At 37.3% G+C, this 51,949-nt stretch overlaps 2 protein-coding genes and 5 long non-coding RNA genes across 7 annotated transcripts; 4 read left to right on the plus strand and 3 right to left on the minus strand.

The window, feature by feature from the left end:
* Nucleotides 1-1,256: 1,256 nt before the first annotated feature.
* LOC140755963 (uncharacterized) lies at nt 1,257-1,794 on the minus strand. Its single transcript, XM_073091328.1, has 2 exons — nt 1,783-1,794; nt 1,257-1,512 (listed from the first exon to the last, which is right to left on the minus strand). The coding sequence occupies exons 1-2, from the start codon at nt 1,792-1,794 to the stop codon at nt 1,294-1,296; spliced, it is 231 nt and encodes a 76-aa protein (XP_072947429.1). The 3' UTR covers nt 1,257-1,293.
* A 4,521-nt stretch (nt 1,795-6,315) lies between these two features.
* On the plus strand, nt 6,316-7,081 carry LOC140755960 (uncharacterized). The gene is made up of 2 exons (XM_073091325.1): nt 6,316-6,360; nt 6,737-7,081. The coding sequence occupies exons 1-2, from the start codon at nt 6,349-6,351 to the stop codon at nt 7,052-7,054; spliced, it is 330 nt and encodes a 109-aa protein (XP_072947426.1). The 5' UTR covers nt 6,316-6,348; the 3' UTR covers nt 7,055-7,081.
* Nucleotides 7,082-18,651: 11,570 nt separating this feature from the next.
* On the plus strand, nt 18,652-19,473 carry LOC140756230 (uncharacterized). The gene is made up of 2 exons (XR_012103876.1): nt 18,652-18,741; nt 19,036-19,473. It is a non-coding gene; the product is annotated as an uncharacterized LOC140756230 (long non-coding RNA).
* Nucleotides 19,474-21,405: 1,932 nt separating this feature from the next.
* Nucleotides 21,406-22,196, plus strand: LOC140756249 (uncharacterized). Its single transcript, XR_012103877.1, has 2 exons — nt 21,406-21,530; nt 21,880-22,196. It is a non-coding gene; the product is annotated as an uncharacterized LOC140756249 (long non-coding RNA).
* Nucleotides 22,197-23,967: 1,771 nt separating this feature from the next.
* LOC140756033 (uncharacterized) lies at nt 23,968-34,031 on the minus strand. Its single transcript, XR_012103863.1, has 2 exons — nt 33,850-34,031; nt 23,968-24,219 (listed from the first exon to the last, which is right to left on the minus strand). It is a non-coding gene; the product is annotated as an uncharacterized LOC140756033 (long non-coding RNA).
* Nucleotides 34,032-36,025: 1,994 nt separating this feature from the next.
* Nucleotides 36,026-42,250, minus strand: LOC140756046 (uncharacterized). Its single transcript, XR_012103865.1, has 2 exons — nt 41,964-42,250; nt 36,026-36,352 (listed from the first exon to the last, which is right to left on the minus strand). It is a non-coding gene; the product is annotated as an uncharacterized LOC140756046 (long non-coding RNA).
* A 1,367-nt stretch (nt 42,251-43,617) lies between these two features.
* On the plus strand, nt 43,618-46,447 carry LOC140756166 (uncharacterized). Its single transcript, XR_012103875.1, has 2 exons — nt 43,618-43,841; nt 46,155-46,447. It is a non-coding gene; the product is annotated as an uncharacterized LOC140756166 (long non-coding RNA).
* Nucleotides 46,448-51,949: the final 5,502 nt, after the last annotated feature.

Raw genomic sequence — 51,949 nt, forward strand, 5'->3', positions numbered from 1 at the left:
TATTTAGTAGATCTCCGAATCGGCTACTATCTATTTTTCACACCCTTAAGTGATAAGTGTTGTTTACCCTTAAAATTTTTTTATTTATATGGCAACACAACGTTTGCCGGGTCAGCTAGTTTATTTATAAATTTTGGTACTTAGTACGATAGTCAAATACTCAACACTCCGAGAAAATCCTTTATGTTACCTGCTACCTTGTATATAAAATCATGTTTCATCTCGTTTAGATTATAATTGCAAATGTATTATTTTATTACAACTTACGCAACTAAAAACTACGTGATATTGGATTTTTTGGTATGCAATAATGTACTAAAGATCAACGATAATTTTATTTAAATACTAATATAACAAACTTACGAAAATGTAACTCTTAAAGAAAGGGCAATATACATTTATGTATAGATACGTCCTTATTATGGATCTAAACAAGGCATTAAAATTTAAATGATATTATATTGATAAAGTTTAGAAACTGTCTCGTATAACTAAATCTTAAAAAATCATGTGTGATTAATAAAATGATTAAATATTGACATACTTAAATATTATTTATTTTTCATATTAAAACATTAAAGTTTTATCGCCTGAATGAATCGTCAGGTTTGCAGCGAACGTAGTAACACGTAAGCAGTACCCTTACCACGAGTTTTCATAACATCCCACAATTTTACGTTACGTTTACTCAATCCATTATTGTGTTCCGTTTGCTTCAGTAGACTGAGTAAACGTAACAATAAGTAAGTGCTCAAGTCATTTTGTCTGCTCACATGTTCGCAAAAAAGAGAGACAAAACATAAAGCACCATTTTGACAATTTAGACATTTAATGTTACGTTACTGACACTATAGTTCTGATACAATCCGTTAGGGGCGCTGATTAGAAATTGTATCGGTAATACGTAAACAAATACCAAAATAGTCATATTTGTCAAAACGTAAAAACTGATGGTGAGGGTACAGAGCGGTGTAGAGTGAAGCGTAGCCGTAGGCGGGGAGCAACAATGGGTGTGGTGTAGGCGGAAATTCATTGTCATCTGACTTTTTACTATTCAATATTTTGTATAAACGTTATTGGCCACCTTTGACACAATTTCTCGTAGTAAAGTGTTATATGATATTGAGTCCTATTATTGGTATTTATTATATAGTTTCTTGCTGTAGAAAAAAATAGTAGATTAAAAAATAAGAAGGTATTTTGTAAAAACAATTTATTTTTGCATAACAACATTGTTTTTAATTACACTATTCATTTCACGTGTTTCTAAGATCTGATTTGTTTGTATGGTTTTCAGCGGACGTAGTAAGCAGCGGTGTAGGGCGCAGCGTAGCCATAGGCGGAGTACGCGGCGACGGGCGCGCTGTAGGCGGAGTACGCGGAGTAGGCGAGCGGCGCGGAGTAGGCGGCGGCCACCGGTGCGGTGTACGCGGCGGCCACGGGCGCGGTGTACGCCAGCGGCAGCACGCCGGGCTTGGCCGCGGCCAGGGCGAGGAAGCACGCGAAGATGAACTGTAAAGAAAAATGTTTTAATAATTTAATTTAATTGATATTATCTCTTAGCGAGCATTAACTATACTAAATTGAATTTTGACTTTATTTCATATTTATCCCAAAAACAAATAATATTTTAATACTAAAATAAAATTTCATTAAATCAGTTGCAGTTTAGACATCCCAAAATAATAATATTTTTTTACTTTTACAAGTGTAAAATTTTCTTTCGGTAGCATATTATATGCCTTTATATTTTTAAATACATAAGTAAAACATTGTACCAACCAGTTTAAACATTTTGGTAGTTATCAAGTTCTGCGTTTGAGCTGAATGATGTACAAGAAGTGATTGTAGCTATCTTTATACTGTGTGGCGAAGGTCAATAAATTCGTGAGAAGGAAAGGGTTACTAGGAAAACTGTGGTTTTGATCAAACATCGTGTGTTTGTTACTAGAATATTTCTATACAGACTAAAGAATTTTTGAAATGTTTTTTTTTGCTTCATTTATTTACAATATAATTATATTATCTATACTAATATTATAAAGAGGAAAACTTTGTTTGTTTGATTGTAATGAATAGGCTCAAAAACTACTGGACCGATTTTAAAAATTCTTTTACTATTCGAAAGCTACATTGTCCACGAGTAAGATAGGCTATATTTTATATGAAATATCTTTGTAAAAATGGATTTTGAGGCGGTACAAAGTTTGCCGGGTCAGCTAGTATTACGATGAGATTTTTATTCAATGTTTATTGAAGGAAGTTCACAAAAACCGCTTAAGAAGGTATGCCACTGGATGCTACAACAATAAAATAAATCCCTATTTCTGACTTAACAACAGCAAGTTATAAGACCATTAAAATATTAACAAAAGGCGTTCAAACTTCGCCCTTAATGGAAGTTTCGTTGTAATTGACTTCAAGTAGAGCTCCAATTAAAGGACAATGCCCATGAAAGTATGAACCGCCGTCCAGAGTTGTGTCAAATTGAAACTTGTTGTGGACGATGTATAATTAACCAAATACTACCACCAATAATTATTTTTTAGATCAGCACCCGGGTTCTGAAGTTATTTGCCGAAATGTTACATAACCTAGAAAGTCGATAATATCCGACGATAGATCGATGGTCGGTTTTAACTGACAGTAGGTATCTATAATGTAGTTCGAATAACATATTCCATTTACTTTGAAAAAAACCTAAAATAATCCTAAAAACCTAAAATAATGAATTCCGAGTATAAAATACCGCCATTTTATTTTTTAAGAACAACAATCAACTTTTCGTCTTATTTTATCTTAAATGGAACCGCCTTGTTCGAAGAAACTATTCTGATCGACAAATTATGTAAAAAAATCAAAAAATAATTTTAATATTACTTTCATTTTGACGCATGAGAAAAATCAGTACCAAGAATGGGCATTCTCCTTTGAAACGATAGACAACTACAGGCGACAGATACCTCTCGATGTCAGATGGACTGCATTTGACCTCTTTGAAGCGAACGCACCTGTTTTTACTTTTATAACAATAATTCATAGATAAGTAAAGATACTTCGCCGCCTTGAAATTGAATGAAGCCACAAACAGCTTATTTTAGTAAGTTCTTTTTTTGAATTCTTGACAAATAAAATCATTTTTATAGAAAAATTATGAATAAATAACTAATACTGCATAATTTACGTAACAAATAAATAAAAATGAATAATTATTTCAAATATTTTAGGGACATTTTAGCACGGAGACGTGGCAAAAATTTTTTACGCAACTATTTCAATTCTCAAAACTGGGTACATTTTCTTGTTAGGAGTGAGTAATCTTTACTAATCTATGCAATAATTCTAAATGTATTCACAAAATAAAACATTAATTTATAAGCTTTTGTAATTACAAAACCTTATAAATTAATGTTTTATTTTGCCTAGATGACCATATACTGATTTCATTTGAAATATTTAGTAATTCTGAGTAGAACTAGCGCAGAAAAGATTACTGTATCTTTTTCCATGGAGGTCGTAAATAATTTATCAATCTATTGCACTTACCAATATAATACACAACCAAAAGCAGGATATAATGGATTATAAAATATTATATTGTCAAAAATATTACGTAAAATACAGTAATGAAATGAAATCCTTACTCCTTACTAATATTATAAATCCGGATATTACTAATATTTTTATCCCGGAAATCCCACGGGAACTAGAGTGATTTAAGATAGATTAATCGGAAAATCGATTTTAGGACCAAAAAGTCAATTATTTTAATAGATATTAGTAAGGATTTCATCGTAAACAATGCATTTGATCAAGTGATCTTCTTTATCAAAGTTGTTGTCCATGAGCCCACGAAGGTTTCAGAGTTGGTACGACCAATTTTCGCCAGATGGCGCCACTTTCATTTCAGTCAATTTTCAGTTTTATGTATGTTAGTTAGTATGTTATATTATTAACTTTTAAAGGGCGAAGCCGTGGGTAAAAACTAGTTAAATGTATATAAACCTACGGAGTAATTACACAAATTGGTAGATATAATATTTGTTCTACTACAAGTAAACTACAAGTTTTCAAAATTCGTATAAATCTCAAAAAATTACACCATTTTGTAAATAGTAATATCACATACAAGAATAATGGGCGGTAATGTGACATACAAGAGTAATGGCGAATTACACAATGCAAGTAAGCGGTTATCGTTATAGTTTTGGACATTTACGAGTAATATACATTTATAGTCACGTGCAGATGGTTATACAGATACCCTAATATAGAGCAAAATTATGGAAATCGCGATTGCACGTAATATTTACTTCTATAGACTTGGCCTTTGTTTTGTGCAATCTATTCTTGTCTTTTGCATATCATATGCGTGCAACTGAGAAGCACAAGGCTCTTAGGTCACTAAAGCAAGGTATCTGTATGACACAGATTGTTAAGTATATGAAAATTAGACAAATAAAAAAATCAACAGGTTGCACCGGGAGTGCCGTTTAGAAGTGAAAACTTTCGTAACCTAACCTGAATAAAATATAATAAATAAAAATAGAAACGGACATCCATTGGCATATTTTTTCTATGCTGACTCAGAATGTCATCAAGACTTTTTCAAATTGCTTTGCGTTCTTACGAATTTTCTATCAGCCCACATGTCCTGATGCGAGTTGAACATTTTTTACCCATCATAAAAAATGCATATCGTATGCCTGATTTATAAGTGAGGAGCACAAGGATCTCTTAGATCACTGAAGCAAGGTATCTGTGTGATACAGATTAAGTATTTTAATATGAAAATGAGACTAATAAAAGATATTATTTACTTAATTCATGTCCACCAAATGTTTATTAATGAAAATTTTGCTGTTTATTTGATGAATCATTTCATGTAACAATAAAATCAACAGAAAAAGAAATTAAAATGAAGCTTTTTTTTTTCTTGTTAATTAAAAATAACTGAAAAGTTAAAAATAATTTAAACCCGATGTTTATAATATTGGCGTTTTTATATCAGACACATTTTTTTATAAATAAATACATTGTGACGTTAAGTTACATTGTTACGTTAAGTTTTTTGATTGTCAATCACAATGACAATCAAAAAAACATTTCAGGTGTTATTTTTTCAAAAACACAACTTGTTCTTTGGATTTCTTCTATTTAAATTTGTATTTTGTATCTAAATTTGATTTGTTTTAAAACTTTTCAATGTATTTTTCGTAATCTTAATTTTTTATGTGTCTATCTACCTCATAGTATAAGATACTGTTTCTGTATTACATGATTACTACTGCTTTGTTCATAACACTCCCACACCTGTGATGGCTCCCAACAGCCATACTTCATTGACTGCTTCATTAGATACATTGACCTCCATGGTAGCTGTAACTACCGCGTAGTACTCCAGACACGCACACATTGACCTCTGACGCAATGGTTAGCGCGCTGCATTCTGATATGGATGGTTTATGCTGTACGAAACCATTAGATCCATTTTAGGAATTTTAATTGTTACATGCACAGTAATTTCATATAATAATTTAAATACCTAGCACATAAAACAATTGTTTCTGAATTGGATTCCAGGTAGGTCTTGGTAATTAGTATTCATTGCAGAAGTCTATGACATACCTGAACATTAGTAAGCTTTTTCTCTAATGTTATGATTAGTATTTACAAAATAGGAAGAAATAACCTTTATTATACGACTAGAGTGGTAAAAGGTCGTGTAGTTAATCTTACAGAGAGTATATGTATACGTAAGTCACCCGGCATACAAACCTTTCCACTGACACGCAGAACTAATTCACACTTGAAATGGGTGTGCTGGTGTTACCCAAAATCGAATCGTTTTGGCTCTACCACTTTCATAATCTTACAAGCATATGACTGTTGTTAATGTATTGAACATATATGTAACTAGCTGACCCGGCAAACTTTGTACCGCCTCAAAATCTATTTATCAAATATATTCCATATAAAATATAGCCTATGTTACTCGTAGATAATGTAGCTTACGAATGGTAAAATAATTTTTAAAACCGGTCCAGTAGTTTTTGTGCCTATTCATTACAACCAATAAAACAAAGTTTTCCTCTTTTTAATATTAGTCTAGGTAAAAAACGTTAGAAAATAAAGAAATCCTTCTTATGCGTGACTGGTTCCGTTCCGCATTTCAATGTTGAGATGTTAGTCTTGAATTCGGAGCAGCGATGCTCTGCGTTAGCAAACCCTTGCATTGGCCGAATAATTGCGTGGCTATCTTTGCGTATTTAAGCGTACCGTGCACAGAATTGTCATCACACACTCATTTGTCTATTCGTGAAGAAGTCAACCAAACAAACAAACAAAATGTTCAAGCAGGTAAAGAAAATGATATTTGGGGATTAAAACAGATTAAATGTTTCTACGATAAATTGTTCAGATAGGAATATTTGTAAAATGAACTTTTAAAGAATAAGCTCGACTTGGCGGAGGCACTTCCGTGCCTCCAGATAAACTTGCACTAAAAATTAAAGTGTAGAATGAAGACGTAAAAATTGTTTTTTTCCATGATTAATTAAAAATACTAAACTGAATGAAGCAAAGCAAATAATTAAAATTATTGTTTCTCATATGTAATTGTTATTATGTAAAAATAATTAATGAGTAACAATAACTGCGGAAAGAAGTACCATTCACTAATTCTTGTAATGTGACATTAACATCAGTCTCATTTTCAATGCTTTCTATTTACCAGGTGATCTTCGCTGCCCTCCTCGCCGTGGTTGCTGCTAAGCCCGGCATCCACTCAGTAGCGTACCCAGCCCCTGTAGTGGCAGCTGCGTACACCGCCCCGGTCGCCGCTGCTTACACCGCCCCAGTCGCCGCTGCTTACACTGCTCCAGTCGCCGCCGCTTACACTGCTCCAGTCGCCGCCGCTTACTCCGCTCCTTACGCCGCGGCTTACGCTGCTCCATACGCCGCGGCTTACACTGCTCCATACGCCGCGGCTTACACTGCCCCAGTAGCTGCTGCTTACACAGCCGCATACAGAGCACCCGTTTTCTTAAAGTAAGGAGTACAGATAAAATTAATAGACCAATAAACGAATTTGCTATTTGAATCTGTTGTTGTCAATTACATCTAGCATAAGGATTTCCTGACGAAATTGCTAACCACAACGTTACCGCGGCCGTAAAACTGATATGAGTCTTTTTATGTTACAAAAAATGAGACACAATACTGAAAAAAAATCTTTTGCAGCAGCAATTAAAAATTGAAAATACGAGTATTAAACGAAACGAACGAAGTAGCAAGAACTTCAATCGGAAAAACTGCGATAACAATTTTTAAAGGCGCTTCACTTACGCTCGTGTAGTCTATTTGTGTCCTGTTTGCCAATTAAAATTCGACCTAAACTGAGAATCAAATAAAGCTGAACTTTCGCTAAAGACTGTTACATGTATGATATAAGATTTTTTGATATTTAACAAATAGGTAGAAAATTATAGAAATAAAAAATTGAATTTTAAAATTTACACTAAATTGTCTGTATCTCCTGCTCTAAAAACACTCTGGGGATTTCGTGGGTCTTAATTCTTTTTTGCACGGAACCCTATTGATATGTCCTTTACCACATTCTTCAACCAGAACACTGCTCTAATATAATTTAATATTTGTATTATTGTAGGTACATCTATAATGATCTGCAATTAAGATTGAAGTTCTATCTGAGATCGGATCGGATCGGATACAGATGCAGATGCATCGCTGCCCATTGAGGACTAGGTTACTTATACAAGTGTAACACATACTTCAATCCAAAAACATAAAGCTTAACATTGTTTTTATTACACTGAAATAAATGTGACATTGGCCACTGAAGTGGTAACACCAGAAATTCTGACTTTAAAATAAGTATTTACTCTTCCTAAATAACCCACCTACATCATTTATGTATGCTATTTGATAGATATAGGCACACATTAGAATACAAACAGCTTCAATATTAGGACGGGCCTATTTTATGTAAATGACGCTCAGGTGACTACAATGTATGATATCATTGGTATTACGTCCGCAGTGTTCAATAGGGGTGGTATTTGGCTTGTTACCTACCGTGACTTGTATATTATTTACATATCTACTTTGTTATTCGCCGACAAATGCTTCGGTCATCTCATAATTTAAAAGCAGATATTCCATCACATAATAGTGGCTTCTTCCATTTTTCCTTTACTGTTCAGGCAGTTCTGCTCTGGAACGCCCTGCCCGTGCACATAAGAAAAGCTCCAAGCAAAGCGATATTTAAAAAACTTGTTCGAGAGTATCTGAGCTCCTCATCTGACATATAAAGCATTTTTTATCTCTTTTCTCTTCACCTATAATATATATATATATATATATATATATATATATATATATATATATATATATATATATATATAATATTTTATTATTATATTTTAGATATATGTGTGTATGTATATATTTGGATATGTATTTATATATGTAGGAAGTATTACAATATTTATGTATTTTGACACCTGCCGCAAATTCTCTCCACTCACCAAGGGTTGACTGGTAGAGAATGCCATCAGGCATTAAGTTTGCCCTGTTGTACCTTAACCGTGTGTTTGTGTTACAATAAATATATAAATAAATAAATAAATAAATAAATAAATATTCTCGATATTTAATTAAAAGGTTATTTTATAGGCCATGTGTACTCGATTTTTTATAATTAATAACAGGTTGATGTTATTCATCATAAAAATCCGCCATCTGGACAAAATGATGGTACTTTCGAAGTTTCGATTATTTGTGTATTCGCCTTTGTGTGTGTCCATGACATGGTCCAAACAGGAAAACTCCTAGATCTACAGTGATTGGAGAGTAGACATTTTTAAGTTATAATGTTAGCTATAGTGATAGCAAACACCTGATCGTGATAGTGATCAGTTTCGGCCATGGATATCTATACATATAAATAAAATTAAATTGTCTGTTTTTAATATTGAAATAACCGCTTTTTACTACATGCATATGAATAAACATACGGTACATACACCAAAATAACATTTTTATTTTTTTTCTGTCTGTCTGTTTGTTCTGGCTAATCTCTGAAATGGCTGGACCGATTTTCACGGGACTTTTACTGGCAGGTAGCTGATATAATAAGAAGTAACTCAGGCTACTTATATTTTAAAACTAGCTGTGCCCCGCGGTTTCACCCGCGTTAGAATTACTTTTTAACGCAGGTAAAACCGCGGGGCACATCTAGTCTGTAATAAATATCGGATTAGGAGCCTTACTTGCAATAGGTCACAAATGCGTTGCTACCACTGATTATGTTGGAACATCTCATATGGATATTAACCATGTGTCTCTGGATAAATTTAAAAAAATGCTTAAGACTGTAGATTAGTCTTTCATAGATTAAAAATATATATTACTCAATTCTTAGATTAATTAATGAGTATAAATACAAACTGTACCTTTGTTTATTGTTATAATGACGTCTTACTTTTTTGTATGCTTACAAGGAGTCTTTGATACTCACCTATAAGTGATTATGCATTTATTGTTAACTGTATTCCTAGTTCTTAAGTTATGGTGGCGCATGCAAATGTAATAATCGTTGGTGAGGTTAATAAATAAAATATATCTCTGAAGTCTCTCCCTTACCACACACCACACCTTCCAAACAGAACACAGCAACGCTAAATCTGATTGCTGATGCCTCCAAACTTTACATAGATACCTACATAAACGTACATTGGACCACAAAGTAGTTACAAAGTCAACAAACAAGCATGAAAATGTAATAAATATGTATCTACCAGTTAATAAAACTATTATAATATTACATTCGAATTACTTCTTAGTTGTAAATATGAATGTAGGCCTAGATTAAGAACAGATAATAACAAGATACTTACGTCATAATTTTCTACAAATTAAAGTGTCTGTGTCTGACAATACTAGTGTCACCAATTATTTTTGTTGTCAAAGCGGGATATTTGTAGAATATTAGTTTACTAGCTGAACAAGTTGGCTGATGTCTTAAGTATCGATTTAATAACATCATACGAGTAGGTACCTACTTGCATAATGGACCATCCTTACTTCATGTGGCCCTTTTTTTTTCTCGAGGGGAAAACCTTCAAAAGGTACCCGGTGCCGTGGGAGCGACACGGGGTTATGTGGGACTTTTACCGCACTAAAACCCCCCGGTGGCCGTCCTCGACGCTGCGTAGAGAACTCCGGGATCTCCAAAGGAACGCGACCGGAGTACTTCATGTGACCCATCGACGAGTTAGCCCCTTGCTATGTCTTTGTATTTTGGGTAACCCTATCGTAAGTTAATATTGTTTTTTTCAAAATTATCAGGTCCAGATATGTTCTTGTCGGATTTCTTAATCGACTTCAAGGACCTAGTCAACCCTGGGAGTCCATATTGACCACATATTTGAGTATCAGTACTAAAGGTAATTATTATAATACAGATTTGAAGGTGGTAGAACCCTTTGTGGTTCGATTCCGGCGGCTCCACCGCCACACCTATTTCTACCTAATAACAGCAGTGTTAGGCGCTGCTGTGTTCCGGTTTGAAGGGTGTGGTAAGGGAGACAGACTTTTTGGAGGCGTTCCAGCTTAGTCCTCAGGGGTAGCGGCGCATCTGTGGCCGACCTCAGGTAGTAATATCTAATCATATCTGGGGTTGATTGCAGATGTCCATGGGCGGCAGTAGCCACTTACCATCAGGTGGACTGCATGCTCGTCTGCTACTCTTATATTATAAAAAAAAACAGTCTTGTCAATTAATCATTAACGTATCAATTTCAAAATATCGAGATTTCGAGAGTTTTCAAGGATATCAAATAATGGATTGCTCGATAATTTAGGATTTTTTATAGGATAGATAATAAGAAACGGGACTGACTCGCCCAAGCCAGTCGTGTGGTCACGTTAGTCATAACTTAAGTTCAAGGTTATACCTTCATTACCAGTCGATTAAGGGCATGTTGATTAATTTGAATGCTGTTGTCGCTCCATTATATTACTGTTCTGCACGCTTAAACTGGTTTGATGTTTCTAGAACCCTTCGTAGTTCGCTTTGTAGGCATCGCCATCACACCTTTTTCTGCCTTTTGACAGCACTTTGAAGCGCTACTGTGCTGAATTTTGAATGGTAAAGGGAGTTTCAAATGGGACAGCAACGCATCTGTGGTCGATCTAAGATCTAAGACTGACGACCCGCGTGGCTGAGCGGTCACCATACCGGTCTGAGGCGCAGTGGGTCCCGGGTTCGATCCCCGGCCAGACAGATTTCAAATGATGAGTTTAGATTTCTGTTTCTGGGTCTGGGTGTTTGTGTATTTGTCTGTGTGTGTGTCCATAGCATCCACGATACAGGTAATCCTAGTGTGGGGTTGTGAGTGTCGAAAGCGTTTATTTATTTAAGATGGACCAACACTATCTGGGGTTGATTTCAGGTTCCTATGGGCGGTAATGGCCACTTACCATCAGTACTCTTACTATGAGTTTTTACGTTTTGACAAATATGACTGTTTTGGTATCTGTTTACGTATTTTCCGATACAATTTCCAATCAGCGCCCCTAGCGGATTGTATCAGAACTTGGAAATTGTATGGGCCAATACGTAAACAAATACCAAATCAGTCATATTTGTCAAAACGTTAAAACTCATGGTAAGGGTACTGTATTGTACGTGCTCGTTTGCTCAAAAATGTAGAAAGAATTTTCTTCCAGTTTTAATTGATAATACGCATACATAAAATTGAATAACAAATATTATAAGCATCATATGTGTAAATTATTTATACCAAATCTTAGGATACATTTTTATTAGCGCTCTATTTTATTTACTCTATAAGCGTTTCATATGATAAAACCGTCAACTTTCAAACTAGATTATATATAGAGTACAATAAATTTAATATGCCACCTAGAGCTTTAACACCATAGTAGGTCGTGCGTAACTTTCGACGTTACCTTAAATGTCACCATTAATGTACTCGTAAGTTCCAGAGCTTTAAGCTTCTCATATGCTAAAAGCAGTTTTATTCACACTTAGCGCGACCTAAGAAGTTTAATATTAAATGTTGAATATATTCTGTGGTCTTTTGAACTTTTGCGTTGGTGGATTATTATCTATATATATAAATATAATTGTAGTGTCTGTTTTGAACATTAAAATAACCAAATAACCGCTTTTTACTTTTTTACAATTTTTGTCTGTCTGTCCGTCTGTTTGTTCTGGCTAATCTCTGAACTGGCTGGACCGATTTTGACGGGACGGGATTATATTTTAGAACTAGATGTACCTGTTTCTTTTTAACGAGGGTGAAACCGCAGGGCACAGCTAGTATTACATAAATTACTTCACTCGGTTTTGTCTGCTTATATCTCACCTGGGATTGAACCCCGGAATGAAGCTTAATTTCGTATTACTAGATCACAAGAGGCACTCCTCTTGCCATATCACTATATAGCATAAAATATGAATGTCTGTCTTAAAAATCTATAACGAAATATTCTACTCAAATAGTTCTCAGTTATTTACAAAGCTGTTATTTCTTTGTTACAAAGGTTTTAAATTTTACAAATAAATCTAGCGTTAGCGACAGTATAAAACTTAATATATTCCTTATTGTACCCTTAATCCAAAATATTTAACTGGATTCAAATCAAACTATATTTATTACGTAAGTAATTTTGTAATTAACTCAATTAGGAGATCAAAAACATAAACATGCCCACTGAACAGAAGAATTAGCAGTTTCTTAATTACTCATGTTTAACGTTCCGTTTTCCTTTAGATAAATTGTAGTTCAAGGTAAATTGGAATCGGTCAGAGGAAATTTCTTGACAACTGTTTATCTTGATTATGTATAAATAATAATAACAGAATAATTCCGGGGTGAGGCGGAAACGGAAATGTCCCAGCTTTCCATCTTTAATTTATAACTTCAGTTCTTTACAAGTCAAGATTATGTTTATAAAGGTTTCAGTATTATTTCACCGCATTAACTGTTCTAATTAAAGTTAATGTAATGTTGTTTGTGTTTATATGTCGTTAATGAGTAATCTATAAAAAAATATGTCAATTAAATAATTGGACTGTTAGTAAAGTAACTGTTGTTTAGAACATACCATTGAACAAGTTACCAATTAGTGAATAATTATGTAACTGGCCGGAGATCGAACCCGGACCATCTGCGTGTTTGATCGCTTCACTAAACGCTTCTTTATTAGTGAGTTTTAATCATAATTTCTATATTGGATTATTACGTCAGTTCTTATGTTATTATAAAAACATTGTAAATAGAACAAAACCTTGTTACGTCTATGAATAATTTATTTAAAAAAATCGCTACACCGGTTCCACTGCCAACCTAATGTCAGCAGTGTTAAGCGCTGCTGTGTTCTGGTTTGAAGGGTATATAAGGGATACATACTTTTCCGAGGCGTTCCAGATTAGTGTTCAGAGGAAGCGGCGCATTTGAAGCCGACCTCAAGTACGAAATCTTATTTGTCGTTGATTACAGATGTCCATGGGCTTTACGTACCACCTGGCTTTTACGTACCAGTAGGTTGCCATGCTTTCCATAGTTAGAAAGACAACTCATTATCAATTGTATCATACCTGCCTAGAGCAAATAAGTAAACAGTATTCCTCGAAAGCAATACCATAGCCTCCATACGGAGTCCTAGAAATGACCCTCAAATTACTAGCAAAGGTTTTAAAACAATAGTTTTAATTCGGACATCCTACACCAATTGAGCGATGCGCAATCTGACTCTCTGCATTCAAGTCACGTGTATGTCCTGACTCCGTCCTTGCCAAGGTACGCGATGCGCTGCCAACATCGGGGGTCACTACATCCTTATATATTAGCAGGATGGACCACGACTAGTTAGTGTTCTACAGACAAGCAGACAAAATGTTCAAACTTGTAAGTATTCGAACTATTACTTGGATTTGGTTGCGTTTATTTGAAAGTTCCGCTTTAAATGTCCTAATTTGAACATAGATTGAGTTATATGGATTTAAGTAGTGTTATATATGTATTATTATTATTCTTATTATGTAATATATATATTACACGTGTGTTATAACGAGTTTATAAGATATTTTTTTTATATTACGTAATTTGAAGAAATACTTTCTTTATCTTCTCCACAGGATGTTGATCCATTTATGTTTTTAATTATCAGAAAAGATTTAGTTTCGTGTAGTTCAAAAATACAATTACTTAATCATTAATAATTAAGTGGCCTTACAACTCGTACATTCTTTGGAGATCCGGGTACAAATCTAAAGCACGTCTTTGGTATTTTTAAATAAAATGTGTTAGCTATACATAATCATTTTGACAGTGAAAGAAATCATATTATTGTAATCTAGACTTTTTTATATTTTCATGTAATATGAATATTAAAGTTTGACCAATACCCACTGCACAAAAACGGAGTCTTCAATTTTTCTCGTGTTGTTTATCTAATGAACTTTTTTTACAGCTGATCCTCTCAGCCCTTCTGGCCTTCGCCTCCGCCAAGCCCTTGGTGGTGAGCTACGCAGCGCCCGTCGCCGCGGCGTACACAGCGCCGGTGGCAGCCGCCTACACCGCACCGGTGGCGTACTCCGCGTACTCCGCGTACTCCCCGCTCGCGTACTCCGCTTATACTTACGCCTCGCCTTACTCCTACTACATATGAAGAGCATGATTATTGAACTTGGACTCCGAACTGATAAGATTACGAAAATGTGTTATAATAATATTTATGATAATTATTTTCTCGTAATACAGTATTTTTGACGATTTTGTTTGTTTTATTTTATGTTCTATAAGTAATTAAGTAAAGCAGATAGACAATAATTTAATAACAACGTTTTAATATTTTAATACTGTGCAAATAATTTTAAAACTTTCAAAACATCTGTGATTTTTAAAGTTATGTGCGTACAACAAATTAATTGTCACAACATTGTTTAACCGGTGAAATAAACCATCGTGGGGAAATCTACACGTTTTATAAAGATCTCAAAGGTGTGTCAGGGTTAAAGCCCGTTCCACATTCTCGCAAGAATCTCGCGAGAACGCGAGTAAAACCTGATTCGTATAGGCTCCACATTCTCGTTTCTCGTGCTTTTCTCGCGTTCTCGCGAGATTCTCACAAGAATGTGGAGCGCGCTTAATAATTCACACGTAGCCAGAGACCGCGCTGGCTAAGTGAGAGGGGTAAACCCCTCACACTTTGAAAGGATATCTGTGCTCAGCAGTAGGACAATATTGAATTGACAACAACATACATGTTGAGAACATTAAATGTAATTATAATATTTCAAAGTATGTACATTGTGCCTATGTTATATTTAAATTATACTCTATCTCTACCTACTTCGATAGAGATAATTACCGCTTGCTCTGTTATTGACTCTACATAATCGTATGCGAATAATTTAAAAACAATTAAAATAATAACACAATATGAATAATTCACCAATAAGATTAAGTTATGAGCCAGTATGCTCTACATACATATTTATTATTATTATGCTCAATTTTCTTATTACTTGTCTTATATATAAAATTCTCGTGTCACAATGTTAGTTACCGTACTCCTCCGAAACGGCTTTACCGATTTTCACCAAATTTTATATGCATATTCAGTAGGTCTGAGAATCGGCTGCAATCTATTTTTCATACCCCTAAGTGATAAGGGTTGTTCACCCTTAACATTTTTTATGTATATGGCAACACAACGTTTGCCGGGTCAGCTAGTTTTTATATATTTTAAGAGCTGTAAATGTTGAGTAAAAGGTTTAAATTTATGGTCTAAAAATTTTATAAGCATAAATTAAAGTAACTACTACTGATGTGTAACAATAGGAGGTAACACAAGAGCAACACCAATGACATTTAGTAGTATATCGATGAGCAACACGTGATGACGTCCGTCATCGTCTGGCCACAGCCAACAGTGGTGCGGCGAACGGCGCGGCGAGCGGCGCGGCGAGCGTTGAGCGGCGAAAACAAATGTAGGACAATGTATGACCGAGAAAAGGTTTAAATCTTCTATAAAATAAACTTTATGTAAAAAAGCTTATTGTAATGTAAATCAGTACTTAAATGATAAATCCGCATGGTATGACAACTCCAGCTCCAACATCAATAATTAATTATGTGTATCACTATGTAAAATTGCATACTATTTTCCCTTTAAAAGATGCAAATTTGCTCACGTATGGAGTTTCTTGCGCCGCTTTTTCTCCATAGCGAAACACCTTCCGAAGCATGGTAGTTTGTTGACTTTCAAAAAGTATTCTATATGGATTAATTTTGAATAAATGAGATTTGAATTGGAATTTGAATAAGAAGCTACGAGTGGCGCGGCAGGCGGTGCGGCGAGCGGCGCGGCACGAGTCGAGCGGTTGAATCAAATGTCGCGCGCCGGCGGCATGGGTCGACGTATGTATTTAAAACAAATATTTTTGTTTTAATCACGCTTTAATTTAACGATTTGTCAGTGACTTGCTCTCGTATATAACATTCTGCAACCGTCGACGATAATTGGCGCCTAACAGCAACTGTCGACGATGCGCAATACAAATTACGCATGATATGCAAATTATATTCTGAAAAGAATCATTCGAGTTTCCAAAACTATCGTCAAGTGTCGAATATACGAATAATTTTATGTTATATAAAAGTTCATATTCGCAACATTCAAGAAATCTACAATGGCGTTCAAAGTCACTCGCACAACTGCTTTCTTTGTTTCGAAGTTAAGTTTTTGGTCTCAAGTCTGAGAAATAAGTTTCGTGATACTCGTATACCATTTACAAGTTTCACAATCTTGTCTTTAATTATCCACGAATTTACGATATGAAGTTTGTTCACGATCTAATTGAAATGTAGGTTATTGTTACAATTTTAGAAATACATAGCTATATACTTAGGCACCTACGTATTTCAGCGAATCAAAGGAGATGTAGATCTGACAGACTACAGTCAAGCATCGTGGCGAATACCGAATATGCCCGAATATATTATTACATTACTAAATTTAGCATTACATAATGGTAATACCCGGTTTCGCCCTCTTATATGAATTCGCTGAGTTCATATAAAAGGAGGCGAGTGTGTAAATAACTCACTCGGGTGTATTCGACACTCGCCCGGACGTTCTCCCGTCCGCCACGGTAGGGGATTTATGCGAAGCGATGGATTACGCGTCTGTCCTCGTGCACGGCGTTTACATATTCGTCATTTTACAACGAGTTACTCGACCAATTGTTTTTTTTTTTGTTTGGTACTTGGACGACCTTTAGTGTTGTTAATATGATAATGGAATAATTCGCCAAGTACGAGTCGAACTCGCACATGGAGGCTTCCGTACCACCAAATGTTCATTATTTTTATTAATTTTATTATTTTCAACAATACTTAGTTCCATGAAACAACAATAGATGGCGTTGGGGTGATGATGAATGATACGTAAACATCGTATAATAAAATTAAAATAACTGTATTAAAATATGTTTTATGATTCTGATTTGTATTTATTATAATACCAGTTATAGTAGTTAACGGATTCTAACGAACCGTCTTCCTAGTACGGTTTAACAGTTAGATCGAAAAATGCCGGCTTGTTGTATGCAGACCTCCTTTAATATTCAACTATATTCATTTTTAGTATTTGTTGTTATAGCGACCACCGTTATGCATCTTCTGTAAAATATGTGTCTATCTATTACGGTTCCGGAGATATAGCCCTGTGACAAACGCACAGACGGACAGACAGCGAAGTCTTAGTAATAGGGTTCCGTTTTTACCCTTTGGGTACGGAACCCCAAAAATTAAGACTTTTATTGAATTCAGACCACTGGGCGACTACTAGTTCTATGCTAAATAATAATGCTCTTTCAAACTGTTCAGACAGGATACATCAAAAATTTTAAAAGACAATACATGACGTATTTGTTAGAATTCGTCGTCTTTTGTTTTACACGGATGTAACGAACGTCACAGCTTTGAAATAACTATATCTTACACGTTTTCACTACATTTTATTAGCTTTTATGTCTGTTTGACTGTTCAGTACAAATTTTGGAATCTTTTACTGGCATCCAGTTAAGTTCTAATTTGGCACACTTATGTAACTTCCTAAACAATACATTACCATGGAGATGGCCAGTTAATGGAACCGGACGATAGCCGATAATAGATAGATATTTATGTTTAACAATGAAGAAAAAATGCGTAATACATATTATTTCTATCAAAATTTTTGCATCATATATTATTTCTATCATATAGCGGTAGGATTGTAGCACTGTTTTCCGCATGAATGTTACTTGTTAATGCCGTAGTCATCGTAACAACATTTCTCATTAGTCATTACTTACTTTCATAACATAAACCATACCTATTACCTACTACTTACCAATTTACAACATAACGCGCAAGGCCAGAAAAGAAAACATGGTACAAACATGAGTTTTTCCTTGGATTATGCATTCTTTTGTTTCCGAAAATCCATTCAGAAAAGCCTTGACAATATTATTCAAAACATCGATTACTTCACGTACACATACGTTTGTCACTTTGTTCTTATTCGGCATACCACAAATATAAAAGGTAGAGCATCTTCAGTAGAAACAGTATATCAGTGGTGTTTGGCAAAGGTGGACTTTAATATACGAAATACGAAATGACGAAAATGTTTCTGGTAAGTATTTTCTTTATATTATAGGAGTAGCAGACGAGCATGCAGTCCATCTGATGATAAGTGGCTGCTTCTCCCACGGACATCTGTAATTAACCTCAGATAGGATCAGATATGATCAATACGTTGCTTTTTTTAAATGATATAAAAGGAACTACTTTTTAACGTGTCCCTTCAGAAAACCCATCAAAATCAATTTAGATTTGAAAATTGTTTTAGGTAATTTAAATCTTATCGTTTTACTGTATATTTAACAGGTGTTCTTGCGTTAATGTTAATTAAATTTATTTTTTACAGGTAGGACTTTTAGTGATATTGGCTTCAGTGAAAGCTGACCCAGCGTGGGTGATCAATGGATCACCTTTCTACTCGTCTCCATACACATCCGCAGCGCTAGTGGCCTCAGCCTCTGCGCCTGTCGTCGCTCCGGTGGCGTCAGTTGCACCCGTTGCACCGGTGGCACCCGTTGCACCAGTGGCACCCGTTGCACCCGTTGCACCAGTTGCACCGGTGGCTCTACCGTACAGCTCAGTTTCTCAATATAACTACGCATATGGATCATCTCTCAGTTACTCCGACTATCTTCCTGTGGTAAATTCTGCTTATTCCTTACCATATACGTTACCATATGCGTATGCTGCTAGCAGAGATTGGTATTATAGAAAATAAATGTTTTAGAAAATGTATGTGAAATGAAATATGTGTTATATTGTTGTTAATAAACAATTTATGTTACTTGTTTGTACTTTATTTCTTTTGTATTTGCATCATAGTATTTATTGTACTAGTACCTAAATAACATCTGTACCGAAATATGTATTTTTATACAGAATTGTCACCAATCATTACTATTCCACTGGCCACGGCTAGTATGCTATTAAAGTAAACGATGTTTTCCTTCACCATTCAAACAAATACTCATTATTTGTTATACCCAAATAAGTTTGAAAAGTCAGAGGTACGAGAGCAGTAACAATGTCCCTGAGAAGTTTACATTGAATATTTAATTGAAATATAGCTGGAGCTATATTTTTTCGAATAAAATAAACAATAGTAACTATCAATCTTAATAAAACAAATATTTGGCACAGCAATAAATCAACTTAGCCGTTGTAATTTATTTTTGGGCATTATTGGGTAACTTGATCACATATTAAGTACGTAATAGATTCAGGTATTATAAACAGTTATAACAATAGTTACGTACTACCTATGACTTTTAGAAATCTATTGATTCAATAGAAGTCATTCTCAGATGGTAGGGATGACTGAGTAGATACTGAAAGACTATGTTTACTTCAAAAAGACATGGCGTCAATTACTGTCCCATAGCTTGGTATGGGTCTGTCCACCACTAGAGCGAATTGGTAAACTTCTGACACCTATGAGAATTTTTTAAGAACTTAGAGGTGTACGTTTCTTCACCATGTTTTCCTTCGCTTTTAAAGCAAATTTAAAGGTGTGTAAAAACCAAGTTATAGTCCAGACCTGGGTTTTCTTAGGTACCTCGGAAATTCAATTAAGATCAAAAATACACCATAAATGACTACAAATAAAATATTTACCAACGTTCTTTTAGATGTAAAAATTTATCAATCTATACTAATATTATAAAGAGTAAAACTTTGTTTGTTTGATTGTAATGAATAGGCTCAAAAACTACTGGACCGATTTTAAAAATTCTTTCACCATTCGAAAGCTACATTATCCACGAGTAACATAGGCTATACTTTATATGAAATATATTTGATAAATAGATTTTGAGGCGGTACAAGGTTTTCCGGGTCAGCTAGTATTTTATACTTGAGTTGTTTACAACGTGATAGAAGTATCAGGTATATTTTATAAGTTGTCAAACAATATTGTTTATAAGTCGCCACTTCTAAATCTGCCTAAATGCTGGCTGCATCTAGCAGATAGCAATGCTACATAGCAGCAATGTACGACTGCTATCTTATTTTACAGAGTATGATTAGGAATCATGGAAGATTACATAATATGTACTAACGAAGTCCTTGGCGACAGCAATGACATTGTAAATACCTAGAAATTGTATCCTGTTTTCGTTCCCATAGATTCCATAAATTCCTGATACCGTTTAATATCAATCAGATAACATATTTACTTCTTCACACCAGGTATATAGCACTTCTTCATTGGAACGACATGATACCGACACCGTCAGTATGACACCAGCAGCTATTTCTTCATTTTTGATCGACCGGTACGACATGAGACGACGGCGACAAACAAGCATAAGCATAATGTAGGGTACGTCCAATAAAATTCCACTAAAATCCTTCCACATGGAAGATTACGAGTGTACACAACATGTCCAGCACGGTACCGACATATCATTGGAGGCAAATCATGTCGGTGTTTTACCGGGCCAATGGCAAAAAACACGCGTTACCTACAATTTCATAAAATTATGCGTTCATTAGTGTCGTCACCGTATCGGTGTCGTGTCGTCCCAATCAAAAAGAGCCCAAAGTGTATTACATCCTGTTTTACAAATAAACTTATATTACCAAAAATATAAACTGTGCAAGGTTAATGAGGATAATATAATTTCGGACACATGAATGTATTTCTTAGATTATGCATTCTTTTGTTTTCAAGAAGCCTTTATTCTGTCACAATTCTATTCAAAATGTCTATTCTTTCAGACACAATCGCTTGTTAGTTCCTTTTTGGCATCCCATATATAAAAGTTAGCTCATCTCTGTGCAAACAGTCTGCCAGTCATAGGAGGTGGAACACAGTGTCGCAAAATGGCGAAAATTCTATTGGTAAGTTTCTTGTGCTAATTTTTATTACTTTATAGGAACTATTTATCAATTGAGCGTAATGCATTTGAAGGATTAGCTTCACTATCAAAGTTAAAGCCCAGACTATGATATTAATTCTACCTCCCTCGATGGAAATTATAACTCGAAGACTTAACTCGTAACAATTATCCATGTCATGGGTAGTCCATTTCATAGGATCACTGCTGCCCATATAAATTACTTCACCCTGATCATTAAAAGAAGAATGAGGAATAACTGCCGTCCATGGACATTATTTCCTTCTGATCATAAACGATTGTTATTCGTACGATTAGAATGATTATTTTAATCGTTTTCTCTTTGTCAACAGATATTGCTGTTGGTGTTATTCGCTTCAGTGACAGCTGAACCAGCATTGGTTTACAATACTGGACCATTCTACACGTCATTTGGATCCGCTGCGCTGATGTCACCTGTGGCTCCGTTAGCACCTTTCACTTCCATAGCATCCGTCTCATCATTACCATACACCTCGTTATATGGAGCATCGTACAGTTATTCTGACTATGCTCCCTTAATAAGCTCAGCTTATTCTCTACCATACACTGTACCTGCTTTGGATTGGTATTACCGCAAATAAAAAGATAATTGTTTGTGATTAAATGTGATTTTTTCTGTTATGTCGTTTTTCGTCGTTTTATTTTTTTATACTGATTCATACAGCGTGTTTACGTGTTACGTGTTTTTGTAAGTCTTTATTAATGTACATTATTTTTAGTTATCTGAAGTTAGTTATCCGAATTTTTTTACTCACATTATATTATTTCCTATTATGATGTATGTACAAACAATATTTTCGCAAGATAGATTTTTTACCTAAGTATCTACATACATAACTAACGATAGAGTTTTAAGAGTTAATTTGAAATTAATAATTTGAATAATGTCGTTATTATTTTACTTAGGAACTCATAGAGCTGTTTTATGATTTTTTAACAGGGACAAATTTTAATGATATCTATAGTATACTTAACATCAGTTGAACTGCCAGACCTTTTATCGCTCCTAATATAAATAATGGAATTAAAAAACTAACTAAAACATAGGTATTACATTATCTGCGATTTCTTACAATGTTACTAATTACTTAATTACACTCATGAATGTTTCAATGTTTTCTGTCAAACTTGTCTATGTTTTAAAATTATAAATAAGAGGCCGACACCTCACCTCGTTGACAACATGCCATAACGCTGTATTTTATTAAACACATTAACAGAACTGCATTCCAAGCGTTGTTGCTTATTACTTGATTACTTGCAATGTGTTCAACTGCATTTATTAGGTATAGATACATTGAGCTGTGCCTGTGGCTTCGTTCGCGTGGACTCAGATAAAATGTCAATTATATATCTTTGAAACTCACGAAGCACCGGTAAACTGAAATCTCCCGCTTTGTGTACACGTCATACATCATCATCATCATCAACCTATTACTGTCCTACTGCTGGACCCGGGTCTCCTCTCAGAATTAGAAGGGTTAAGCCATAGTCCACCGCGCTGGCCATGTGCGAATTGGTAGACTTCACATACCTTTGAAAACTTTTTTTAAATTTTCGCATGTATGCAGGTTTCCTTGTCAACAATATTAGAAAATGTACTTTTGAATTTTAAATTTAATAACTTTTCATAGAATAGATCGGTTGGAATAAAATGAGGACTGGATGTTAAGTAAAGAGACGGACTATAATATGTATATTATCAATCCATTGAACTCAATGGAGTAGTTTTGGTTTGAAAATCCTGTGTGTATGTAACCTTTTAGTCTCAAAAAACTAAAAAAATCTAAAAATGCTTATTATCAGTTTTCTTACCTACTTTTTTGTAGTTGTAAATATGTTCGATGTACAGACAGGCGAAGCTTACTTCATGTTATACTCGTATGTATAAATTACAATTCCATAAACTGCCATAAAAGGTTATGCCAAGACTAACTTAGCAACGACTTATTCAAATAGATTTCCTTTGATTTGTAACACAGTGCAATTATAAGACATTCTTTATGTATTGTATACAGGCCTTGATATCACGCGGCGAAGTATGTGAATTATTAATTAAAATACATAAACCGTAATTACTGTCATTAATTGTTTACATATTTCCGTATGTATAGTGTTGTATACAAGTAATAATAAAGTGTTAGACTACAGAAAGTATGGTATTCACTTCACATTTGTGATAATATCGCTCTTTTTATGGAATATTGTGGTTTTTTCCTCCTTGTTTGAAAAGTGTAAGTTGTGTAGAAAAGGATTTCAAAGTTATTACTATAACGATAATATATAGTAGGAAGAAGTAGGAAGGAGAACTTCCTACTTCTTTCTTACTTTAAGATTTTACTATCGATTTTATTACACAGGGAGTAACCAGGGATATTAAAGAACAAAAAGACGTAAAATGCAGTGAAAATTATATTATGAATTTTGGCATATCGGGGTCATTGTATTGTATCCGGGCTGTAGTATGGTTGTGGTTAACGACCGTAGTATCCGTAGGCGTAGGGCAGGCCAGCGTAGGGAGCGACGTAGCCCAGGGCACCGTTGTAGCCGAAGCCGTAAGGGTACCCGCCGTATGCGAACACCTGGGGCTGGGGCGCGGGCTCCGGCTTGGGGCTGGCGAACGCCACCGCCAACACAGCGAAGAGAGCAAACTGTAAAGAAACATGCCATGTTTTAATAAGATATTCGATTTAAGAATATTTTAGATAAGACTGAGTTTTTATAAAATTTTTAATCTTACTTAAAACGTAATATTTTATGAGGGTGGACGGATGTTTGTTTATGAAAAAACTATTTATCCGATTTGGATCAAATTTAGGACATAAAACGGCCTGGATTAAAGAGGGTAAGCTCTCGTGCTTGTAATCTTAAATTGAGTGACATTAAAAACATTTATTTTATTTGTTAAATATGGCATAATCTGAAAACACATAGAAATCTATATCTGATATATAATCATATAGAGATCTATAATTTAAATTACAATAAAGTTTACAAGTTTTAAAAGGGTTTATTAGGTAAGTGATATGTTTACAACGTTGGTAATAAAAATGTAACAATAAGAAGCACGAGTAAAGATCTAACAAACCTTTTTTTTTTGAGCTTGACGCTCGCCACACCATCTGGTGTATACGACGGTATGCGACCACACATACCGTCGTCCTTCCCGGGGCCGCTGGCCGGGCGGTTCGAGCTCCCACTCTTGCCGCCCGCAACCCCGGAAGCCCCCTTTTAGTCGCCTCTTACGACAGGCAGGAGATACCGTAGCCCTATTCTAGTCCCGGAACTACAGGGACAAGATCTAACAAACCTTTTTTTTTTTTTTTTTTTTTTTTGTCGAGGGGGAAACCTTCAAAAGGTACCCGACAACGTGGGAGCGACGCCGAGTTATGTGGGATTTTTACCGCACTAAAACCCCCCCCGGTGGCCGTCCTCTGCGCTGCGTTGAGGGCTCCGGGATCTCCAAAGGAACGCAACCGGAGTCCTCTAAGCGCGTTGCCCCGTCGGGCTCCGCCCAGGTGAGCTTGACGCTCTCCACACCATCTGGTGTATACGACGGTATGCGACCACACATACCGTCGTCCTTCCCGGGGCCGCTGGCCGGGCGGTTCGAGCTCCCACTCTTGCCGCCCGCAACCCCGGAAGCCCCCTTTTAGTCGCCTCTTACGACAGGCAGGAGATACCGTAGCCCTATTCTAGTCCCGGAACTACAGGGACACCGCGCCGGGGGCCCTTACCTACGGCCGCGGCGGCTCCTCCTCCGAGCGGGTTCAGCGCGCTCCCTGGCTCGTTCGGCGTCTTCCTTCGCAGACATGACCACGTCGCAGAAGGTGATCATGCCGTTCCAGGCCTCGCTGCGCTGAACCATCGCTCCGACGATGGCCGACGGAGACAGATCCGGTCCCACTTTTTCGACGAGGATCCGCCGCTGCGACTCCCACGCTGGGCAGTACTGCAGCGTGTGCTGTGCGGAGTCCTCGTCGTGTCCGCAGTGATGGCAATGGGCCGTCTCCTCTCTTTGTATCCTATTCAGATACTCACCGAAACAGCCATGTCCGGTGAGTATCTGAGTAAGACGGTAGGTCACTCTACCCCTACTCTTCAGCCAGGCCCGCAAGTTTGGTAGGATAGCGTCAACCACCCTTTGGCGTATGTTCCGAGGCTCCTGGAGCCGTTCGCGCCAGCACCTCAGAGCGCGCCATCTGGCTCTCCTCCGAAGCGCTCCGATCGTCTCTTCGTCGAAGGGTTCAGTCCTCTGACGGAGGTCGCGGATCTTATAGAAGACCCGTGCGTCCATATCCGCCAGAATGTCCAGGGGCGGAAACCGCCCCAGGACTGTCGCCGCCTCATACGATATGCTACGATAACCTCGGGCGACTCTGATTGCGATCGTACGTTGCGCGGAATTCAGTTTCCGCGCACGACGCCGGCTGGCAGACAACTTGTCCGACCATACCGGCGCGCCGTAGAGCGCAATCGAGCGTATCACACCCGCGTAGAGGCGGCGGACTTCTTCCCTTGGTCCCCCGAGATTCGGCAGCAGTCTGTGCAAAGCACCCGCTACCTTATGAATTCGAGGGACGAGACGGTCGAAGTGCTCGTCGAAGCACCAGCGGCTGTCCAGTGTTAGGCCAAGGTACTTCATGAACCTGCCTATCCGGACATCCGCTTCACCGACACGCACTGAGGTCTCAACTGGCTCAATTCTCGGCCTACGGCCGTGAAACCATATCGCCTCGGTTTTCTGGGGCGCTACCTGTAGGCCCAACCCGCGGATCTTTGCTACGACGCATGCTACCCCGAGCTCTGCTAGCCGAACCGTTCTCGTAAAAGACACCCCTTCGGTGAGAACGAGGGTGTCATCGGCGTAACAGACGATGCTCACTCCTGGTGGGAGCACCGTTCTCAGCACCGCGTCATATGCAATATTCCACAGTAGTGGGCCCAGTACCGATCCTTGCGGCACCCCGCGCATGACGTTCCTCTCGTGAACGCTCCCATAGCGACCTGGGAAACGGATATACCTGTCCGACAAGTAGGCCTTCAAAACCTCCTGTAAATAGGAAGGCACTTGATGCACAGACAGGCCCTCCATGATCGCACTCCAGGGTAGAGAGTTAAAAGCGTTAACAATGTCAAGGCTTACTGCCAAGACTACTCTACCCTGGGATATGGCCTGCTCTGAGAGCGTTCTTACTCTGAGGATGGCGTCCACCGTCGAACGCCGCTGCCGGAAGCCGAACTGGTTTTTGGAGAGGTCCGGGCCATGGCACGCTAAGTGCTGGCTAATTCGAGATGAAATGATCCTCTCGAATAGCTTGCCCGCCTCATCCAACAAGCATATGGGTCTGTACGCTGATGGGGAGTCTCGAGGCTTGCCCCACTTGTGCAACAACACCAACCTCGCCTGCCTCCACACCGACGGAAATCGTCCATAGCGGAAGCAGGCGGTGAGCAAGTTTTGCAGCCTCCCCCCCAGCACCGTCAGCGCCAAGACCCAAGCCTGGCCTGGGATACCATCCGGCCCCGGAGCAGTGTTACGCCTCGCCATGCGCTTTATGGCTCCGTCGAGCTCGCACTCAGTGACCGCCAGATCGTCCGACCAACTAGGGACATCCGGCGACGCGGCGGGAGGACCCGTTTCGTCAGTGGTTCCTGGAAACAGGCTGTCCACCACTGTATCCACGAAAAGCGGGTCAAGAGTTTCCGTGAGAGGAGGCACCCATGGACGTAACTTACCGAGCACCATCCTGTACGGCCGTCCCCATGGGTCTCGGTCAAGTCCCTCCACGAGTGTGTTCCAGTTCCGGGCCTTGCTTTCGGCGATTGCGCCCTGAAGCAATATCGTTGCGGCCCGGTACTCCACGTACTTCTCCTCCCATTCCGCAGCGCCGGCTGACCGGCGTCGTCGAGCCCGAGTGTACTGGCGTCTGGCACGCAAGCAGGCTGCACGCAACCGTGCGATGCGCTCCGTCCACCAGTACACAGGACGTCTCCAGCCAGGTCTGACACGTGGCATCGCGATATCGCAGATAGCCGCCAAGTCATCCCTGAGCCGGATCGCCTCCCGTTCGGGATCGAGCCGGCCGTCCCCCTCAGCGGCACTAGACCAGTCTGCGACGTGGGCAGCAGCGACGAGCAGGTCTCGGTCGAGCCGCTTCAATGCCCATCGACGTGGCAGGTCGTTTGCACGACGGATGTCCGCAGCCGGTAGCTGTAACACCACGTCCACCAATATGTGGCGATGGTCAGACAACGTGAGTAGGTCTTCGGCCACTCTCCAGCCCGTGACCAAGCGCTCGGCAGAAAGAGTCGCCCAAGAGAGGTCTACGATCGACTCTCCCTGCCAACGCACGCACGTGCTGACCGAGCCACGATTCAGTAGACGTAGGTCGAGCCCAGCTGCCCATTCGAGCGTTGCCCTTCCCTTGACACTGTCTCGTCTGTTTCCCCAGACCCTCGAGTGGGCATTAAAATCGCCCATCACGAGTACCGGTCGGGGAAGACAGAACCGAACACAGTTTGCCACACGGTCAAGGAACGCTTCGAATGCCGCCAAAGTGCAGTTCGGGGAGACATAGCATCCCAGTACCGCTAAGGGACCCCACTCCACTGCGACTATGCCTCGCTCAGAGTGGAGTCTAGAGAACGGGGGATCTCTCTCACCTCCCGCCCAGTACACGGCGACGGACTGCGCATCGTCTCCTACCCACCGCGGATGCTCTGGAACTCTATAGGGCTCCGCCACCACTGCCAAAGAAACCGAACAGTCCACGACGCATTGCTGGAGCAAGTCCTGCGCCCCGCGGCAATGGTTCAGGTTCCCCTGGAGTATTTTAAGTGACGGAGACCTATCCATTAGGAGTCCATCGCTTCCGCTGGTGGACAATGGGACGAAGCGCTGGGAAGCGCAGGCCCATCTGTCCGTGCCGAGCTGGCAGCTTTGGCCGCCGTCTCGTCTCCTCCGTTGCCTCTTTTTCTCCTTTTCGGAGGCGTGCACCTCTTGCTGCCCAGGCGGTGGTCAGATGAACGACCGAGGTCCGCGCATAGGGCGCATTTCGGTGTCTGTGCTCCGCATTGGCGCGCCCTATGACCAGGCTCGCCACACACGTAGCACAGTGCGCTCCTATCCCTGGTGCTGGTACACTGGTGCCGCGCATGCCCCATTTCGAGGCAACGGAAGCATTGGAGTGACCTAGGCGGGAGTATCTCCACCCTGGCAGACACCCACCCGACGAGAAGTCGCTTCGCAGCGGCTAGCTTACGGATGGCTGTTAGGGGACAGCGCACCCATACTGTCCCTAATGCAAAAGGCCTCCGCCGAATCTCCCCGACTCTAACATCCGTGACGGCGCACCCGCAGGCCGCAGCGATGGCGCCGGCGACGTCTTCCTGGGTGACGGAATCGTCTAGATCCATCACCCTGGCCTCCCCTTGTTTTGAGGGTCTCGCCACCTTAACGCCCATCTCAGCGACGACTGCTTGTAGCTTTCCTGCGAGTGCGTCGGCCTTTTCGGCACTGTCCTCACCGGCCACTTCTATCAGCAAGCCACCGTTCAGGGCTTTCTTCTGACGCACCTCGACGATGCCCAGATCGGTTAAATTAATCCGTCCCTTCGCGGTCCTCATTATTTCAGCGTAGGTAACGGATGACCCCTCGGGCACCGTTATCGTGACTGCCGCCGACTTCGGCACTCGCGGAAGCCTCTGTTTAGTAGCCTTCTTCTTACCGGCTCGCCCCTTGGTTGCCTGAGACATCGGTGCCGGTGCAGCATTGGCTGCAAGAGGCCGCTGGAGAACATTCTTCCCTCGGCCACGACTTGGAGTTTGTCCTCGGGCTGGCTCCACTCGGGTTGTAGGCGTACGCCGTTCCTTAGCTCTGGCTTTGCGCCCCACTACAGTCACCCACGCCTCGGTTTGCGCAGCTGAAGTAGAAGCGACTGGAGGCCGCTCCGGCGCTTTAGCCACTGGGGGACGTGCGGGCGTGACCTTCTGCCCTAAGGGAGGCCGGATCGCTCTGCCTGGGAAGAGCTCGTCCCTGAAGGACGCCAGTTTCTTATCAATGATAGACCCAATCCTATCCATCAGAGCGTCCTCCCCGTTTCCGGCCTTTCTCGGTTCTGCCCGGGGCGGCTCCGGTCTAATCGGGGCTTTATCACGGCGTAACTCATTCAGTTCCGCCGTGAGAGCCTCCACCTTCCCGTGCAGGCTAGCAAGCTGGGAACGCAATGTTGCATTCTCCTTTTCCAGGTGTGCAGTGGTCGCCCTCTGCACTACCTCTGTCGCTGCTGCCTGCACGTGGCGCACGGCCAAGCGGATGGTGCGCACCATGTCCCCCTTCAAATTGCGCGACTTATCTGCGACCTTCTCTATTATATCTAGGTTCTCGATTATACGAGAACCTAGGTCACCTGTGGGCTGCTCATTCATCTCCCGGCACAGCTCTTCAGCACTCGGGAGAGAAGTCTTCGCTTTAGATTTGTCCACTGGTAATGGGGGATGCAGGAAGCCTTCCTCATCCCTGCCTGACTGTGGCTTCACGGTCTTCCTTTTGGGCCGCTCACTTCCGCTGTTATTCGCCGGTAGCGCTCTCTTGCGGGCGCACGCCGACTTGGCTGTGGACTGTTCCGACACTCCTGACATAAAGGAACAGTCCGTCAACTCGTCTGTGTCTGACGAGACGGCTGGTGTGGGTGGGGCTACTGCCTTACCCTTAACCTGCCGCGTCTTCCTCCTCACCGCTGGTACAGCGGGCAGCTTCTCGATTTCGCTTTGCAAATCGGAGTCCGGTATCAATAAGCCTTGGTCGTGTTTACGAAGGTCGGCGGATTGCCGACCTACGAGGCAGTTGTTGCCCCCTCCAGAGTACGTGGGGCTGCCCTCCGCCGTAGCAGAGGGGTGGGACTCTCCCTTTCGGGTACCCACCTGGAGACCGTTTTCACAACGTGCCTTATCCATAATTTGCTTGTTTTAAGGGGTGAGCTCCCCTGGGCCGCTCTTAGTCTGGTCCTTCACCCTTCGCCTTCCGGTATGAGTAACTCTGCCGTATAGCCTCGGAGATCATTAGGACACGCAAGCCCCCTCACCACGACAAGGTGGCAGCCCATTCGAGGGGGAGATCTAACAAACCTACAGTATTATTTCGAATACCATTATTATCATAACGGTTTGCTTAGGAAAAGTCTTTGAACTTCCAACATCTTACAGTTCTTTAACCTTTTTAAGCAAATGTTGTTTTGATGTAGTTATAATCTGTGTAAAACAAACTTTTGGAAAGACGCGATTTGTTAAGATCTTGTAGATTTTCGCACACCGCTACCGAATTTTGCCTTGAAAACAGGAATTTCGAATTTGTATTCATAATTCATATTCGGGTATAATTATTATTTTAAAAAGCATTAATTTTACCTCACGTTAAGGGGTCAATATTGACAATATTTCTTTGTAATGAACTCAGAATAGAAGATCTTAGATCGGATTATTTTTGATTCAACTCTGAAGACACCACCGCCATACCTATCAAGCTCTGCTGTGTTTGGGTTTGACCCTTTCGGCTCAAATACTGTTGAGCAACTGACCACAATCCAATAGTCAGTAGGTCAAAACCGATGTTATGAAATTAAATGGTAAATAGACAACCTATTTTATTGAATAATATAGATTTAATAATTGAATAAATTGAACAGACTGAATCCTGCGAAGGTAGGTCAAATAGAACTGATTGAATATTGGATGAGATTCGATTAATTCTAAGGATCTGTTCACGGTATAACATTTATCTATCTTCACAATTTGTTTTTTATAGCATTTTAACAGTATAAATATAGGTTAAAAGTTAAAAATCACACTAAAATCGTACAAGGAAAATCGTTAATCCTAACGAACCTCATAAGATAAAATTAGAAATGGACAAAATTATTAATATCGTGCATTGTCAACGGTTCTTGATAATTGTTCAACATTTTAAAAGTGGGTAAAAATCAAGTTTCCGAAAGAAAAGAAAGATTCCATTACATACATACATACGTGTCAAGCTAATAAAAGAACGGTAATAAAATAGAGTCCACTATAATACACTTTTAATTTAATATTTTTAATTAGTTCATCATATTGTTACACTGCTATTGTAATTTTAAAATATGGTGCAAAGTCAAAATATGATTCTACAATTTGGAAAATAATAGAAAACGTACGAATAGAAGGAACCTCATTTAGGTATTAAACAGAAATCTGTTCATAAACACTTTTTGCAGATTTTTTATAAAAAAGCCTATGTATGAAAACTTTATACATAATCAAAAGTTTCACGAAAATGATGTTTCTTTCAAAGAATTTATTAAAAACTATAGTTTAGATTTGCCCCCAAAAATATTTCAAATTTACAAGTACGAGTGTGTCACCCCTATCTTCAATATATTCTATTTAAGTTTACCGAAATTCTTAAACAAAAAGTTCGAATACGGTTAATGGTTTTTGAATATTTTATCTATCTATATAAAAATGAATGTTTGTCTGTATGCCCTTTATAGACCTTCTTTTACCTAATAACAGCAGTGTTAGGCGCTGCTGTGTTCCGGTTTGAATGGTGTGGTAAGGGAGGCAGACTTTTCCGAGGCGTTCCAGCTTAGTACTCAGGGGTAGCGACGCATCTGTGGCCGACCTCAGGTAGGAATATCTAATCCTATCTGGGGTTGATTACAGATGTCCATGGGCGGCAGTAGCCACTTACCATCAGGTGGACTGTATGCTCGTCTGCTACTCCTATATTATAAAAAAAATGAATGTTTGTCTGTATGCCCTTTATAGAATCGTAAACTATTCATTTGATCATGTGATAATTTTTAACAAAGTTGTTGTGCGTGAGCCCACGAAGTTGTCTTGTTACGACCAATTTTCGACAGATGGGGTCCCTGTTATTCCAAGGAAGGTACAAATTTTCAATTATATGTATGTCATGTTATTTTTTTAAACGCAAAGCCGCGAGCATTACTAGTTGTTATGATAAAAATTACTTTATCACCTTTAAACTCCTTATATTTAAAGATAAACAAGTATTAATTTCACTTTGTTTGGAATCGAAAATGTTAATTCGGGGTAATCTGAAACTTATGATGTACTTTTCAGGAGTATTCATGTCTGAAATTGAAAACCAATTACACTGTCTTTAATGTAGGTCAACGCCAAATGACCGATGTCGCCAAAGGACGTTTAATTATAACTAAATACTAAAGTCAAAGGAAAAGTTTTAATTGTCAAGTGACAGTTTGCCTTCCATTTGTCTGGTAATTATGATTTTGTGAATAATTTCATTATTTATGATAAAATTTCGTTACGGATAACAATTCAAAGATGTAGATTTTTTTCTCTCTTGATGATCTTATGTTTTTAAATCAGGGAGGTTCTATTGATGCCCACTTTTTTAAATTTTGGGCACAATATGAGACAATAGACGGTACCTCACCATCTCTACGAAAGGTTTGTAATACTTTTTTTAACTTTTTCCTTTATTACTTGTAAATTTTAAAGTTGTATATTACAAAATTTTTATACGTTAATAATATTAATCACTTTACTTTTGATTTTATAATTTCACGGGGTAACAGTTCAGAAATTGTGTTATAAGATTCAACCCTTTCTGACCGATTGGGTAAATATTGTTATCAAAATTCAACTCTCCTCCGAATTTCGGTTAAAGCCTTTATGTAGTAACTGTTTACTTAACAAAGTATTTGACTTAAGATTGAACTTTGTTAAATCTGTGGTTTACGACCACTTTAGTTATTATAGGATTATATTTTTCATTAAAAAAAATTATGTTTGTTCTACTTAAGGTAAAACTTAAGGTAATTTTAAAACCTGTTTTATTTTTTTGTATTAGGTTAATATTGTAAATAATTTACTATGTAATTGACAATAAATAAATGAATTATAACTTAAGGTATCGATTTTTTAGGATTCCGTCTGCCCGAGGACCAAGGGCCCTCCGTCCGTCTGTCACAGGGCCCTATTTTTCGACGTTTTTCGCTTTATCTATTGGACCATAATAAGTAGACAATTCAAATTATCATAATGCATTAACTGAAAAATATGAAAACTTTTTTTTTTGTTCGACTTGCGGAGGCACTGCCGTGCCTCCAGATTTGGTGGCGTGGAACCCTCCGTGAGCGTTCAACTTGCACTTGGCCAATTAAATCCTTTATCCCTTTATCTTTATCAAATTTGTACAATTTTCTTATGACCTAACTTTTATTAGTAAAACTTTTATGTGTTACTTTACTTACCAGTCTGAAGAACATGGTAGGAGATTCGCTTGCTATGCTTTTCACAAGTGATACCCAATGATCGGGTGCTCTGATTTATATAGTGTACTAAGTACTGACCACGCCTGCTCGTGTCAGGATAAAGCGTCCTTGATCTTCATATAATATAGTCAGTAGCACCAGTAACTACTTTGTGTAATAAATATCCGTGTTAGGCGGCATCCATGTTAATAGACTTATGCAGATATTAGGGTTCCTTTGAAAGTTACGTCAAACCTATATTTTATATTTATAACGTGTCTAAGAGAGAACTGTTCAGTACTTTTTTCTGTTTTGTGATTTTTTTGGTTCGGTAGTGATTGGCGAGAATTTAATATAAATTTAGACCAATTGGTGAACACTAGTAACCCAAAATATTAAATATAGAATTAAAATAAAATATCCAAAAAATTTGTATTTCTAGTGCGAAGACAGCTAGCAGCTCTATTTTGTTCTGTTTTGAAAAGGGATAAATACTTACTCAGGTCGTTATAAGCTAATATTTACAAAAATAATTCAATAAATAATATTCAAATGTTTATTAGATTTTTAATAGCTTTCCAAAAATATATGGCAAATAGACGGTTCATCTGTATTCTATATTCCGATACTGCTAATTTTAAAGGGTAAGGCTACTAATAGGTATAGTCCGCGTAAAACTAAAAGTTTTACTTAAACTAGAGCGGACTAGAAGTCCGCTCTGAATATAGAAATGAATCCGTCGCCACAGTAAATTGTATGGTTACACCTGCTCACAGCAATTTCAGAGCAGACTAGCAGTTTGGCGGGGACTATCTACTAGCATTTGGGGGGAATCTTCTATCATTCCACACTTACCATTGAATAAAACAGACATTGTGTCCAATGATGATCGCAAATTATTTACTAACCCAACATTAACATAATCTAAAATAGTCTAAAAATCTCGCATAATATCATAATACCAATATATGTTACGAGTTCTTGGACCAAAAATGTTTACAAAAACAAGACCAACGAGTCCTCTTTATGACCTATTTTCAGACATACAGAACCCATTCATTTCTTGCACGATCGCACCTGCCATAGAATTATGTATATTTAAGTTAACATTGTAAGAAACAACTTTTATATTGTACTTGTATCTCGTTCAGTTATCGATAAGGGAGTACTGGTTTATTTAAATATAAATCGATGTTCGCAAACACATCCATTGCAATTATTTATGAGTAGGTTTGATAAAGCAGTTTCCATATTTGCAATGCTCGATATAATTATTAGAATTCTTGCATCTTTAAACATTATACGTGTACTTGAAAGTAAAATGTACGCTCCTCAAATAAAATTAAATCAAAAATGTTTTTCAATTAGATCCTTTACAGAATTTTCTAGGTGCTTCGTTTTGGATAAGAACTGGCCAGAGAAAATCAATAAAACATATGTTAAAAAATTGCTTAATGATAAACTTATAATAAAGGAACATGTGGACTTGTAGAGCTGGAGCTCCTTTGGATCACACGGTTTTATCTGTCAAATTATTGCTTGCGTCATATGGCCTTATAGGTACTACGAGTATAAAAAATAGTTCATAGAATTTTGAGTGGACTTGTGAAGCTGGAGCTCCTTTGGACCACATGGTTTTATCTGTCAAATTATTGCTTACGTGATATAGTCTTATAGGTACTACGAGTATTAAAAATAGTTCATAGAATTTTGAAGTGTTTGAATTTAGTTCCTAATTCATAGGTACCAGCGCATCTGTGGTCGATTTCAGGTAGAACTTATCCTATCTGGGGTTGGTTATAAATGTCCATAGGTGGCAGTGTATTATAAAAATAATCATGATGATAATAACTATTTCACCCCCACACTAAAATCAAGATATACACGCAGAGTTATAATAGAAATCTTTATTGATTATTAAAATACTCATATAAATGATTTGTGTTGCAACAGCAAATAAATACATACTATTTTAAAAGTATCATGACCATAATTCTCAAAGCCATAAGTTTCATAAAACACATAATAAAATAACACTGCTTCAACAAAACGTTTATTGCATTAAATTATTCACAATATCATTGAAAGAATGATTAAAAGAACTGCCTGATAACCGGCAGAGGTGTTATACAAATAATTTAAATACGAATTGCTTAAATACCAAATAAAACAACAGTTGTTAAACAAAATGTTTATTGTACTGCAAGTTATTCACAATTTGTATGAAAATTTAGTTTAAAAAAATTATCAAATCATCGTAGTCCGTGTAGGAAGCGTAAGTCAAAACTAAAAATAACCGATATTTTTATTTTTTTCAGTAATAACCGTAACCGTAGCTATAGGGTGATCCGGCGTATCCACCGTAACCGCTGTAGGCGAGAGGGCTGCCATACCCGGAGTAACCGTAGTAACCCGGGTAACCGGCGGAGTAGCCGTTGTAACCGTAACCGGAGTACAGCTGTGGCGCTGCCATGGCGACCACGATGACGGCGAAGAGGATTACCTGCAAATAAATGAAGCATATAAGCAAAGCACATTAAAGTACTACTTATCTATACTTAATATTATAAAGAGGGAAACTTTGTATGTTTGATTGTAATGAATAGGCTTAAAAACTACTGGACCAATTTTAAAAATTCTTTCACCTTTCAAAAGCTACATTATCCACGAGTAACATAGGCTATATTTTATATAAAATATATTTGATAAATAGATTTTGAGGCGGTTCAAAGTTTGCAAAGTTTCAAAGCTAGTTTTTTATAATATGGAAATGGGAAATGATGCAGTCCATCTGATGATAAGTGGCTACTGCAACGAATGAACATTTAGTGTCAACCTTGTAAGGATTAAGATTTTACTTTAATTAACCACAATGCCCTTGAAGACTAAGATGGAACACCTCGTATAGATAAATATATCCTTTACTATCCCTTCTCGCTTGAACACAGTAGCGTTAGAGTAGATAGGTACCTATACTAAAATTTAACTATTGATAAACATTGAGGTTTTTAAACTGAAGCAAATATCAAGTAGTAGACATTTTTTGTTAATAGCATTTGATATTGTTTAAAACATTATTTATATTTTCCCATATAAGTCACTATTTATGAAATAAGACGCTTTCTTCACACAGTCTTACACTACGAGTATAATTCCTGTATCATGCATGACATGGACACGTACATAGACGAATACACAAACACCGAGCCGAAAAACAGAAATCTCAATTCATTATTTAAATATCTGTCTGGCCGGGAATCGAAGCCGGAACCACTTGAAATAATATTTTTTTGTTAAAAATGAACTTTAACAACTTCTAATTTAAGCAGCAGCATGTTAGACTAAAACAGCGTAAGAATTGATAGAAATATGGCATATCCTCTAGCTATTATTATTTCTAGTATATCTCATACAGAAAGTATCATTATTATGCCTTCTAGTTTCAAGTCATCAGTCCAGGGTCAGTGAGAAAGTGACAAAGTAGCTAGAACTGCATCATTATGCAGACAACTTTGAAGGTACAAAACAAACATGCCACTTCCATGTATAGCCTTAGAAAACCGACGTGACCTCAGAGTAATAACAGCATAGAGTGTTTATCCCGCCAACACGTAGATACAATTCATAGGCAGATATATTATAGCTGTTTAAAACTAGCTTAGTGATATATTGTGTAATTTAATGTGTTGACTCACATCACATTTAAGCGGAATAAAATTACGATTTAATCAAATCAACTACTATTAACTAAAATTATGCAGACACTCCAATTGAACCTGAATTATGACTGTTTATAGCACATTGCAGTGATAGCCTAGTGGTTAAGAAACTCGGCCTCTCGATCGAGGAGTCCGAGGTTCAAATCCCAACCCTCTGATTTTTCAAAGTTATGCGCGTATTAAAAATTAATTATCACTTGCTAAAACGGTGAAGGAAAACATCGTGAGGAAACCTGCATACCTGAAAGATTAATAAAAAAAAAGAAATCTGAAAGGTATGTCAAGTCTACCAATACGCACTTGGCTAGCGCGGTGGACTACGGCCTAATCCTTCTCATTATGAGAGGAGACCCGTGCCCAGCAGTGAGACAATGAGAGCAATGGGTTGCTGATGATAGCACCTCATCTCACCTCACCTATCAATGTGCATCAATGTCAACACTATCGAGAGTAGACAATTTTTTATGAACCCCCGCTTACGAATTGTGAATGCCCATTTTTTGTTACGCCAACGTAGACCCCGTGGACCTCTGGGGGTCCACCTGGACCAATTTGGGAACTAATAACGCACGGAGTGATGGTGTTCTGACCTATGCATACTGTTCATACCCGAGTAGCCTTGCTCTATATATATAATTACTCTACGGCTGTGTCAAATGCAGTGCAGTTAAGTTTATACCGACAAAGTCTATGCAAATACATAAGTGAATAATAAGATAAGTGTCTGTCAGTGATTTTCAAATACCAGTCATTTTCTAAGCTTATAAATACTATACTTGCACATAGCAAATATTAACAAACCGAAATGTACGTGTTTTTGATGTAACTAATTTTGAAAATGTCTGAATTCATTTGATAAACACATGACAAGTTAATTTATAATTGTCCTTTTTACTTTAAATTGTATACCTTTAATAAATCTTTCCTTTTCTCAGAGTTAGTTACTTACCTTATTATATGTTATATAGTATAAAAAAATCTATTTTTTGAACGTAACAAAAAAAATCGTAGATTTACTGAAAATTTTCGTACACTCCGTTAGATAATTAATTACTATCAAAACTACGTAGTCAAAGCTGATATTTTAAAGTATATAAGTAACAAACTCGGTATGAACATTTTTATTTGCTTAATATGCTTTAACACACATTTGTAAGCCTAATGCGCTGTCGACATATGATTTTTCACGCCACATCATTCAAGCGTCTTGCAATACAATCGTCACGTACTCCTACTGCGTGTCGAAAGTATGAGAAATCTTAAATATTTTAAAGTCGTTCATATTTTGAAGTAATATATTATTCATTTTAAAATATGTGTTACTTTATAACCAATATTAATTAAGGCAATAGCTGCAGCGGTTTATCGATTATGTAGCGCACAGACCTATATCTAAAACAAATACAGGTCTGTGATTTAGCCAGTGGAATCCTTAAAAACTTAATAATCTATGTAGGTTTTCTATCGATCTGTCACAAACGCTTTAGAACTAAGTCAGAATATATCTTATCTCCCTTTAAATTAGGATACAACAGTCTTAAATATTACCGTTACTGTTATATTATCAGAAATACATTATAAGATGGCCACATTCGAAGATTTTTTAATGTTATAAATGAAGTGCACATGGTAGTAAATGGAAGAATGTAAATGGAAATGTAGGGTTTCTGTAGAGAGAGTCAGATACCTAACGCCGGCCACAGGCACGTTCCTATCCCAGAGCAATAATGTTCCAACATCTCATGCAAGTTTCTCTCCGTTACAGACCCTTCAAACCAGAACACATCAGAGCTTAACAACTATTACAAAGCAGGATATTCTATCACATTCGATACTGATAAACAAAATACGTCCATCAACAACAGGACATCGCTCCGCGTATCTCAAAATAAGATCGTATACAGTACGCGGGAGGCTTACATAATTAGTCGATTCGTTACGTGACGGTTGATGGATGACCGCTGTCCCCCACTTCCCCCATTGACCCAGGAATTCTCTTCGATATTTTATGAACAGTAGCCCCAAACTATAAGTTGTTTCTACCGGACTATAATTTTTCGAGCCTTTTTTTATGTAGCTACGTAGGATAATTTCTTATGTGTGCGGGGGTGGTGGGATTCGAAACTATAAGAATAAGGTCAATTTTTCACGAAGATATTTAGAAAGTACACAACAAATATGCGAACCGTAGGTTACATATTCCTATGCTACTCTATCATTTTGGTGTCCGTACAACACGCTACTAAAAATTGACTATATTCATTCATTCTTTGCTGAGCCTTCAAATGTGATATTATTATCATTTGGTAATTGACACAATAATTATCCAAAATAAAGTAAAATATAGTAATGATTAATTTAATTGTAATATTACGCTATTACATCACATCACAAAAAATATACCACATTACTAACTGTATTTTAATAATTATATATTTTTTATTTGCAAAAAAAGTGATTCAATCTTAATAAACTTTTTCTTTAGTTTGTTTTTATTAGTACTTTCTCGAATTGTATCTTAATAATCGACCCTATACAGTTATGGAATAACACAAGGTATTGTTAGTATAAACCTGTACAAGTGAAGTAGAAAGTTATGCTAAGCTTACCGGCACAGCAATTACATTAGACCCGGTAATAATATACAGAAGTTGTCAAATTTCGATTCGATCTTTAGTAGGCAAAGCAAAAGATTGATTATTATTAATAAAAAGTGTTAGTCTTCCTTATAATTGAGTTCGTGAGATCGTGTTCGGCTTCTCTATTAATATACTATAATCATTACTTTAAATTTCTTGAATATGAACTTTTCCAGATTAAGTATGATGCTGCCTGACATGAGTACTCGTAATTTAGAGAGAATCGAACCCGGAACCTCGCATGACTATATATGACTATATATATATATATATATATATATATATATATAGGAGTAGCAGACAAGCATGCAGTCCACCTGATGGTAAGTGACTACTGCCGCCCATGGACATCTGTAATGAGCCCCAGATAGGATTAGATATTCCTACGTGAGGTCGGCCACAGATGCGCTGCTATCCCTGAGGACTAAGCTGGAACGCCTCGGAAAAGTCTACCTCCCTTACCACACCCTTTAAACCGGAACACAACAGCGTCTAACACTGCTGTTATTAGGTAGAAATAGGTGTGGCGGTGGTGCCGCCGGAGTCGAACCACAAAGAGTTCTACCACTTTCATAGTTGTCTCATCGATAACAACGCATGATAGATGAAATCCGCCTTCCCTCACTTCACGACCCACACATTTTCGTTGAACATTTTAAGAATGATACATATGTTTGCTCTCAATATATTGGCAAGAAATATCGCTTGTTCTTTACAAAACTTGTAATAGGCTATCGATAAAAAAAAACTGTTGGATTAACTGTTTTGTAGCGAATATAAAATTACATAAATATAATAAATTTAATGTCTATATTTACATTTCATTAATAAAATTTAAAAAAATATCTGTTTTGTCGTAACCTAATAACCTCTTAGACACTTGAAATTCGGATAAAACATAATCACGATCCTCGCAATTTGTAAAAAACAAACAAATAAACGACAAATCATTTATGTGACTTAAGATTAAAGTGTAATCATTTCGGTCATGTTCCAATTTTTTGTGTTATATTAAACAATAGCCTGGTAAATAAATATCAGTAACACATTACATAGTTATTTTACAACTGACACATATGAACATGTATTTATCTCCACACAATGAAGCCAAAAAAAACCCTGTCAAAACAGTAGATATCTATTCCAGTTGATTATATTTAGCTTCTAACTGACCCGGCAAACTTTGTGCCGCCTCAAAATCTATTTATCAAATATATTTCATATAAAATATAGCCTATGTTACTCGTGGATAATGTCGCTTTCGAATGGTGAAAGAATTTTTAAAATCGGTCCAGTAGTTTTTGAGCCTATTCATTACAATCAAACAAACAAACAAAATTTTCCTCTTTATAATATTAGTATAGATATCTCTTGTTAAATAGCTCTACATACTCGTATTGTTCACTTTTAGCCATATATTTTACTTTACACAAATTCAACCTGATTTTTATGAGTAAATGTTACATATAGAGATTAATAAATAAAGAAATATTTATATATGCCCATTTTTCCATGCTCTACTTTACTCATAATATTTCGTCTTTATAAAATTATGTCAATTTACGGTGCAAACATATCTTTTATTGTTTTCCTGTTTAAATAACTACAATTAATTAAATTTATTTCTTCACAGATACTCAAATTCTTAAATTTTCAGTTTTTTTTTCAGTTACTATTTTTTAAATGTTATAATATTTTTGACATACTAGTTCTGAATAACATGAATTAATTTTATCACATTACATACTACACTTACCAATTTAGCGAACATGTTTGTGTCCTTATGTGTACTGCTTCTGAATGATCCGACCCTTTGCTCCTTAAGCACTGCTTAATTTTTATTATTTCACCAATATTTATACATGTGTCGCGTCCTTGGAGTCTGTCGGACCATAACGGAAAGTAAACAAAGAGTCTCATTGGGAATCAATGTAAATTACGGACAGACGAGCCCCACATCAGCAATTAGGTCGCCTTTGTTTGAGCTCGAAATGTTCTACAACCACAATTACGCACCTGAGACGAATATAGTTTTAAGTCGTTTATTTTTATTGCAGTACCAAGTATGAGGGACCACACATACACGCTATTTACATTCATAAAGAAGTATTTGTAGTTGTGATTTCTAAAGCCTGGGTATCTATGCTATACTAAAGTTTTAAGGTTTTTTAAGTGTTACACAACACCAAAACATAAATGCCAATGTCATTTTTAAATTTATTAAATAAAATGTATCAATGTTTTCAATACGCACATAAACCCGAAAAATTAGAAGTGCGTGCCAGGGATTCGAACCTCAAACTCCTAAATAAGAAGTCTAGTTTCACCACTAGGTTATAACGCTGCAACAATATAACTTGTACAAGTATTAGTTTGGTATATTTATTATTTACCTACATTCTACATTACATATTAAGCTACATTAAATTCCGAAATCTTCGAAAATTGCTCTATAGAAGGACATCTTAGACATTGTAGAATATGACAAATTGTGAAGGACCTATATTAGGTCTCACCCTTTGTTGCTTTTTCCATTTAAATAAAAAAATACTCTAAAAACGGTTAACCGCGAACGCGAAGAAACATAACAATAGTTCCTTTGATAAGCGACAGGTTTCCCTAAAAGGACAGTGCGGATATAATACGGTATGCTTGTACTAACCATCTTTGTTTTACTTTAAAACGGGACATAGACAGGTTTGGATGAAAAATCGAAAATGTAAGGGACATTTTATTTTCAGTGGCGTGCATTAACAAATAAGGAATTTGTCGATGAATAAAGCAAGTCATGTCCTTACCCATTAATTGTCTAGATGTCAATTTACCCTGATAATACTCTGTTTTAGAACGAAACACGTGTTCGTGGTACGTATTTTATTTTTGCATACACACGTATTGTATGCGGGAGAGAGGGTGTGTCATACTGTATGATTTAAAACCACCATCATTTTGTTTGTAGTGAATTTGACGACTTTGACGACCCGTGTGGCGGAGCGGCCACCATACCGGTCTGACGCGCAAAGGGTCCCGGGTTCGATCCCCGGCCAGACAGAAAGCTAAATGATGAATTTAGATATCTGTTTCTGGGTCTGGGTGTTTGTGTATTTGTCAATGTGTGTGTCCATGGCACCCACGACACAGGGAATCCTAGTGTGGGGCTGTGAGTGTAGAAAGCGTTTTATTATTATTATTATTAATTATTGCTCAGTAGTGATTACGCTAACTTAATAAGTTATGAAAACTTAATAAGTCATTAACATAACATTACAAGTCATTAAGAGTCGCTACAATGTGTATCTCTGTAGTTTGTCGGCATAAAGGGTCCTCATTTTTTACAATTTTCACGTCTCGAGTTGTTCTTCGGGACACCGAGACAGAGTGCTGTAAATGACACAGTCTTGCAACGGAACAGAGTAGCTAAAAACGGAATAGTCCCGTTCAAAATGAAACCTATGGTCACATTAACTATGCTCATCTATCGAACATCGACCTCCTCTTACATTGTCAACAGCTGGAAAAAAATTAGACCATAGTGCTGTAAAGATCAAGGCTGAGTTCTGTTATATAAAGGTTCTTTGACTGAAACTAAACATGACAGTTCTCCGTCACATCCTACACCATGTTTGCTAAACTTGTAAGTACTTTGTTTGTTATTATTATATTATTTTTAACACATTATAATCCGATTTGTAAAAAAATAAATTTAAAGAAGTCGGTATATAGATCAATTTTCAGGAGGGAATTTGTTCTTTTTCTTTGCATTTTCTCTTTCAGTTCAATTAAATTTATATAAGTTTTATTTTATACACTGAAGTGATTATTTTTGCACCAAATAAATAATGTGCTTTAAAATAGCGTCCGGAAATTGAAATTAATAACTGATACAAAGTGTAATTTGGGTAATTTAACATATTTCAATTTTTGATCAATTATGTAAGTTCCGGTAAATAATGACTATTAATTATAGTAGTTTTATGGTATTCATTAGTCTAAATTTGGAATTTAATGTTTGATATCTTTCAGGTTTTTATAAATATGTTGGAAGATAATAGAATGTAGATTACAATAATAATATTATTACCTGCGATTTTTTGCTATTTAGTTTGTTACATGAACAAATCTGGTAAAAAAGCAAATTTTACGATATCATAGAGTTATCAAACCATAAATCTGAATACAAAATCCTAACGAAATTATATTATACCTTCGGTTTGACCTTTTGTTTTTAATTAACATTGTTAAGAACTACTTTACAAACATTATCTTCTATAGTTATGAAAAGTCATATTAAAGTCAAATCAGGAATGTAAAAAATAAAGATGGTAAAGATAATTATGATCGTACTAATGTTAAGCTTTATTACTTTGCCTAGTTGGAATAATAAAATCCTCTAAATAATTATTGTTTGTAATCAAAGCACATGTTAAACTAAATTCTACCTATTTCTATTTGTAAATTTAAAGCCTTAAGTGCAACTAAATCCAATACTCGTATTAATAATAATCAATCTATCTAATACTTCAAAATTCGAAGATTTTCTATTTCTATATACTAGAAATTATCAAATTACGATCCTTGGTCGGTAAAGAATTGCATATATTCATTATGTATAAATAACGGGAGATAATAATTATATGAACTGTTTTTATATAATATAGCAGACGAACATGCAATCCACCTGATGTTAAGTGGCTTCTGCTGCCTATGGACATCGTTAATCAACCCCAGATACAATTAGATTCCTACTTGAGGTCGGCCACAGATGCGCCGCTATCCCTGAAGACTAAGCTGAAATGCCTCGGAAATATGTATCTCACTTACCACACCCTTGAAACCATAACACAGCAGCGCCTAACACTGGTGTTATATTGGTAGAAATAGGTGTTACGGTGGTGCCGTCGGAGTCGAACCATAAAGAGTTTTACCATCTTAAGCTTAGTTCTATACCTATCCTAAGAAAAGCAAAGTGCGTATGGTTTATAGTTTATTTTCTAAAATAATTGTGGAGTTTATGTGTGATTTTTATAACAATTCCCTTTATATCACTCTCAAATATGTATCTCAAAATCTCTTTACCAAATATATTTCATATAAAATATAGCCTATGTTACTCGTGGATAATGTAGCTTTCGAATGGTGAAAGAATTTTTAAAATCGGTCGAGTAGTTTTTGAGCCTATTAATTACAATGAAACAAACAAACAAAGTTTTCCTCTTTATAATATTAGTAGTGCTTTTGGTGAAATATAATTTCTCAGAAAAACCAGCACGATATTTTAATAGCTTGTCTACGTAAAATCCCTTCGAGTAAATATGTTTACTTTATTTCAAGATATACAAAATGTTTTGGGCATAAGTTCTTTACTTTCTTGGCTCATTCCACCTGACTTCAGCTTCTTTGAGGCTAATGTTAAAAGTTTTACTTTTACTATTTTATAAACTTTATATTAAATAAAGACAAAGGTCAACGCCTGATTTAACTTTTGAATTTGAAAGATATGATGATTCATCATCATCAACCCATTACTGTCCCACTGCTGGGCACGGGTCTCCTCTCATAATGAGTAGGATTAGGCCATAGTCCACCGCGCTGGCCAAGTGCGTATTGATAGACTTCACATACCTTTGAGATTTTTTTTTATAAATCTCTCTGGTATGCAGGTTTCCTCACGATGTTTTCCTTCACCGTTTAGCAAGTGATAATTAATTTCTAATACGCACATAACTTTGAAAAATCAGAGGTGCGTGCCTGGGATTTGAACCTCAGACCCCTCGATCGAGAGGCCGAGTTTCTTAACCACTAGGCTATCACTGCTTCTACTGTTTCTAAGTTGCACTGATATGATGATTATATTTAAGTTATTACGTATTCTACCCAATTTCGCGCACGTATTTTGTTATTACAGGCGACATTCAATATGGCAATACTTAATTTTCTTTCTTTACAGTTTGCGCTCTTCGCTATCCTGGCGGTGGCCTTCGCGGCGCCCAGCCCGAAAGCCTCTCCCCAACTGTTGGCGTACTCAACCGGCGTGGACTACGTGTACCCTAGCGCTGGGCTACCTTCGTTGTACTCCCCGTACTCCCACGTCGCACCCATCTCTTCACTGGCTTATACCGCGTTACCTGCCAACACTGTATACCTCCGTTAAGATCCTAAATGTTATAAAGTATGTACAATAACTTGGCCATGTTTTTGGATTAGTGTTTTTTTCATTAATAAATGATTAATTAACCCTTATGTAGTTGTCTTATTTCTAATAAATCTTAAGCGTCAGCATAAATATTTACTCATAGTTAAGCAAAATATTGCAAGTTATATATATAAATTAACGACAAACTCTTACGTAAGCTGTGTACTAAATATATGCTATAGATTTTCAGATAATTCATTTTTAAGACAATTCAATTAGAACTAAACAGCACGCATACAATAAGTAGATCACCATAAAAAATATGACATAACTTGTTATTAAATTATTGATCCATCTACGTCTAAAATACATATATCTATTACCGGTAATATGACAATTAAAATTCATATCAATCGCCTTACTGATTCAGTTATGTGTCGTACACTTATCTAATAAGTCACACAAACATGTCGCCGACTTAATATTTTATTACGTCCGCATTATTTCGCACATGTACTGCAATAGAGGAAACCCTATTGTTATTTTATTAACAACTGTATTGTTATAACATTTTTTATTTGTCGACACAAATCTACAACTTCCTTGAACGTTACATATTTTAAAAGTGACAAGTGATATCTTAAAATCGGACACACATTGTTCTGTTTTTATTTTGTAGCACCCAGGTAAAAAGTTTAATTAATTATAGAATTAACTAATTAGTTATTCTTCTTCTATTAAGTGAGGCCGAATTTCGAACCACAAGTAACTAGAAAATCGCCCTGTCGAAGTTATGCGTGGAAGTTATTAGATATTAATTCTCACTTCCTTGAACGGTTGATGGACAATGTTCTTAGGGAATTTATATATGAGACTACTAAAAAGTTTTAGTATTTGAGGTGTATGAAGTATTTGAAGTGAGTAAGTTGCAGATATATACCTCCTACCTACCTAATCTCCTACTCTGAGAGGAGACTTGCCTAGTAGTGGTACTGTAAAGAGTTGAGGACGACTACTGCTTATTACCAATGACCATTTTATATGTCATATGTATATAGGTGCAATAATATACACAACATAAAATACGAATACACATTACAAATATTATTTATCACACTTATTGGAATATTATGAAAATAAACGTAACATAAGCAACAAAATCTCACACATTGCAATGAAATTCCACATGTTCCCGCCGTCTTATATATTCTATAACCATTGAAATATTCAATTACATAAAAATCTAAGATCATTTAGCAACAAAATCAATATGCCTAGAACACATTGCAGGCCAAGTCTCGCAACCACGGTGTAACTCGGTCCCTCGGTAACCATGCCTAGAATATAAATGAGATTGGCGAATCTTTGCACATGTATTTTTTATCGCGTAACTATATTAGTATATAAAAAAATGCAACCGAAACACACCGTTTATGAAGTCATCATCTATTTAAATAAATCTGACGCCTGACATTTAACATTCAAAAAATATATAGTGTGCTAACTGTGTTAGTAAAAAAATTATATTTCAATAAGGTTTAACAACTACTTTTGATTATTTACAATCGGACCTAATGCTTGACATTTTATTTGAAGTACACAAGCGCGCATTAAACTTGAACCACTGTCGCTCACCCATCCTCTTGCCGCCCGCACACGACCTTGCTTAACATTGTGAATCAGGTACAATCTAGCTAAAGGATATGCGTCTTCCATAGCTTTAAAGGTGGTACTAATTGACCACATAATTTACTGAATATGAAGTGAGCATGAATTCCACCTGATAGTAGATGGCCACAACCGCCCATCGACATCCGTAAGCCTCGATAATATTAAAATCCAATCTGTCGGTGGCAGATGCATTGCTACCATGAGGACTAAGTTGGAACGCTTTTGGTAACTATATATTCCACTTTATTTGAACAACAACACGCAACACGCTTAACACTGTTTGCGGTGGAGTCTCCACAGTCGAACCACGTGAGTTCAACAATTTGAACCTGTCTCGAGCCAACATTTAGCAAACGGCCTACCAGACCCGTGTCAACAGGAATCAATTAATTTTAAGGAAAACGGGACAAAAGTGTAGCACCCGTGTTATTAAATGTCAGGCTTCCAGCCGCGATACGCAATCATCTCACGAAACATCACGTGCCGAACGCCGAACGGATGCTGCCACGTGGGACGGAAAGGATACCTGGCGATAATTGCATGGGAGCAACAAGTAGGGCAGTTGCCGAAACTATCGATATAGATGTCGATATTTATATTGACTGTCTAAAATATTAATATCGACATGTCATTTTCTTAAAGTATTTTTGATGTGAAAACTTCTTTAGCGGCGTTTTGTGATGGGTAAAAAATGTTAAACTCGCGTCAGGACACGTGGCCTGATCGAAAATTCGTAAGACAGCAAAGCAAACTGCAAAAGTTAAGATGTCATCCATAAAAAAAATATGTCGGTGGGTGTCAGTTTAATTGTTTATTTATTACATTTTATTATTCAGGTTAGGTTTCGAAAGTTTTCCCAGAGTGCAATCAGTTGATTTTTTTAAGCAGTCCAGCATGTAGTTCATCTGATGGTAAGAGGCTACTGCCGTCCACGAATATCTGTAATCGACCCCAGATACGATTAGATTCCTAGCTGAGGTTGGCGACATATGCGCCGCTACCCTGACTGAGCTGAAATGCCCCCGAAAAGTATGTCCCTGAAAACATCCTTCAAATCAGAACACAACAGCTTTATTATGCTGCTGCTACAGAAGTATTTATAATTTCAGATGATATTTAATCTTTTTGGATTTTATTATCGTATCCGCAATAGTTTCTACGCCGATGTAAATATCGATATGTTGAGTTCGATGTATCGCCGCATCCCTATAACAAAGGGATATCGTGTCATCCGTTGTAACTCGCCTCGTGATTCTTAAGAAAAATATTGATATAGACGGCAGAAAGCAATATCTTACATAATGTTGGACGTCATTGGAGAAACTATGTCATCGATGTTATATATTTTTCTTTTTAAGGGTTCCATACCCAATGGGCTTAAAAACAAAACACTATTACTAAGCCTGCACTGCCTGTCTGTCTGACAAAGGGCTCGATCTCTTGAACCGTAACAGATGCCACACTTCATTTTTTTACAGAGTATGTATGACGGAGGCCGCTATAACAACATATAAAAAAATACAATTTTAGTGCGGAACCCACCGCGTGCGAGTTCGACTTGCACTTGGCCATTTATTATGCCAACATGAATTATCTAATCAGCAAATACAAATGTAGTCAATGTGAACATGTGAACACTGCCAGCAGGTAATACCGGCTGCTCTGAAGACTAAATTGGTTAATAAGTATATCTTCCACACCCATACCCTTCAAACAAAATACGTGTGCTTAAGACTGCTATTGTTAGGCAGAAGTAGGTTTGCCGTACTTAACTCTGTTATCGAGTCAAAAGATTCTACTTATATCCCTATAATATATTTAATCCCTTTAATATTCACGTGTCCTATAATAAAACTTGAAAATGCTAAAAGACAATGTATTTGACCATTCTAATTAAAAACATATTGTAGAGATGAATAACCTCTTCAATGGGATAAAAACTTTAATAGAATTAATGGTGACCTGGGTTTAATCAACCCAAATGTGTAATTAATCGAGCGTCTACTTGAAAGTGTCCTCAAAAAAAGGTTTCAATTTTAATCATCTTTGAAAACCTCTTTTAAAGGTTCTACCATCTTAAAAACCATTAAGAGCACTATTACTACACAATAACTACAACTAGTAAACAAATATTACTAGTTGACCGGGAAACGTTGTGTTGCCATGTAAATAAAAAAAACGTTAAGGGTGAACAACCCTTATCACTTAGGGGTATGAAAAGTAGATAGTAGCCGATTCTCAGACCTACTGAATATGCATATAAAATTTGGTGAAAATCGGTAAAGCCGTTTTGGAGGAGTACGGTAACTAACATTGTGACACGAGAGTATTAGAGATAGAGTATTAGCTCTACCATCAATTGTTTGATAGAAGAACTCTTTGTGGTTCGAGGCACCTCCGCTACATCTATTTTTGCCTAATAATAACAGTGTTAAGCGTTGCTTAGTTCCGGTATGAAGGATATAAGGGATACATATTTATCCGAGGCGTTCAACTTAGGTCTCAGGGGAGGCAACTCCCCTGAAACCGAACTCAAGTTGGACTGTAATTTATATTTGAGATTGATGTCTATGGGCGGCAGCAGCCACTTACTATCAAGTAGACTTCCTTTGCTACCTCTATATTTAAACATGTCATAGTTTAAAACACTAAAATCACGCTAAAATCGTAGAAGGAAAATCGGTAATCCTAGCAATCCTGATGTATCTTTAAATCGTGTATTGTCATCGTTTCTGGATAATTGTTGAACATTTTGAATTAATATGGTCGTTTAAAGTGGGTAATGATTGAATTCAACGATTCCATTACATACCCAAATACATACTTACATGTAAAATTAATAAAAGCGTGGTAAAAGGTGATTATTCATATAGCTAATATTGAAAACTAGACGGATTTATATTGTTTACAGTTCCTTTGTAAGTAGCATTCCCAGAATCTTAAATTCGCCTACCGAACTAATCTCAAAGTCATCTACTTTTAAAACTTTCAACACCACAATTATAAGTTGTTATCTGAATTGAGGCGTTTTAAATTAATTACTGAAATAATCCTCCTTAAAGAAGTGGTTCAACAATTCTAAAGTCATTGAACGCTAAGCTGAAAGTCAAAATTGAGTCAAGTCGACGGACTCCATGACAATGTCAATTGAAATTCGATCAACTACTTAATAACTATCAATTGTCTTCAGTCTGTCATGAATCCTTTGAAAAAGAGTAAGTATAGACCAATATTGAAGGTGGTAGAACCCTTTGTGGTTCGACTCCGGCGGCACCACCGCCACATCTATTTCTACCTAATAACAGCAGTGTTAGGCGCTGCTGTGTTCCGTTTTAAAGGTGTGGTAAGGTAGACAGACTTTTCCGAGGCGTTCCAGCTTAGTCCTCACGAGTAGCGGCGCATCTGTGGCCGACCTCATGTAGGAATATCTAATCCTATCTGGGGTTGATTACAGATGTCCATTGGCGGCAGTAGTCACTTACCATCAGTGGACTGCATGCTCGTCTGCTACTCCTATATTATAAAAAAAAACCATTTACATCTATAGATATTGAACGTGCTGGTAGTTGAAGGTGGTAGACTCCGACGATTCCACCACCATACCCATTTCTGCCTAACAAAAGCAATTTTAAGGGCTGCTGTGTTCTAGTTTGAAGGGAGACGTACTTTTCCGAAGTGTTCCTGCTTAGTTCTCTGGGGTAGCGGCGCATCCGTGGCCAATCTCTGATGCCCGGATGCAATCTGAGACTAAAGTCTGAGGGACTAAGATGTTCGCCTGACGTATAAGTCAGCAGCAACACATTTCCTCGCAAGAACTGCTTCATTAGAAATAGGGAGAACCTTAGTTAGAAATAGGTAGTACCTTCCCCGGTCGACCTTTACTGGTTCTACCACATTCCTAAGCCTTACCATCAAAACTTACGCAATAAACTACAATA

This window comes from Epargyreus clarus, unplaced genomic scaffold (genome assembly GCF_041222505.1).
Source record: "Epargyreus clarus isolate Ecla_fem2 unplaced genomic scaffold, WU_Ecla_fem_2.2 ptg000034l, whole genome shotgun sequence".
Lineage (NCBI taxonomy): Eukaryota > Metazoa > Arthropoda > Insecta > Lepidoptera > Hesperiidae > Epargyreus > Epargyreus clarus.